Genomic DNA, 72,089 nt, shown 5'->3' with positions numbered 1-72,089 from the left:
TCTGTGCATATGAACACAGAGCTTTGAGGAGAACATGGGGATATTTCTGGGAAACTGGAGACGCCGGCTCACTTTAGGGGTTTCTGTCCCATGTCTACCAAACCTTGACAGGTCATGTGTGTGTGTGTGCATATGTGTGTGAGTGTGTGTGTGTATCTGTGCAAGTGCACATGTGCATTAAGCACTAGTGTGATCCTGAGCAGGGCCCTGTGGGACTCCTGGAAACAAAGCCTTTCTGTGCCCCTCCCCCATTTCTCCGATCATAGGAATCAGCCTTCATTCAGCCCCCATGGCCTTCCCTGAGTTTCAGTGGGCCGATTCAAGAGTTGCTTATTAGGGACTGGAGGATGTGAGCCCAGGAAGAAGTGAAGGGTCAAGAGAAAAAACATTGCAGCCTTCTGGCAAAGTCCTGGTTCCCCAACAAGGGCCACCCACAACAATATTTTTGAGTTGTTTTGCAGACACTGAAACCCCCAGTAGGTACAAGTTAATAGTTAATGACGGTATGCTGCCCACAAGAATGTTGACCCCTGAAGGTTAATGATACTGACTCCTACTTACCTTACCACCAACCAGTCAGGAAAATGTCCACAAGCTAATCATGTCTCTTTGAATCACTACTCTAAAACCTTTCAATTCCCTCTCCACGTTGGGACACACCGCTTGGAGGGCATCAGCCTTCTGTAGCCCTCTTTGACTGGTGAAGCAATAAAGCTATTCTTTTCACTTCACGCGAAACTCTGTCTCTGCGATTTGATTTAATTCAGTGTTGAGGTACAGAGGCCAGATTTGGCTTCAGCAGTAAAGACATCCAGAGAGGTGTGTTTTAACATAGCCTCTGGCCTTCAAAGCGCTTGCAGCTCAACCAGAGAAACTGGCTAACACTGAAATAATGAACAAGATACAGTTTAAGAATTTTTAAATGCAATAGAAAGATGAAGTCTATTACAGCCCAGCTCCAAGAACAAATATTATGAAGACTTTGGAAATGGTGATTATGCAAATATTTACGGGATGCCTATTATTTGCAAGACTCTGTTTGCTACTGTTTAAATATTCAGTGGGAGATGGCATTGTCTTGTTCGTAATTTTAATCAAGTATAAAATATCTTGAGGTGAACACTGGAAGCAGTGAGAACATAGAGAGGAAAGCAGCCCATTCTCACTTCCTTGATTAGGCAGCATCTATGCTGAGGGCCAGAGAATAAATCCAAATTAGGCAGGAAGGGTGGTTATTTTCTCTTCAGCTTCCCCTTTCCTGGTTGTTCTCTGCTGCAGACTAAGCGGGTGACATCTGTATGATATAGTACTGTTGCTTCCTTGCTCTTTGATATCTGCTTGGGGCTTGGCCAGCAAGAAAATACTGATAGGAGATAAGAGGCTTGGTGGAGAGATAAATGGAGTGTTTCTACCCCGCTCCCTCCCTGCTGGAATATCCATCAGTTTCATCCCTCCATGATTACAGCACTTGCCAGGAGGCTCCTCTTCTGGGATTCTAGGTTCTGGTCCTCAGCTGGCCCCAGACTACTTGGCTCTACAGGGATAAGAATGTCCCAACTTGCTAGTTTCTGAACATCTCACTATTAATTTCCTCAGCATCCTTTTCTTAAACCAGCCTAACATTCCGTTCCATAACTGGTTCTTATATTAAAAGCCTCTTCATGTGAACAATTAAGGGTGGATTCTGTTGCCTGCCTATAAGCTAGTTGATGGATATACCAGGTGAAGGCAGAGTGAGAGGTGGGTTGGGAAGGGTGTAATGCCCAGTAACCATGTGTTGTTCCATATGGATGGAGTAAATTATGACAGTGAGGTAGAGAGTGCTGAGACTAAAGAGGGAAGCTGAACGTAAAGGGCTTTGCATGTTGCACTGGTAAGTTTCTACATGACAATATAGAAAAACGTTTATGATATATTAAGTAACAATAAAAACCAATTTTGAAATGTTTATGTGTACATTATAATTTTAACTGTATTATACTTAGGGTAAATGATATAATAAAATACATAAAATGACCGTGGGGCTATCTTATGGTATTTACTATTTCAGGGATTTGTTTTATCTAGTGAATTTTCTGAATTGGATTACATTGATTTTATGTATTTTAAAATACACTTTTAAAGAGCAAATATCCTGAAGCACTTGTTCAGTGGAACTCCCTTAAGCACAATGGATAGAAGGTGCATTCCTGATGAGTTCAGCCTCGCTCACAGAATTCGCAATTCTGTGCAAGTGGGCTGTGAGCACCTCTCTAAAGGTAGTCACCTAATGGGGTATAGACACTGGAGATTTTGTGGTGGAGCACAGTGGGAGACACCTTTTTTCCATATAAAGGCTGAGTCTAGGGAAACAAAGTTTCCCTGAAAACAGGATATTTCACTAACTGTCCCAAAGCTAGGGTATTTCAGGGAATAGAAACTGCTCCCATATGTTGAAGCAATTTTTGTGTAGGTTCTTGAAAGAAGAGATCAGTATTCCATAACATGTGAATATAGCATGATCAGACAGGCAATCTACCACAAACCAGTGTCAGTGGTTCGGGTTTGCCTGTGCGATGGGTGAGTGGTCACAAATTTGGTTTGGTAAAGAATCTGACTTAATATCACACTCTTAATGTTCCTCATTCTGGCCTTTTCCACCATCAGCCTTCTATTAAATACTTTGTTGAATAGGTCACAGTGAAAGATGAGTTTGTGACCTGATTTAAGCCGATTTGAATTTCTCGTAACTGCATCTGTCATTGAGGATTAATGCATTTGATCATAAACCCTGCTGGGGAGGAAAAACCTTTTCTCTACCATTCTAGGTTCCTCTGGCTGATGTAAGACTTAAACTGACATAAGACGATTAACAGGGGAAAATCAAACCATGTTCAGTAACATGTATACATGGGAGAGGTTCGCGAAAACTAACTTGTCAAATAGTCAAAAATCTTCATTTAAATATCATCTCTAGGTGATGACAAAAGAGAATGCTGAGGGTAGCGCTTTGGAATTTCAAAGGGGAGGAAGGCAATTGGCATGGAGAGGAAAACTCAAATGTTTGGTAATAAAGGTTTACTGGGTGATGCAAAGATAATGGGCCACAGAGTTAAGTCTGATCTCTAAGAGCTTCCTTCACCACACCCAGTCCATGCTTGAAGGTATCTCTAGTGATAGCTGATTCCTCTATCTAAATTCTTTGGGCAGTTAGGGGGAAGGACAAAGTTTGCTCTTGAGTCATTTGGACCTTGATTATCTTCAGCTCAAAATACTCTTCATGCCAAAGAGATATCTTGGAGCAGCAAGTTTTGCACCCCTACAACAACCTCCATGAGCTTGGTTTATGCAAATCTGTTTCTGAAAGAAGGCTCCACCTACAAAGATAATAAACTTGGTTAGGTGCCTCTAGGAATCTCCCTTCCATACCCCTAGTCTGGGGCTCCTCTTTTGGACTATTCACTTCCTGTGGGATGATGTCTAGGACTTGGCCTGGCCAAGGAGCGAACACGTCCATGAGTAAAGATGGTCGTACGCACCATCTTATTTCTTGACTAGCCTAAAAAATGTCAGCACAGATGACATCTTTCAGCCCTCAGAGAAACATTTCCTGGAAAAGGGAAAATCTGCAGAATAGCTCCCAAAGTTGTAAACATCTATCAGAGGCAGAGAGTAAACATTTAATCAGCTCCGAGTCTTTGGGACCTTAGATCACGGCCCTGTGCAGTAGCTGTGGCCTTACAGTGCAGAAGAGAAGGGAAAGTCTGTGGTGACAACTGGCAGGTTACTGGGAGCACGCTACCATCCGTCTTCCTTTGGATTCTCTAGTCTCCCTGCCTAGGCTTTGCTTGGGGGGCCAAATCCAGCTATGAGACAAACAGAGCCCCTCATGGCCAGGGGGCCACTTGCAAAGGAGGACAGTGCACCCTGATAACGTGCTTGCCACAGGGGCATCTCTCAAAAATGCCACTGTGACAATCAGACTTGGCAGCAAGAAGTTATGCTTCTTAGAGAAGAGGGCTGGACCACGAGTTCTGAGAAACAGTATGTCTCAGCAAGTCTCGTGAGTCAGGCTTATTGGAGATCAACTCTTAGCTCTGCCGCTAACTCTCTGTGTGACTCTGGGCATGTTATTCCACGTCTGTCCTAATTTCACCTAGTTTCATAGGTTAAATGAAACCTATCTGTTAACGTTAACTTGGTTGCTAGATGACTAGCAAAGCATAAGCACCTATATTAGACAAATGTAAGCAACACATGTTACTTCCATTTAAAATTCTTCTACTCATCTCTTACATGAGAAAATCAGAAGGGAGAATGAATGTTTTTACCGACGTTACATAGTTGTTTTTTGGTAAAAAGTGCATACTGGAAAACACATGGAATCAAGAAGAAATGGGTTTAAATCCCAAGTTTATTTTTCAATGTGATGTTGGGAGAGTTGCTTAACTTCTCTAAGCCTTGGTTTTCTCATGGATATAAGGCGTTAATGATGTTCCTCTGCCTTGTCTCTGCATGCAGTTATTAATAATTTATGTTCCACTAAGAAAGAAAAATGTTCTAGCTAAGGAGTTTGATAGGAGATCCCCACATAAATCTGGGATACCAAAGGGTTATGCCCTCCAGGTAAGTGAAATAATGACATCCCCAGGAAGTTTGTATACCTCAGCCCTGGTGGCAGAGGGGGCATCTTTCTTAAGAACTTAAATCACATGTGTTCAGGCCATCATGCTTTCTGGATTTACACTGCCAGTATAATCCCCCATTTCCAACAAAGAGCAAAAAAACCCTGGTGCAAAAAATTTTAAATTGGCTTGATGCCCCCATATGACAAGTGGAAGCTGACTTTTCTAGAAAAACTAATAACAGTCCATAGAGATTTTAATATATTTTAAGATCCATTCCAAGTTTCAATTTGTGAAAGTATGAAAAAACATGCATGTTAGAATTGATGAAATATAATAAACACAGCAGTACTTTCTCACATGATTAAGGAATAATGACTGCATGGATATGTAATCACACATGATTACAAGTATATGTGGGGCTCTGTGTATGTACCTTCTTAATTGTGTGTGACTTTGAGTGGGTCTCAGAAAAGGATGATATCTGTGGTTCCTAACATCCTCTTTACTTCTGCTTTAATGGTTTATCTTAGAATATTGCATGTTATTTTTATTTATTCCCAAAGATTTACTTCTGTCAGGTCTCAGGTTCAAATTAAGGCGTCCTTGACTGCACTGAAATGTCCAACAGTTTAATGGCTCAATTTTCTGAAGAATTAGGGGAAGGAAATGCTTCTACTAAATTCCTCTTTATCACCTACAGTTTCTATTCTAATCACCTGATATTGTTCATTGTCTCTTTTAACACTGAAATATCTTAGTAGGCCAACAGTCTCCAGCTCTGAAATCTAGCCTTGGCCGAAGGTGGCAAAGAAATCCCAGGAGAAGCATTTTTCCATTTTTGGATCCTAATAATAAAGATGGTAATAAGCTTGCAATCTTTCGTTTTCATGCCACAGTAAGATACTTCATGAGGGATGCATTTACGAAAGACCACAAAGGGGCATATCAATACTTTTTAACCATTGTCTACCTCAATGAAACTATGAGCCATGCCATGTAGGGCCACCCAAGACGGACAGATCATGGAGGAGAGTTCTGACAAAAAGTGGTCCACTGGAGAAGGGAACGGCAAATCACTTCAGTATTCTTTCCTTCAGAACCCCATGAACAGTATGAAAGGCAAAGAGATAGGACACTGAAAGATGAACTCTCCAGACTGGTAGGTGCCCAATATGCTACTGGAGATCAGTGGAGAAATAACTCCAGAAAGAAAGACGAGATGGAGCTAAAGCAAAAACAACACCCAGTTGTGGGTGTGACTGGTGATAGAAGCAAAGTCTGATGCTGTAAAGAGCAGTATTGCATGGGAACCTGGAATGTTAGGTCCATGAATCAAGACAAATTGGAAGTGGTCAAAAGGAGGGAGGAACAGAAGGGCTTATGGTGGAAAGAGAAGTGAGGGAAAGGGAGAAGTCCGTAAGCCTGCAGAAGGGCCTGATGCCCATCCTTTTAGCCACCTGTGCTTCCTTACTATGCTACCTACTTCCCAGGTCCCTTGCTCAGTTGAGTTGGCTGGACTACGAGGAGCATGTGAAAGCAAGATTTAAGTTGTGGAAGGAAGTCACATACCGACGGGCTAATCTCAAAATCTTTTAACCAATCACACATGACAAGATATGGAAGCATTCTCTGAAAGCAAGGGGTCTGGGCAGCAAGGAGACCAGTGAGAAAGTGGAATGGTATAGAAATATGTATTTGCCACTCATTTGTTAATCCAGCAGAGCTTCCCAGGTGGTGCTAGGGGTAAAGAACCTGCCTGCCAAAGCAGGAGATGTGAGAGATGTGGGCTTGATTCCTGGGTTGGGAAGATGCCTTGGAGGAGGAAATGACCACCCACTCTAGTATTTTTGCCTGGAGAATCCCCATAGACAGAGCAGCCTGGTGGGCTACAGTCCATAGACTCTCAAAGAGTCAGACACTACTGAAGTGGCTTAGCGCTTATTCATCCAGCAACAGTATACTGAGTATAATCCAAGCACTGTACCCTCAGCTAGGCTCAGAGGAGAGGGATAAAGTGTCTTGTAATGCCTCTTTTTGGTCAGGGAACCCTAACAACATACATCAGGAATGGAAAGAAGACCTTTCTTCAAATGAATGAGTATATCCTCCCTTTCTTCCTTCCTTCATTTGCTTTTCAGTTCAATAAATATTTGTGTGCAAGACACTATATTGCACACGGCAGTGAAGGAAATCTACAATCTAGTAGAAACATACATGCTTGTTTTGAGGGTATACTCAAAGGTCCTGTTCACAGTAGGTGCTCAGCAAATCTCTGTCAGTAATACTAGCGACAAGGATGCTGACTGGGCCCTTAGACTTTATTTTCAATATGTTGAACATTTAGAAAAATATTTGATATAAATCTCAATTAGTTATTAATTACCTACTTTAACATAATGACACTCATTTCAGCAAAAGATAAATTTTAAAAATGTCAAGTGATTCGTTAGTGTATAATTGTTTCTTCCTTAATAAGTTGAATACGCATTTCTTTCTTTTTCTGAAAAGGAAAAGAAATCTGAGTGTTTTGAGTAAATCCTGAATAAGATTGGCAAAGAAATGAGATGTTAATTTAGATGCTGCTTAATAAAAATATGATTTCACAAAGTGAAACTTCACTTTATATTCTACCTGAAAGCTCCTTTATGAAGGATCTGGGAGACTGAGTCTATGGAAGAAACACATTAATTTTCCAAAACATAAGCTCAAGGTTGTAATCTCAACTCTTATCTTTGCATTAAACACTCTGAAGCCCTGTTCAGAAGGAAGGAATAATTTGCCCCGGTCTTGGTTATAAATAGAGTAGTAACCAATTAGGGTACAAAACCAGGAGATAAAAAGTAGAGGCTTCAGCATCAGGAGAGAGACAGTGATACGTACTGTGCCCCCAATTTAAAATCTAAGAAAACAGACTTGATAAGACTAGTCACTTCTCTAGGTTGAGATGGTCTGAAAAGAGTCATCATTGAAGATTTAAGTCTAGGGCTGTCTAATCTGATGACTATATCCCTTTTCTGTTGGTCCCTTCAGCTGGGGTATAGCCAATGTCCCAGAAGAGAGAGATTCTATAATTTGATTCTCATTGTATATTTTAGGCTTAAGACTAAATTTTCCAAGAAATATGGAGGATAACAAGATAGAGAGCCCTTATCTTTTTCACATGATGTCTCTTCTGAGAGCTTCTAGGTGCACAGGGGAAAATTTTCGCAGCTCTCAAAGACTAAGGGTGTAGAAGGGTTAGAGGCAGTGTTTTCCAAGCCAAGAGCCTTCATGGTTGTGCAGGAGTCCAAGAGCCTCAAGATGATGATGCTAAAGTGATCATCTAGGAAACATATTACAGCCTGGGCTCTGGAGCTGGACCATTGAGACCCCCTTTGTTTAAAAACACCACTCTGTATTTTTTACTAGCTATTTGATCGAACTTGAGTAAGTTATTTCACCTCTCTAGGTTTCATTTTGCTCTAATAATAAAAAGGATGTAAGCCTAATTCACAGAGACCACGTAAAGAACAAACAAATTAATCAGATTAAAATGCTTAGTCCAGTGCCTAGCACATAGTAGGTACACAATAAATCTTAGCATTTTTAGCATAAGTTTTAGCTCTTATTTTTCAGTCTACCGTTAGGAGGAGAAACAGGTTAACTACCAGAAAAATATCACCATGGTTTAAATATGCATGAGAAAAATCAAAACTCTGTGTCCACATATTTGTGGAAAAAGAAAGCTGTTGAAAAATAAACATCTGAGCTGTTTCTGAATTTTCTCATTAACATTTGTTTGCTCTTTTTGATTCCTTTTGTTTTTGCTAGCAGACAAGTGGTAACAGGTGCCAAAGTTTAAGGAAAAATATGGGAGAAAAAATTTAAATGTGATTATAACTATCTATTCATTAACTCTTTTTTCCCATGCAAATTATGGGGGGATGTGAGTAAGAAAATGCAACTCAGGGAACCAGTCACGTAATGATGAGCACCCTGTGTTGGTCTTCTGGAAGGCAGGGCTGAGGCTGCCCGCAGAGATAGATAAAGAGCTTCCCAGTGGGGTCTGAAGCCCGAGGTCTGAGTTTTAACAAACTGGGCCAGGTACGGGATGAATGCTGGTCCCAGTTGCCTGGGATATTTCCATTTTTAACACTGAAAGTGTCACATGCTGGGAAACTTGGCACTGAAAAATCAGGATATGTGGTCAATTCTAGTGAGAATTAGATTCAGCAGCAGGTGAGATACTAGACCCAACTAATCATTGTTGTTGTTGTTGTCTAGTCACTAAGTCATGTCTGACTCTTGTGACCCCGTTGCCTGTGGCCCACCAGGCTCCTCTGTCCATGGGGTTTGCCAGGCAAGAATGTTGGAGTGGCTTACTTCCCTAGTGGCGCAGTGGTAAAGAATCCGCCTGCCAATGCAGGAAGTGAGCGTGTGACCCCGATCTCGGAAGATGCCCTGAAAAAGGAAACGGCAACCTACTCCAGTACTCTTGCCTGGGAAATCCCCTGGACAGAGGAGCCTGGGAGTCTACAGTCTATGGGCCGCAGAGTTGGGCATGACTGAGTGATTGAACAACAACTAACCATGCACGCCTGTAATAGACATTTGAATTAAATCCCCCATCTTCTACCTCGTGCCTTTGTTTACTTTTAAAGGAACTAGGCACAGTCACTATGCAGTCAAACCCACCTAGCTGGACAGAGAAAAATGCAAAAGGGCAGAGATGTTTTGTCTTAAGTAGACTCTTAGTTCCTCTCCATCATTTGCTTGTTCACATGGAGTATATTTGTGGGGCTATTTTTCCCTTTGCAAGGAGAACAGCTGAGCTGTACTAGTGGCAATGGTGGCAGCAGGACAGGGCAAACCTGGAAAAAAGATTTCATGGATGTGGTTCGCAGTGTGACAAGCACCAAGTAGGTAGAGTGCACTCAGAGTGACTGTCTACACAGCTTCAATAAGATGAAATAACATGGAAACCTCACTCATTCTAGAAAATGCAATCTGATATTTTGCAGAGAGCCTAGAAAGAAGAGTATTTGCATAGTCTCTTTTTTGAGCACTTAGAAGTGCCATGCATTTATTTATATGTGTTCTCATGTAATCTTTTAATACCTCTGTGAGGTAGTATAGACCAGAAAGACGGAGGCTCAGTGACAAGTCTGTGGATGGAGAAAATAGTTTTCAGTTCAATCTGTGTGGAAAAGTAGGTAGATCACCTTGGGTGTGTTTTTTTTGCTGCAGTGAGAATATACCCCTTTATATTTATTTATCAAATAGGTCCTCCTGATTTCTTAGGGTAAGTTTCAAGTTTAGCTAAGAGAAGAAACATGAAGTTACTTTGTAAAATGGTATCTGGGTATAATAATACCTCCTCTTATACCTACATGCACACAAACTTTCACAAACATACACACGCAGATACATGTACCCTAATACACATAGTAACTTTAGAAAATGTGTTTATTTAATATTTTTGACAATAGCTAACCAAGAAATGATTTGGGAGTCGGGAACTTTAGTCTTTGTCAGTCCTGCCTTGCCCTCTGCAAGCCACACAAAATAAATATGATGTTAATACAAAGTGCAAAGCCTTTCAGATGCAGCTTCCTCTGGGTCCCTCCTAATTAGACATTCCTTACTCCATCCTTGCTCTATGCTGTGGTTTTCCATCTATACATCTCAGTTTTTGACTGTTTGCCTATCTATTGGAAATACAGACACAACTGTAGTATTTGTGCTTTGAATACTGATGACATTCCAGGTATTTGTGAATATTAACTAGGATGTGTTGTCTCACAAAGAGAAATGGTTAAAATTATAATTTGTATCTTGTTATCTTGTGGGATTTTGTTCTTAATCTTTCTAATTTTACACAGTCATTCTGGAGTGATACTCCTTGTTTTTTTTTTTTTGTTTTTTTTTTGTTTTTTTTTTTTTTTACAATGGGTAAACAGCTTGTTTTATACTTGGTAGTAGCTCATTTTCTGTCATATATGATGAGGATTTTATATATCAGAGCAAGCCAAAGGATTAAAATTTCCAGGCAATTTGGCATTTGAATTCAATTCTTGACTTTGAAAGTTTGCATTTAAAGCAAACCAAAACGCTATTTGATAGAGTCCTACACCATCAAGTATATTCATGTCTGGTTCAAAAGAAACAAAAAAAGTCTGTAAAGTACAAACAAGAAAGTTTGAAAAATTGACTTGTCTTGACAAAGGCCATCTGAAGTTCACAGTCTCCCTATAGAAATAATAGTAGCGTTTTGCCAATGACAAAACAAATCCAAATATCAAAGTTTTGATGATGTTGAAAACTAAGATCCCACGAGGTCTGAGGGACTTTGAGTTAGACATATATATTCTCTTATCTTTTTGAGGCTTGAGATGCCCATCCAAACATCGCGAGGCTATGTTATTGTAGAAGCTTTCTAATGTCTTTAGTGCACTGATGAATATAAATGAGTCAAACTGCTCTCAAGACACCAATGGAAAGAAACATGGCTGTTCCTTGGAGGGTTTGACCAAATCAGGAAGGCTCAGCAAAGTTTGGGGATACACAGCTTCTAACCACACTTCTTACCTTCATATGGATCTCATTGTTCCCTTGGATCTAGTCTTGCTGCCTTCCCTCAGTCCCCAACATTTAAGATCTTGTATCAAGGAGTCACAGAGACTGATGGCTGACAGGGAGCTTATTTAATTTAAACTAAACCTTTCAGGGCTTCAATTCTCTCTATAGAGTATGAGTCACGTGTTCATTTCACTGATAACTAAGAACCCGCCATGATTAAGACTAGATCACCTGCAGGGCAGTCTAGTTCTTTGAATGGCTGTCCTTTGTTCTCCCCTAGATTCATTTCTGCCTTCCTTTCTTCATCCTCTCTTTTCCTTCTCTCCTTTCCCTTGTATTCTCCTTCCTTCCATCTGTCCTTCCGTCCTTTTCTTCCTTTCTTTCTTTAAAAAACCTGATAATGATACCAAGTGCTAGGTGCTAAAACGTAGGAAGTCATACCCTAAGAGAAGGATTAAAGTTTCAGTTTCTGCTCTCAAATACCTGAACCTTTGTAGTGACAGAAGAAAATACGATACTGTTTATGTTGACACAAAGAAAAAACACAGTGCTGTGGAAATAAGGAAATGGCATTCAACCCATCCTGCCTTCTAGTCTCCTAACACATATGGGTTAATCAAGCAATGGGGAAATTCAGGGGACATTTCTTAGCAGAGGGTTGGGTTGGTAGAATTCTTGGACCAAAAAAAAAAAAAAACCAAACCAATTATTTAGAAAATCATCTTTCCACCTTTGTGAATCATCAAATCAAGGTGACCAGAATCCTCCAAGGGGAGGTGAAGGACTGATGTGAGCAAGGCCAACTGCAATCCTTCTGTAGGTATTTTGACTCTTAGTCAGAGTAACAAAGTGATAGAGAAATCTTTTAGAGTAGATATTTTTAAATTAAAAATATTATACTGAGGGCTTCCCTGGTGGTCTAGTGATTGAGAATCTATCTGTCAATGCAGGGGACATAGTTTCAATCCCTGGTGCAGGAAGATCCCACATGTTGCAGAGCAACTAAGCCTGTGTGCCACAGGTACTGAAGCCTGCCTGCCTAGAGCTCTTGCTTTGCAACGGAGAGAAGCCACTGCAATGAGAAGCTGGGGCACCACAGTGAAGTGTAGTCCCCACCCGCTGTGACTAGAGAAAGCCCATGAGCAAGGATAAAGACCCAGCACAGCCAAAAATAAATAAACAAGCAAATAAATAAATCTTTCTAAAAAGCACATTGAGACATAGTTGATATACAGTATTATGTGAGTTTAAGGTATACAGTGTGCTGATTTGATACGTTTACATATTGCAATATGATTACCACTACATATTAGTTAATGCTTCTATCATATCACATTATTATCATGTATATTGTTTGTGAATATTTAAAATCCACTTTGTTAGCAATTTTAAGTATATAATACAGAAACATTTGGGACATTTCATGAATTTGCATCTTTGCCAGCGATCATTCCAAATTTCTCTATCCTCCCAGTTCGGTGTATGCGCTGCTGAATGTGGACTGGGGCAGATTTGTACTGTGTAACTTACGTAAGAGGGAACAGATGATCAAGGGCTTCATGTTGTCCATATTCATAGCACCGCTCTGGTTTTGTTTATACTATGAGTTATGCAACACCTTTCCAATATATTTCAATTGTTTATAACCTAGCAAGAGGTAGAATCAGTCATTTTTAGTCAAATAACTAACTGAAACATAAAGGTTATGAAACAGAGAAGATATCTCTATATATGTGTGTGTGTATAAATGCATGTGTGTGTACCAAGTTGTTTCAGTTGTGTCCAACTCTTTGTGATCCCATGGGCTGTAACTTGCCAGGTTCCTCTGTCCATGGGATTCTCCAAGCAAGAATATTGGAGTGGGTCACCATAACCTCCTCCAGGGGACCCAGAGAAGTCTATCTATCTATCTATCTATCTATCTATCTATCTATCTATCTATCTATCTATCTATACACACACATACATATTTGTGCAGATATATGTGTGTGAAAACCTGGAGGGCCAATATAACCTGAGTATATATCTGAAGGATGAGGTTTGAGGAAAGAGGTGAGGATGTCAGGATAGAATTATTGGGAAACAAAGTTGGAGAGATCAGAAGAGAAATTCTGATTGGATGTCTTGTGCAATCTTCTCAAGAGCTGAAGAGTCAAAACATTAAGAATTTTATTCCTGACTCTTATCTCCATCCTGATTTTTAAAGAAGTGGACAATAATGTCCAAAGAGCTTAAACCACTCTCCATAATGTGGTAGCTGGTGCTGGATATGAGCACAGATTTGTGATAGAAGATTAAATCCACACTATAATGATATCCGTCATACCCTTTTGATGGAAATTAAGAAAAGAGGAAAATAATTTGGTTTCTCAAAACAGATATTACAAGAACTAATAAACAAAATGAAAACAAAAATATAGAAGTGACCACAGATAATGTTCAGTTAGAATATTTCAATGTTAGAAAGCTTATTGATGCAATTAAATATAAAAAAAGAAGCCTCTCAATAGAATTAGAAAAAAATGACAATATTCAGCATCTTTATCTGATTAAATACAAAATATCTCTAGGAAAGGTGTGTAAGGAACTCTTTTACTTTTTAATGGCTACTTACTAATAACAAACACAGAAATTACACTTAAATATAATAATATTGGACATTCACTTTAAGCTTAGAGACATGATACCTGTTCTCTTACTAATGCTGTTCAGTGTGCATTGAAGAATGCAACATGTAAGAGCGAAAGCAATGAAAGCCTGCAAGACTGAACAGAGTCAAAAGCATAATAAGATACAGATGACAGAACGATGCATGTAAGATACCAGGGGTCATCAGAACTAACACTGAAACTGATTAAAAAACGTAAACAAAATTTCTGGTTACACATTCAATACCGGCATAACCTTGCTTTACGGCACTCTGCTTTATGATGCTGTGTAGATATCACATTATTTACAAAATTGAAGGTTTGTTTCAACCCTGCATAGAGTAAGTCTCTCAGTTCCAACTTTTTCAAAAGCATTTACTCACTTCTCGTCCCTATGCCACATTCAGTAATATTATAGTATTGAAACTTCTTCACTATTATGAACTTTTATGATGATCTGTGACCAGTGATCCTTAATATTACTATTGTACTTATTTGGGGGTATCATGAACAAGGTTCATATATGTTGGTCAACTTAATAGATAAATATTGTGGTGTTTTGACTGCTCTACCAATCAGATGTCCCCACCACTACTACACACACATCCCTCCCTTTTCTCAGATGTCCTTTATTCCCTGAGATGTATCAACGTTGAAATTAAGCCAATTAATAATCCTACAATGGCCTCTCAGGGTTCAAGTGAAAGAAAAGGTTGCACATCTCACATTAAAAATAAAAACCAGAAATGTTTAAGTTCAGTAAGAAAGCCATGCTGAAAGCCAAGTTCGGCCAAAAGAAAGATTTCATATGCTCAAGAATTAACTAAGCTGTGAATGCAAAGAAAACGTTCTTGAGGGAAATTAAGAGAGCTACTCCAGTGAACACAGGGACGATGAGAAAAGGAAACAGCCTAACGCTGATAGGGAGCGAGTTTCTGGATAGCTACAGCATTCTCTTAAACCAAAGCCCAATCCAGAGGAAGGTTCTAACTCACTTCATTTCTGTAAAGGCTGAGAGCTGTGAGGAAACTTCAGAATAAGAGTCTGAAGCTAACAGAGGTAGGTTCATGCGATTTAAGGAAAGAAGCCATCTCCATAACATAAAGTGCAAGACGAAGCAGCAAGTGCTGAGGTAGAAGCCGCAAGCTATCCAGAAAATCTAGCTGAGATCATTAATAAAGGTGGCCACACCAAACAACAGATTTTCAGTGTAGATGAAAACAGTCTTACATTGGAAAAATATACCATATAGGACTTTCATAGCTAGAGAGGAGAAGTCAATGCTTTGTTTCAAAATTTCGAAGGACAGGTCGACTCTCTTCTTTGAGGCTAATGCTGCTTCTGACTTCAAGGTAAAGCCAAGGCTCCATTACCATTCTGAAAATTCTAGGGCCCTTAAGGATTGGGCTAAATCTACTCTGTGCGTGTTCCATCAGTAGAACAACAAATCCTGGATAACAGCACATCTGTTTACAACATGGCTTACTGAGTATTGAACCCCACACTTGAGACCTACTGCTCAGATAAAAAGATTCCTTTCTTTTATGACTGCTCATTGACAGTGCATCTGGTCACCCTAGACTTCTGATGGAGATGCACAACAAGATTCATCTTGTTTTCATGCCTGCTAACACGACACCCATTCTGCAGCCTGTGGATCACGGAGTAATTTCAAATGTTAAGTCTTATTATTTAAAAAATATATTTCATAAGGTTATAGAAGTCATAGATGGTAATTCCTCTGACGGAGGTCAACAAAGTAAACTGAAAACCTTCCTGAAAGGATTTACCATTCTAGGTGTCATTAAAAAGATGAATTCATGGGAAGATGTCAAAATATCAACATTAATAAGAATTTGGAAGAAGGAGTTGATTCCAGTCCTCATGGATGACTTTCGGGGTTTCAAGATCTTGGTGGAGGAAATAACCTGCAGATGTGGTGGAAATGGCAGGAAAATTAGAATTAGAAGTGGAGCTTGAAGATGTGGCTGAATTGCTGCAATTTGATGATCAAACTTTAATGGAGGCACAGTTGCTTCCCATGAATGAACAAAGAATGTGGTTTCTTGAGATGAAAACTACTCCTGATGAAGATGCTATGAAATGACAACAAAAGATTTAGAATAGTACATAAATTTAGTTGATAAAGTGGCAGCAGGGTTGAGAAGATTGATTCCAGTTTTGAAAGAAGTCCTACTGTGGGTAAAATGCTATCAAATATTTATAGCATTGTGCACTAGAGAGAAATTATTCATGAAAAACATAATCAATCAATGTGGCAAAGCCTAACTGCTGTCCTACTTTAAAAAATTGCCACAGCCACTCCAACCTCCAGCAACCATCACCTTGATCAGTCAAAAGCCATCAACATTGAGGCAGAGAAAGTTTTACCTACATCCTCTTCTTGAGTTTTATAGATATCTTGTCACATATATGTCTTTAGGCCATTTTGAGTTTATTTTTATGTATGATGTGAGGGTGTGTTCTGACTTCATTGGTTCACACGCAGCTGTCCAACTTTCCCAGCACCACTGCTGATAAGACCGTCTTTTCCCCGTTGTATATTCCTCTCTCCTTTGTCAAAGAATAATTGTCTATAGGTGTGCGGGTTTATTTCTGGACTCGCCATTTTGTTCCATTGATCCATATGTCTGTTTGTGTTCCAATTTTAATTATTGCAACTTTGAGGTATTGCCTGAAGTCTGGGAGGCTTATGTGTCCTGCAATGCTGTTTTTACTCAGGATTGCCTTGACAATTCTGAATCTTTATGGTTCCTTATAGATTTTGACTATATGGACCTTTGTAGGCAAAGCGATGGTTTTTCCAGTAGTCATGTATGGATGTGAGAGCCAGACAATAAAAAAGGCTGAGCACCAAAGAATTAATGCTTTCAAACTATGGTCCTGGGACAGCAAGGAGATCAAACCAGTCAATCCTAAAGGAAATCAACCCTGAATATTCATTGGAAAGAATGATACTGAAGCTGAAGCTCCAATACTTTGGCCACCTGAAGGGAAGTACCAACTCATTAAAAAGACCCTGATGCTAGGTAAGATTGAAGGCAGGAGGAGAATGGGGTGACAGAGAATCAGATGGTTGGATGGCATCACCAATCCAACGGACATGAGTTTGAGCAAGTTCTGGGAGATGGTGATGGACAGGGAAGCCTGGCATGCTGCAGTCCATGGAGTCGCAAAGAGTCAGACATGACTGATTAGTCAAACAACAACACTAGATTTTAGAATTATTTGTTCTAGTTCTGTAAACAATGCCATGGGTAATTTATTAAGGACATTATATCTGTAGATTGCTTTGGGTAGGATGGTCATTTTAAAATTAATTCTTCCAATGCAAGAACATGAAATATCTTTCCATTTCTTTGAATTATCTTTAATTTCCTTAATTAATTTCCTTATTAATGTTTTATAGTTCTCAGCATATAACTGTTTAGCACCCCTGCTGAGGTTTATTCCTAAGTATTTCATTTCATTTTTTGATGTGATTTTATAAAAGATTGCTTGTTTACATTCCCTTTCTGATATTTCATTGTTAGTATAAAGAAATGAAAGTGATTTCTATATTTTTGTGTTTTCTGTAATCTTGTATTCTGCTACTTGCTAAATTTGCTTATCAGTTCTTGTACTTTTCATGTGGAGTCTTTAGGGTTTTTCATGTATAGTATCACGCCATCTGCATATAATGACAATTTTCCTCTTCAGTACCAATTTGAATATCTTTTATTTATTTTTCTCTGACATAAATAGTACCAATGTCTTATTAGGTAAATCTCCTAAGGAAATTGATATAAGAGCAAAAATAAACAAATGGGACCTAATCAAACTTATAAGCTTTTGCACGGCAAACGAAACCATAAACAAAATGAAAAGATGACCTACTGACTGGGGAAAATATCTGCAAATCATGTGACCACAAAAGGCTTAATTTCCAATATATACAGACATCTCACACAATTCAACAACAGCAAACAAAAAACCTCATCAAACAATAGGCAGAAAATCTAGATATTTTTCCATAGAAGACATACAGATAGCCCATAGGCACATGAAAAGATGCTCAACATCGCTAGTTATTAGAGAAATGAAAATTCAAACTACAATGAAGTACCTCTTCATACTGGTTGGAACGGCCAGCAGTAAAAAATCTACAAATAATAAATGCTGGAGAGGGTGTGGAGGAAAGGAAACCCTTTTACACTATTCGTGGGAATGTAAAGCAGAAACATTACTTTGCCAACAAAGGTCCGTCTAGTCAAGGCTATGGCTTTTCCAGTAATCATGTATGGATGTGAGAGTTGAACTGTGAAGAAGGCTGAGTGCCGAAGAATTGATGCTTTTAAACTGTGGTGTTGGAGAAGACTCTTGAGAGTCCCTTGGACTGCAAGGAGATCCAACTGGTCCATTCTGAAGGAGATCAGCCCTGGGATTTCTTTGGAAGGAATGATGCTAAAGCTGAAAGTCAGTACTTTGGCCACCTCATGCAAACAGTTGACTCATTGGAAAAGACTCTGATGCTGGGAGGGATTGGGGGCAGGAGGAGAAGGGGATGACAGAGGATGAGATGGCTGGATGGCATCGCTGACTCGATGGACGTGAGTCTGAGTGAACTCCGGGAGTTGGTGATGGACAGGGAGGCCTGGCATACTGCAATTCATGGGGTCGTAAAGAGTCGGACACGACTGAGCGACTGAACTGAATCTGATGCAGCCACTATGGAAAACAGTTTCAAAGTTCCTCATAAAACTAAAAACAAAGTTGCCATATTATCCAGCAATCCCACTCCTGGGCATATACTCAGGCAAACTATAATTTGAAAAGATACACACACCCCTATATTCATAGCAGCACTATTTATAGTAGCCAAGCCATGGAAGCAACCTAAATGTCCACTGACAGATGAATGGATAAGGGGGATGGGAAACATATTTACGATAGAATACAGCTCAGTCGTAAAAAAAGATGAAGTCATGTCATCTGCCACATGGATAGACCTAGAAATTATCATACTACCTGAAGTAAGTCAGAAAGAGGAAGATAATGCCGTATGATATCACTTATACATGGAATCTAAAAATATGATACAAATGAACTTATCTATGAAGCAGAATCAGATTAAAGACAGATTCGTGGTTGCCAAGGGGAAGGAGGGTGGGAGAGGAAAGGACTGGGAGTCTGGGGTGAGCAGATGCAGACTATTATATACAGAAAGGAGAAGTAACAAGGTCCTACTCTATAGCGCAGGGGACAATATTTAATGCCCTGTGACAAACCATAATGGAAAGAATATAAAATATTAAATATGTATGATATATACACATATGTGTATGAGTCATGTTGCTGCACAGCAGAAATTAACACAACATTGTAAATCAAGTGTACTTTGATAAAACTTTAAAAATTTTAAAAAAGTCAAACCAGGACCTTCCTCCAGCTAAAAGCTTATGACTCGCTGAAGGCTCATAGATGATGGTTAGTATTTTTTAGCCATAAAGCATTTTATAATTAAGGCATGCACATTTTAAAAAACACAGTGCTATTGCACACTTAACAAGGCACAATATAGTGCAAATATCAGTTTATATGCAATAGGAAACCAAAAAATCTGTGGGACTTACTTGATCCTGATATTCTCTTTCTTGTGCTTGTCTGTTCCTGAATCTTCAATGATGCTAAGACATGCCTATTTATGCAATCAAGAATACTTCACTATACCAATAAGCAACCATGAAGTACAAAAGACAATTAATTTATATTACAAAAAATACTCTAAAGTATCTAAGAATTGAACTGAAAATACACAATCACTTTAAGAAGATAAAAAACAAAGTTCTAATAAAGAGTTTGCTGCTGCTGCTGCTAAGTTGCTTCAGTCATGTCCGACTCTGTGTGACCCCATAACGGCAGCTCACCAGGCTCCGCCGTCCCTGGGATTCTCCAGGCAAGAACACTGGAGTGGATTGCCATTTCCTTCTCCAATGCATGAAAGTGAAAAGTGAAAGGGAACTCACTCTGTCGTGTCCGACTCTTCGTGACCCCTTGAACTGCAGCCTACCAGGCTCCTCCACCCATGGGATTTTCCAGGCAAGAGGACTGGAGTAGGTTGCCACTGCCTTCTCTGAATAAAGAGTTTAAATAAGACTAAATAAATAAATACTATATACTGGGATAAAGTACTTAATCTTGTGAAGAGGAAAACTCCCTAATTTAATCTATTATTTCAAGGCAATTTTGCTCAAAATTCCAGGGAGGACCTTGGAAAATGTCTTCAAAGTATAACAAATACTAAAATTATGTTGAATAAGAAGAGCAAAATGGGAGACTAGCCATATAGTATGAAATATTACAAGACACTTCTGCTTTCAAGCAAGATGCCAACAGGAATTGGATTTATTATCCTGCCTGAAACAAGTTTTCAGAGAGAGACAAAACATTTCAGTAAAAGTTTCTGGTTCTCAGCCACCAGCACAGGACTGTTACAGCTGGGAAAGTCCTGGGGTTGCCTCCCCATTTGACCTGGAGAGAGTTTCCAGACCAGCACCCTGTGAATGAGAACCCAAATGGATCCTTCACCAAAGCTATGATTCTGGGGTCCCAATGTATTAATAGCTACAGTTCTCCGTACTTACTCCTGGAAAGGTCAGAGCTTCTCAGAGAGAATAATAGAGACCTGCAGAATTTCCCCCCGAGTTTTCAGCTGAGTTTTTCTTTCTCTCTCTCTTTTTTTTTAATTAAAGAGGATATTAAATCTTTACTGATTATACACGATAATGGATGATACACAAACTTCATTCCCATCTATAATTTTGTCTGGTACCATAATTCAATTTAGATATATTATATCAGTTCAGTTCAGTTCAGTCCAGTCACTCAGTCATGTCCGACTATTTGCGACCCCATGAATCACAGCACGCCAGGCCTCCCTGTCCATCACCAACTCCCGGAGTTCACTCAGAGATGTGCCAAAAGTCATTAATAACCAAGAAAAAGAAAAGAAAAACCCCATGACTTTGCATGGGCGACCCTTTTAACAGTGAACTCCAGGTCACAACATAGTGACTGTCAGTTCAACTACACCAAGGTTTTCTGAAGATAACAGCTTCTCCATCAAAGCGAAGTCGCTCAGTCATGTCTGACTCTTAGTGACCCCGTGGACCGTAGCCTACCAGGCTCCTCCATCCATGGGATTTTCCAGGCAAGAAGGTAGGTTGTAAGTAAGTTTCAAATGGAACCTGGCATCATCCTGAGGGAATTCTAACTTCACACTGTTGGGGTAGATTACCAAAATGGCTTCAGAGTAGACTAACTTTACATAGCGCAATTTAAAAAAAAAGACATTTATTTAGCATTGTGATCAGACTGTTACATTTAGCAATTAACAGCATGGGTGCAAAAAAAAAAAAAAAATCTACATTAAAACCCTTTGCTGGAATGCTTTACACTTTCCACAGAACAGAAACTAAAGTGACTTGCTATGTAGTTAGTCACAAGTACAGTCCTTGAGGTTTCTTTGCCCATACACATTACTATTGTCTAAAGTGTATCTTTTTTGTAGCTTTAGCTGAGTTTTGGTAAGAACATGCTTATAAGGAAACCACAGAAGCCTGGGAAAGAACCACCCTGAAAGACTAGGCCATTCTGGGACCTCGTGGTGATGGTGATGGATTAACCGTGGATTAACCACCATCCTGGGGCTCATACAAAACCAAGAACAGGCATTCCACATCAGTGAGTCAGTATTCAGTTGTTTATTAAAATGTGTTAAGAAAATGAATTTGCAACATCTCTGACAAACATCTATCTTTTCAAAAATAGCATATCTACTGCAAACAGTGCTAATCTTTTATTTGTTAATTTCCTAAGGGTGGAAGAGACACTGAGGTTAATGGGCCTGCCCACATCCCATCTTAGGTCACTAGAACAGAAATCAAATCTTGGCCCAGGGGAATTCCATCCTATACCTGTTTCTCTTTCATTGCTCTTAGAGATGCAAAGTACTGATATTATTTTTATTTTTTAAATAAAGAAAACCTTTCAAAAAGATTAACTTCAAAGAAATCTGATATACACCTTTTCAGCCAACTGATGTCACCAGTCATAAATATGATGATAGGAAGTACCCTTGGAATGATGTGATGAAAACGGCACTTAACGTCTGCTAACTACTCCCCCAAACCCACAACCCCAGTCTAACCATGAAAAAAACATCAGACCAAGTCCCACAGTAAGGCAATTTATAATATACCTGACCAGCATAACTTAAAACTATCAAAGTCACCAAATGTAAGGAAAGTCACAGATAAGAGGAGTCAAAGGAAACGCAACAAATGTACTATAATTTGGTATCCTGGAACAGACAGACGTTAGGTAAGAATTAGGGAAAGCTATGGAATTTAGCTAATGTATAAATACTACCGGTTCATTATTTATAATAAATATATCACACTAATGTAGAATGTTAATAAGTAATTGTGTGTTGGGCGATTATATGGGAACTCTCTATACTAAATGCTCAGTATTTCTGTAAATACAAAACTGTTCTTAAGAAAATCAAGCCTGTTTATGAAAAAAAAAAATAAAGAAATCAGGGTATGGATAATGCCAAAAAAAAAAAAAAAAAAGAAAATGAATTTGGAAGCCTTTGTTAAACCACTTATGACAATAAACTTCAAATAGATTCAAAGTAATAGTTGGTTCCTGAAAACGTCTGATTGTCTTTAAGACCACTGGAGTTTGGAAGGAGTTCTCAAACAAATTAAACACACACACACACACACACACACACACACACACACACAAAGGTTTAAAGGAAAAGTTTTAGGATTTGATTAAAAGTGAATTTTTCTATTGGACAAAGAACATCATAGATAGATAAGAAGCTGCTGAAAGTCCTTGAATTAACTAGATTTAATAGAAATAAAACTGAGAAAATAAAGTACCTCTTATGAATCAGAATAAATAATAAGCTGAGATATTAATAACAGTAAAATAAATTTGTTTTTTTACAGTGACAAACATACAATGATACCTATTTTTAAATTTTAAATTTAAGTGGTAAATACACATTTTCAGTTATTATAAAGTTGTTTAGTCACTCAGCGGTGTCTGATTCTTTGCGACTCCATAGTCTAACTGTTAGGCCTAATCAAGTTGCACAGAAATAATTACAGTGGAAAGTCTTCTTCAGCTACATAGTTCCCCTGCCACTGCCTCCTGATGCAGTGGTTGTTAATTTCTTATATCTCCTTCTGGAAACATTTTATGCATTATAGATGCAAATAAAAATATTTATTTTTAGTTAATGATATTTCTGGAAGATCATTCCATATTAGTACTCATAAAGCTTCTTCATCTTATGTTTCAAAATTGGGTCTAGTTGCTACATGCTGAGATGGTCACCATAAAGTCAAATTGTGCCAAGACAAAACTTTTTTTCCTCTCAATTAAAAAAAAAAAAGAGAGAGACCTGGTTGATTCAATTATAGTATAGTTACATAACAAAATGTTATGAATTTTTTTAAAAAAATTAAGTGTTTTTTCTGCATAGAAGCTCTCCCTAGCTTAGTCAATAGCTTCTGGTATTATGCTTGATGGGTGGCCTCTGTCTTTGATACCTTTCAATGCTTCCCCTTTGCATGAAATGTTCCCTTGGTATCTCTAACTTTCTTGAAGAGATCTCTAGTCTTTTCCATTCTGTTGTTTTCCTCTATTTCTTTGCATTGATCGCTGAAGAAGGCTTTCTTATCTCTTCTTGCTATTCTTTGGAACTCTGTATTCAGATTCCTTTATCTTTCCTTTTCTCCTTGGCTTTTCGCTTCTCTTCTTTTCACAGCTATTTGTAAGGCCTCCCCAGACAGCCATTTTGCTTTTGTGCCTTTCTTTTCCGTGGGGATGGTCTTGATCCCTGTCTCCTGTACAATGTCACGAACCTCCATCCATCATTCATCAGGCACTCTATCTATCAGATCTAGGCCCTTAAATCTATTTCTCACTTCCACTGTATAATCATAAGGGATTTGATTTAGGTCATACCTGAATGGTCTAGCGGTTTTCCCTACTTTCTTCAATTTAAGTCTGAATTTGGCAATAAGAAGTTCATGATCTGAGCCACTGTCAGCTCCCGGTCTTGTTTTTGTTGACTGTATAGAGCTTCTCCATCTTTGGCTGCAAAGAATATAATCAATCTGATTTTGGTGTTGACCATCTGGTGATGTACATGACCATGATGTACTTGAGAAACCTATGTGCCGGTCAAGAAGCAACAGTTAGAACTGGTCATGGAACAACAGACTGGTTCCAAATAGGAAAAGGAGTACGTCAAGGCTGTATATTGTCACCCTGCTTATTTAACTTCTATGCAGAGTACATTCTGAGAAACGCTGGGCTGGAAGAAACACAAGCTGGAATCAAGATTGCCGGGAGAAATATCAATAACCTCAGATATGCAGATGACACCACCCTTATGGCAGAAAGTGAAGAGGAACTAAAAAGCCTCTTGATGAAAGTGAAAGAGGAGAGTGAAAAAGTTGGCTTAAAACTCAACATTCAGAAAATGAAGATCATGGCATCTGGTCCCATAACTTCACGGGAAATAGATGGGGAAACAGTAGAAACAGTATCAGACTTTATTTTTTCGGGCTCCAAAATCACTGCAGATGGTGACTGCAGCCATGAAATTAAAAGATGTTTACTCCTTGGAAGGAGAAAGTTATGCCCAACCTAGATAGCATATTCAAAAGCAGAGACATTACTTTGCTGACTAAGGTCCGTCTAATCAAGGCTATGGTTTTCCAGTAGTCATGTGTAGATGTGAGAGTTGGACTGTGAAGAAGGCTGAGCACCGAAGAATTGATGCCTTTGAATTATGGTGTTGAAGAAGACTCTTGAGAGTCCCTCGGACTGCAAGGAGATCCAACCAGTCCATTCTGAAGGAGATCAGCCCTGGGATTTCTTTGAAAGGAATGATGCTAAAGCTGAAACTCTAGTACTTTGGCCACCTCATGCAAAGAGTTGACTCATTGGAAAAGACTCTGATGCTGGGAGGGATTGGGGGCAGGAGGAGAAGGGGACGACAGAGGATGAGATGGCTGGATGGCATCACTGACTCGATGGACGTGAATCTAGGTGAACTCTGGGAGATGGTGATGGACAGGGAGGCATGGCATGCTGCGATTCATGGGGTCACAAAGAGTCGAACACGACTGAGTGACTGAACTGAACTGAATGCTTCCCCATCACTTAGAATGCTGCACCAACATACAAGCTCCATAAGAGTAGGGACATTTTTCTATGTTGTTTCTAGTATCCCCCTCAACAATTGGGATATTGCCTTGTCAATAGTAGGTTCGTTTTGTTTTTTTAATTATTATAATTTTTTTTTTAAATTTATTTTATTTGACTGTACTGGGTCTTAGTGGTGGCATGTGGGATCTAGTTCCTGGACCAGGGATTGAACCCAGGCCCCCTGCATTGGCAGCGTGTAGTCTTAGCTACTGGACCAGCAGGGAAGTCCCATTGGCAGCTTCTTAATAAATATTTTTAAACCAATATCCTGGGGACTTCCCTGATGCTCCTGTGGTTAAGAATCCGCCTTGCAATGCAAGAATCCAACATCTGATAGATCCCTGGTCAGGGAACTAATATTCCAAATGCCACAGAGCAGTTAAGCTTTCACACCGCAACTATCGAAGCCCATGCATCACAACTGGAAAGTCCATGCACCACAGCAAAGATCCTGCGTGCTACAACTAAGACCCTATGCAGCCAAACAAGTATTCAAAAAAAAAAAAAAAGAATATCCTGATACCGACCACAACTCACAGTGGAGAAGTGAATCTGGAGAATTAATTGCTATGACTAAAATGGTTGGAAAAAAAATTAATAAAAATTTAAAAATACATAAATAAAATGGTTGGGTCTGGAATTAGAGTTTTGAAGGGTATTGCCAAACCACTTCCATATACGTTGCACTAACTTAACTATACCAACAGCGATGAGACTATTTTTTTTTCTCACAGATTTACTAACAGTGTTTTAAAATGTCATTATTTTTCTGAAGCTGATAGAAGATACTGAAGCATTAAAGTAATTAGTACTGTGTATGTATACACATATACAGCTACTAGCTACCACTTGATAGTCATTCAGTGTGCAAGAATTATAAATTTTTATGATATAAATGTGAGGAAAAATGCTTTTATGTTCTGCTTGGAAAAGTATTATCTGCTAGAAAAAGATGCAGGCATTTTAGAGCGCACAATTGAATACCTTTTTGAAATTGAGTGTGTATATACTTTAAGACAACCATTTGCCGTGGCAGTAATTGGTTTTGGAGTAAAATGTGATTGAATCTTAGTCAATAAGGCCAGAGAGAAAATCTGCTGAGAAGTATCTAGAAATAATTTCTGTAAGAGGGGACATACAGAAAAGACATTTGTACTTCTGTCAACAACTGGCCTATCCCGAAGTGTTTCTTGGGTAGGTGTTGGGAAAACATGAGAATAGGTATTCTAGTTTGACAGAGCAGTAAGGTGAGAGGGTTGAGGACATGGGTAAGCCTTGGAACTACTCTAATATACAAACTAACATAACAGTAAGAAAAGAAAAGTTGTTATTAATTAAACTATTGCAGATACTGTGTTTTCTTTTACGTATCTGAAGACATCCAAAATGACCAGAGATCCATTGAGCTTATGCTCATTTTCCAGATGTTTAAACTGAGGCCCTTTTCTGGGAAATGGTTACATTTAGACTGTTGAACCTAAGCCTATAAACAGGATAGCTAGATATCAGGTACAGTTTGTTAGTGGAATAAATAGAAATAGATCTTCCTCAGATGTGATTATCAAATTCTGAATCTAGTCATAATGTTTTAAGGGTTTCCATATTGGTCCACCATGCTGCTAAGTTCCATAGGATGACCTAGTAGAGAGGCCTAGGAAGTAAAGTCAAATGACCTAGACTTCTGTCCTGAGCCTTCCACTGCAGGCTGTGTGATTTCAGGTAAGTCATGGAACTTTGCTGAGAATCAGTTTACTCTTCTGTGAGGTAACAAAGGGGATTTCTCTCACTGGCTTTAAAGTCACTGAGAGGCACATCTGTTTCATAGCTGGGATTGGTTGGAACACATGACATGCAAACTACTGAATGCTATGCTCAATCAACAGGTGACTTTACTGCTAATTTTTTGACCTTGAGAACTAAGGTAAATCATTTCAATTCCTTAAGCCCAAGTATTTTCACAATGCCTGGGACGATTTAGAGCAAAATAGATATTCTCTAGGTTTGGGGGGCTCAGCTGATTTTTATACTATATATATATACTAGTTTAAGCAGAACATATATTATTTTTGCAATCATAAAGAAACCGTTAAGTATTATTGAAAATAATTAGCAAAGCTTTTCCCAGCACAGGTGATTTGTGTTCCCATTTCAGTGGCCCAGTGTGTTTAGGCTTGATAAGGAAATTGTTTCTCCAAAGGAAAATTTCATTTATATGTTTCATGGATCTATGTGAGAGGCAAGAGGATACCATTTAACACAAGCTGGTTTAGACACACTCTGATTTCAGCAGCCTAGCAGCCCAGAGTTAGGAAGAATTGAAAAAAAAAAAGTAAAAGATTTCTATGCTAGGACATATTTTATAACTACTTATGTGTGTATGGTCATTTATCTGTTCAAAAGCAATTTTTTACAAGTATTAACTTGCACTATGTATGCTATTAATGTTTAATGTAGTTAAGGCAGGTATTATTATGGTTGCTTTGTTCTTATTAGGGCTTCCCTGGTGGCTCAGAGGGTAAAGCGTCTGCCTGCAATGCGGAAGACCCGGGTTCGATTCCTTGGTTGGCAAGATACCCTGGAGATGGAAATGGCAATCCACTCCAGCATGCTTACCTGGAAAATCCCATGGATGGAGGAGCCTGATAGGCTACAGTCCATGGGGTCGCAAAGAGTCGGACATGACTGAGCGACTTGACTTTACTTTTGTTCTAATTGTTGATAATTTTTCAGGAAACAAGGTGTCCAAAAAAACCTTAATTACCCCAAATCACAAAGTTATAAAAGGTAAAGTGTGATCTTAAATTCAGGTTTGTTTCTTCTAAGTAAAGCAAACCGTCCACTCAAATAGTAATGAGAAAGAGAGCTAACAGTTATTGGTCTTCTAATACACTCCATGTATACTACTTAACTTAAAACTGTATAATAAGCCCATCAAGCAGGTACTATTTTGCATTTGAAGAAACAGACTAAACCTGAGAAAGTGAAGAGATTTGCTTAAAATCAGACAATAAATTCTATCAAGTTACTTTGAACACAGGTTTATCTGATAGCAAAGTATATCCTTTGTCCTTTTTGTCCTTTCTGCTCAGAATAACCGACCCTACTGCCATCTTAATGCAAACAATTAGTTCATCTGCCTTCTTCCACTTCATTTCAGCATTGTTCTCTGCTTTTGTGAGTCTCTTTGGAATAACTACTACATTACATTATTTTCCATTTTGTTCCCAGATGGAATCCAGCCCTCTAGACAGTAGTATAATAAGGCAAAAGGCATTGAAATACTGGCTTGGCCTAGGTTAAAGATCATGTTCTCTTGCTATTATCTGTGTGCAAAAATCACTCGAGAAATCAGTGAACCTCTCTAAGCCACAGGTTATCAATATAAAAAATGTAGATTAGCAAATCTGCTCATACTACAGGTTTATAGTGAAGACAAAAATCGGTGGTAAATGCTTGCCTCTTTAAACTGTAATTTTATAAAGATATAGATGTAATTCACTTACAGTACTATTATTATGACAGATTTATTTACTGGACTAATATACACATTCCTATTCAGGGCACTAAGCTTGCTAGATTTATATACACTATCTTCTGTACAACACTGAGAGGTGAATGAAATATTCCTCCCTTTGCCTAAGAGGAAACTGAGGCTTGAGTTGTTTGAATAACTTATCCAAAGTCATAAACTTGTCAATAACATTTTTCCTTCTCTGTGATAACCTAATTTACGTAAACCAGTGGCTTGGCCCAGAGTAACTTCACAGAGGGAGAGAAAAATATGGTAACAAATGTTACTCATTCTTAATAATTTCAGAGAAACATGCAATTTAATTATAGTGCTGTGACTTTATGCCAACATACTGCTTCTTTGTGATATGAGAGGGAGATAAATACCAACCAGTTTCTGAAGCCAAGACTGGACAACTTGACCAAGCTGAGGAATTAGTTCTTTGCTTGGGGCATCAACAAAGGATTTTCATCACTGCTGCTCAACCTTTTATAACCAGTATTCTTTCATTATCTCAGATGTGAGCCACAAATGTTTATGCTGTTTATTAATTAATTCATCTGCATAGGAAATCTGTCCTCTAGGAGGGTCTTTTAAAGGACAGACTATTCATTTTAATCACAGCATTGATACAATTTGGATTTTGTTTTTCCTCACATATCACTCATTCATTCGTTTATTGAATAAATATTTATTGAGCATCAATTACATTTAACACACTGATTCAAAGACCATGAATAAAGATGCAGAACAATAAGGGGTGGTTTGTAGACAAGAATTTGTGCCCATCCCCCATTTTTTTTCCACCTGGTGTTCAAAAATCAAAAACCACCTCATCTGAGACTCATCAACAATCTATAAGGTCAATTACTCCAGCCTCTGAACACAGATTCTGAATCTTAATCATTTTAGCTGTGGAATCAGTGGTTTGTGATCAGTGGCTCACAATTCACTGGTCCCATGAACCAGTGACAAAGGAGCAGAATCTCTCGGGTAATGTATTAAAATTACAGATTTCCGTTCTGCATTTATATCCAGAAAGTCTGAATCAATACATTTGGAGGGGGTCCAAAGAACTCTATTTTTTCTCCTGATGTTTTATTTAAGAATCCACTGTCTATATTAATATCTATTACTTTTCAGAAAAATGATAGTTTTGGATAATCTCCCATTAATGTATAAATATTTGCATAAAGTATACACTTTACATATAATCTGAGGGCTCATGGAGTTTCTCCAGTTCATTTAGTCTTCGTTTGGAGGTTTCAGACAAGATTAAGAATTCTCAATCTGGATACATTCCCTCATCTTGCAGCCTATAGAAGAAAGCCTAGGTGAAGGATGGATGCTAATAATTTCAGAGTAAGAAAGAAGTTTAGAGAAGTAGAGACTTGACCCAGATAGCGCAGTAACTGCATACTAAGAATTATTCTTTCTAGTTTCTTTACATTCTTTCTTAATAAGGAAAGATTAATCAGATTGATCAAAAAGTCATTCACTATATTCAGTTAAGGTGATCGTATTAAATAAAGATTTTTTTAAAAAATGATAAAGCAGGATTTAAAGATGGGCAGACTGAACCTGCTGGGCTTAGGGAAACAGATTTTGAAAACTCTTGTCTTGCTGTCCTGAGCTGGAGGGTTTGAGACGGCAGCTAGAAGAGAGGGTGTAGATTTCAACTAAGCACTGGTGAGCATTCCAAGTAGTGGAATGAGGTTATAGGGAGCGATGTCAATTGACTTGGTGTGGGTTACAAGGTTTCAGTTTTAGTTTTAGGTGAGAGAAATACAGAGTGTGAGGAAAAAGAGAATATTCATCACATAATGATTTTACATCTGAAATAGGACAATAGGAGAATTAAAGACTTTGGCAACTGAGCTTATCAGCCTATCTGACATCCTAAGCTTCAGAAGACTGAGTTTAAATGCACCTCCCTCCCCACATACACACATACAGAAAGAGGGAGAGAGGCGTTATAAAAGGCACATTTCTGTGATTAGTAACAAACTCTGACAACAATAATCCTTCGAGTGAGTGAATCTTTAGCTAATCATGCCAAGACAGTAGATACTATTGGTAGGTCCTTCTAAGACATTCTAATTTTAGGTTATACTTGATTTTAGTAGGTTGTTTTCAAACTCTTGTTGCCGTGGAGACGCTAAGGCTTCAGAGAAAGCATATTAGAAGGAGCGAGGGCTAAGGAGGAGTGGCCAGGGAAAGAGAGGGCACTCTCTTCCCAGGGAGTTGCTCTGCCTTATTTCGTTTTACACCAAGATTTTTGCATAGCATTTTGTTTGAAAAGAAAAGCTCTGCTGTTTCTTTCAAAAATGGAAGTAATTGATTAAAAGTAGTATTTAATTTTCCAAAACGTCCTCAATTATGTTCAAAATCCCTTATGAAATCTGATATAAATCTCTAATTTATTTACACTTTCTTCAGAAAGCTTAAATATTCCAGCTATATAATCTGGGTGGGGTACCACAATAATTTAGAGTCAAAGTTCATAGAGAAATGATCTTGCGTGGTGTGCCTTAAAATCCAGCCTCTATATATTGGTATCTCAGGTGTCTTATTTTTCAAAACCCATTCTGGAGGGGAATATCTTGGGGGACTTTCTAACTGTGGAGAAAGTGACCAAATGTTTTCAAGTTATGGCCCCTCTTCAAGTTGCATGTTGTAATGGAAATACTAGTCTGGGGTGAATGTGAGAATTAGATAAACTAGCACAGGTGGCTAGCACTCAATGAGTAATATTCATTCCCCTTCAGAATCTCCTGGAGAAATGAGGAAGGTGGATCAAAGATCTCTAGTGTGACAACTTTACTTTGAGAACCCCACTTGGCCAGGTTGGATGAGAGAAGAGACCAACGCATTGGCTTTGGGAAGGTATACGCAAGATCACAGGGTCAGATGGGTGACTTCCAAATTCCTTTCTAAGTCTCCAGACCCAAGATCCCCAGGTTTGAGGACAACATTCACCAGGCCTCCAGCTTTTGTAAACTCTGAGAAACATTTGCTTGATAAGAAGCACTTTCCCTCCCAAAGAGGATGGATTTGAAACATGATCCAATTAATGAAATTAGTTTAAAAAAGTCTGAAAGTACAAACGAAAATTTCCTCTATTCTCTATACAATGTTTCTTACCTAAATGACATCAAAGTTCAAACCAATAAGAATTCTGAGAAGAATATAAGAGAAGTTTCGATTCAAAGGAGACCTAGATACATGGTGGAAGCATCAGGGAGGTAAGAATGCAAGCTAATTGCCACGATGGGGACTGCTGTAATTAGCCTGCCATTTAATTTCCTTGAACACATTTTGCAACTGTAGCGGAGCTAAAAAAAAAAAAAAAATCTGGTGGAGGGCTAAAATTACCAAGATTCTCTTACTGGAATAATACTAGGGAATTGCATATGAATTTTAATGGTTTGAGAATTCTAAGGTGATATTCTTGCAAAAAATAATTTCTAATTTTATACTTTGATCCATCCCACTTTGGCAATTGTCTACCCCTGTCCTTAATTGTCTATTGCACAGTTTTATAGCAAAGAAAAATAATGTTGTTTTCTGCTTCCCTGATGGCTCAGACGGTGAAGAATTTGCCTGCAATGAAGAAGATCTGGGTTTGACGATCCCTACTCTGGGTAGGAAAGATCCCCTGGAGAAGGAAACGGCAACCCACTCCAGGATTCTTGTCTGGGAAATAACATGGACAGAGGAGCCTGGCAGGCTACAATCCATGGGGTCCCAAAGAGTCAGACATGACTGAGTGACTAACACTTTCACTTCCACTTTTCACAACAATTGCTACTACTCTATCATAAAATAGTAATTTTAGTGCCTCTTTGTTCAGAATCATCCTATGTATTTTAGGCATCATGAGGGCAGGCATTGCATTTTATTACTTACCATTGTAAGTCTAGCACCTTGCATTATCTTTGAATGTTAGCCATTTAAGTGGATATAATTCCATGGACAGAGGAGCCTGGTGGGCCATATAGCCCATGGGGTTGCAAAGAGTTGGACATCACTGAGCAATTTAATACACAGTACAGTGGTATCTCATTGTGATTTTTCTTTTCATTTTCTTTATGAGTGATGATGATGAGCACCATTTTACATGCCTACTGGCCATTCAAATATCCTGTTTGTGAAGTGTCTGTTCAAGTCTTTTGCCCATTTTTTTTTTTTAATTGAGTTGTACCAATTGCCTTGTGGCTCAGCCAGTAAAGAATCTGCCTGCGATGTGGGAGACCTGGATTCAATCCCTGGGTTGGGAAGATCCCTTGGAGTAGGGGAAGGCTACCCACTCCAGTATTCTGGCCTAGATGATTCCATGGGCTGTATTGTCCATGGGGTAGCAAAGAGTCGAACATGACTCAGTGACTTTCACTACACTTCTTCACCAATTGTCTTCCTGACTTGTAGGAAGGAATTCCTAATATATTCTGGATATGAGTTTATATACATATATATATGTTCACATGTATGAAACAAATATATTTTTCCTACTCATTTTTAAAATCATTAAGTGAAAAATTACTGTAAATCTAACACACTCTAATTTCCCTCATCCTCAGTTGGTGAAGAATTTGCCTGCAATGCAGGAGACCCCGGGTTGATTCCTGCGTTGGGAAGATCTGCTGGAGAAGGGATAGGCTACCTATTCCAGTATTCTTGGGCTTCCCTTGTGGCTCAGCTGGTAAAGAATAATTGCAATGAGGGAGACCTGGGTTGGGAAGATCCCCTAGAGAAGGGAAAGGCTACCCACTCCAATATTCTGATCTGGAGAATTCCATGGACAGTATAGTCCATGGGATCACAAAGTGAAGTGAAGTGAAGTCGCTCAGTCATGTCTGACTCTTTGTGACCCCATGGACTGTAGCCTACAAGGCTCCTCCGTCCATGGGATTTTCCAGGCAAGAGTACTGGAGTGGGGTGCCATTTCCTTCTCCAGGGATTGAACCTGGGTCTCCTGCATTGTAGGCAGACGCTTTACCATCTGAGCCACCAGGGAACAAGGAGTCGGACACAACAGAGCTACTTTCACTTTCACTTTTCAACACATTCTAAGGACAATGTATTTTTAAAGGATTAATAAAGGCTATTTTATAAATTAGATATTTTATAAGAAAAGGACATTAGTAAGTTTTATAATAAGAAATAGCTACCTCTTCAGAAATATGGTAGTTTCCTGCCTCTGAATAATCAATAATCTCTCATCTAGACATCTGGAGTATCAAAGTTATTTTATAGTGTGTTTTTGCAGGTGTGATATTCTTCATCACTGTAGGTATCAGGGATTTACTTGAATGTTAAATAGCTCTAAAATTATAAGTTGGAAACACATTTTTAAAATATGTATTGGGGGATACTTATGCTCTGAGTAGTTCATAAATAATAAACTCTTTTTTTAAAGTTATTATGAGCAAGATTGCTTATTCCTTAAGTAGCTTTTAACATTGAAATGGTCCCTTATTGAAAAGATTCCAAAGCTTTCTGATACACAAATTTCCTTTAGTCCTATTGATTTCTTTTTTACATATAATCGACTTTTGACTTATCTTGGAAAAGTAGAATGAGGTTTAGTTTTTTACTTTGACAGACTAATAAAAGGAAGCTTATATGGGCATCACATTAATGAAGATATAAGAGTGATTGTTACATGATGAGTCATTTAAGTGATAAGTTTTCCTCCAGTTTTAAGAGTGGTATCTAACAGACGTAGTCTTAGAAGTCAAAGTCTCTTTCATTGTAGTAATTAATGGAATAACCTACTCATTTATTCAATCAACAAGTCCCTCAGTCAGCCCATCAACAATATTTATTAACTCACATCCTGTGGAAGACCCTATACCATACACTGAGTAGGTGTAAAAATATAGAAAATGGAGTTCTTCCTATCAAAGTTTGTATAGTCTAACATTAGAGATAAACTATGTAACTGAAATTAAATATACAAAAGTATATATCATAAGCAGGTTATAGATAAAGGGCTATGACCATTTAAAGAATTCAAGCTCATGGGAAGATGATGTGTTTGAATATATTTGAATATAGCTGTGGAGGACTGGGATATGAAAGGAGACAGTCTGTTCCTAAACTGTTTGATACATATAGCCTTATCCTCTATAAATGTTTATATTGAAATTAATTAAAATAGGAGAAAATTAAAAATTCAGTTCATTTTCAAAGGTTAGTTCATTTTCAGAACTAACCTCATTTCTAGTGCTACACGTGAACTGTGGATCTCCTGTGTAATGGTACAGACTGAATATGTCCTTCCTCCCAGAAGGACATCTTGTTCCATTGAACAAGACTGATTTAGATAGAAAAGCACTAGAAAAAACAAACAAACAAAACCTCAAGCATCATATATTTGTGGAAGAGCAAATGTTTCAGCTTATGCAGGTAACTTGAAGGTAAATGACTGAGGTAACATTGGAAAAAAGTCAGAATCAAACCATGAAACACCAGAAACTGGGTTTTATTCTGCCTTTTTCAAATTTTAAGTAAAAGGTGGTCAAAATGGACATTAACAATGTTGGTCTTAGAGTAATCAAGTGATAAGGGAAAAGAGAGTTGCTTTACATCCAAACTAGACCAGGGGTAGCAGACATATAGGAAATAAAGGGCTATGGGCCCAGCACTGAATCATTTAACAAATATTTACTGAATGTATACTCTGGGTCAGCAGTTTTCTAGACAAAGTATAGAGCAATTAAAAAAAAAAACTGACAAAAATTCCTTCTTAATACAGGTTGCATTTTAATGCAACCAGTTAGCTAGACTTTAAATTCATTTACTACTTCCATGTACTTCTTACAACAAACGTATGAGATGGATATATTAGCTCTCGTTGTATAGATGAGCTTAATTACCACAGGTTCCAAATCTGTATAACAGCTATAATAATAAAGTAATAAGGTATAGTTATATCTATATTATATGCAGGTGACCTTGGAACAACACACAGGCTTGAACTATGTGGGTGCACTTGCCCACAGATTTGATTTTCAATAAATCCACACAGTACTACATGGTCAGCGGTTGGTTCCATTTGTGACTGCAAAACAGTGAATACAGAGGGGAAGTCTATGGGAGTTGAGTATCTATGGATTTTGATATAGGCAGTGATGCCTTGAGCTAATCCCTTGTGGTTACTGAGAGGCAACTGTGTTTATAAATGTGATTGATACTATTTAAATATTTTACTTATCTCATTTAATATTCATTTAAAATTCCTAACAACTTTGTGAAGAAAAGATAAGCATTTCCATCTTCTTTCAACAGGTGAGAAAAGTAAGATTTTACATTTTTTCTAATATTTGCCTAAGCTTATCAATAACTGCACAGTAAACCAGGACTGAATTCAGGTCATCCGAGTTCCAAGGTCACCTCTAATGGGGAATGCACCGCTCATAGATCTATTTGGTTCCAAAGCTGCTGCTTATACGTGAAAAAGAGAAATTGTAATATTCAGTGACTTGACAGGCAGTGAAATATAACCAGAAAGAAAGAATAAGACTCCAGGGTATCAGTGGCATTCATTTAGTGATGCATGATAACTTTATCCTGACTTCATATTGTCCCCTAAAAAACACCCAAGCTCACACGATCACTGCTTTGACGACATTAGTATACCAAACAGGGCCTAGTGTCTTCTTCGTGGATTACTCCTAAAATTAGAGGGCAGACTAGGAGCAAAAGTGGAAACATGTATCAAAGACAGCTTAAATAAATGGACTTGGAGGGAGAATGTCCATGTGACTGCACAGATCGGAGAGTGAGTTTTCTATAACACATGAAGGTGATCACAGCAAGCTCGGGGTTCCTATACCTGAGTTTGGAATTAACAAAGTTGCAGTTAAAACATTTCCTTGAGGTAGTTGATTGGCAGTTTGCCCCCTCAGTGAATGAATTATATTTCTAATCAAGGGAAAGTGGCTGAAAATTCAGGACCCGTCCCTCTGACTCTCAGGCTGCACAAAGGTGGGAGCTGATGATGCCCAGGGGACTCAGACAGCTGCTCAGTTAAACCCCTGCTGTCTGTGGTCCAGCCCTTCATTATTTCTTAGAAGATGAAGTTAGTCTCTGTCCTCTGTTTCTTCTCTTCTAAGCCACATTTCATCAAACCTCATCCACCCAGCACCCTAGAGAGTGTTAAACTCTTCTCATCAGCCTCACTCCCTCATCCTCAGTCTCTCTCTTCATCATATTTTGCCTCACTCACTCCACAGGTTTCCCAATATGGTCTCTTGTTGTTGCTCAGTTGCTGGGTCATGTCCGAGTCTTTTGCGACCTTGTGGATTGTAGCCCACCAGGCTCCATGTCTGGGGATTTTCCAGGCAAGAATACTGGAGTGGGTTGCCATTTCCTTCTCCATATGAACTCTAAATCCCCTCTTTTCCAGCTACATTGCAATCTATTCTCCGCATTGTATCCAATTAGCCTTTATAAAATGCAGATCTGATCATGTAAGTTTCTTGATTGAAAACCTATATTAATACAAATAGATTTTTGATGGTGCCCAAACCTCTTAATATGCTTTTCAAGGACTTAATAATTTGATCTTTTTTTTTTTTTAATATCAACTGACACTCCCCTCTTGCTGTGGCTTTTTCTGCAACTCTGAGCCAACTGTTCTTCCCTAAAACATATCAAGCTGTTTTGTGCCTCATACCTTTGAGAGAAGTGACACAAATTAAAATTTTTCCTTCATGTATTTTCAGTTTTATTGTCATATATTTAGTTGTTGTTTCAGACTCCAGGAACTATCTAACTCAGACACCTGGGAACCAAGACCAATGCATGGCTCCCTAAAAAACTTTTAATCAGGCCAAGTCAGGGGCCTCTGAAGCGAGATTTAAGACATCTCTGGACCCAGGACTTGAGATGGAGCTACCTGTAGCCCACTGGGGCTTCCCTAGTGGCTCAGAGGTTAAAGTGTCTACCTCCAATGTGGGAGACCTGGGTTTGATCCCTGGGTCGGGAAGATTCCCCTGGAGAAGGGAATGGCAACTCACTCCAGTACTCTTGCCTGGAGAACCCCATGGACGGAGGAGCCTGGTGGGCTGCAGTCCACGGGGTCACAAAGAGTCGGACACGACTGAGTGACTTTACTTACTTACTTACTTACTTACCTGCAGTCAGGATGCTTTTGTTGTTCCAGAGTGTATAGGTGTTGCTCTTGTACTGATTTCTAAATGCTAAGTATCCCTGATGCTAATTACCTCCCTGTTCTGGCAGTGACCAACTGACAACACATTTAATAGTTAAACTCTGCCGACCAGGCGTACGCCCTTCCCTGCTCTCCTCTGAGAAAGGCACTATGTGCTGCTGTGAAAATGGGGCTCTTGCCAGAGATGACAATTATCAAGCCTTTAGGGGCCACAACTGGGTCATGTGGAACTAGAAACTAGAGGCAGCAGTGAGAAAAGACGTGGAGACAGGACATGAGAAAAAACGTGGAGCCAACGGTCTCTTCGTCTACCGATTCATTCATTTTCCTCTTGCACCATCAGAGGAAAAGATCACAGAGACTAAAGATGGCTGCATGAAAGCAACACGACCCCAAAAAAAAGTGGGAACTGGCTACTCAAATTGGATCTAACGGAGACCTTAATAAGGGAGGGGGTGAGGATGGGAAGAGAGTCTATTATCAGTTGTAAAACTGACCAAAACAGGGAATTCCATATACCCAGGCACATAAGAGGTCTTGGGAATATGTCCTGAATGAGACACTTCAGACCACAGGTAATATTATAGAGAAGAACAAACTCGACTCCATACTGAACCTGTTCCTTTACGCTCTAACGTTGTACTCTGCTGCACGTGCCAATGCCATTTGTCATTTCTTACACTCTGCAGTGAGCAGCAGGGAGAAATAGCCATTGAATGTCAATCACATAGTTATTGAAAAATACAAGAAGTTGAGCATCTTTGCCATGCTGACTTTCCAAGGATATTTAACAGAAGAAGAAGTGGGCGTATGGAGCTGGATGAGAGACTGCATTTAGATCTTAAATAAAGCAATTAGGACTTGGAGTTTTCCCATATGGAGTGACAGTGTGGTATAATGGAAAGAGCATGAACACCAGCTGATGTATCAGCCCACCCTCCACTCTACACAGAGTCCCTTGGCAATGCGGCTGATGGCTGGGGTCCAGGGTCACACCCTCTCCCTTTTCCCTCTGCTTTCCCTCTTTCTCCTCCCACCTACTTGATTAGCATAACTGTACATTTCAATCTGTTCACTCTTGTCACCAAAATTGCCAATTCTGGCCAATTAGTTTTGGGACTGGATAAGCCAGGCAGCCTCTCTGGGCCCCAGATTTCTCATTTATGAAATGAGGTGTTGGAACAGATGGTTTCATACCTCCCTTTGAGCCTTCTGACATTATGAGTGAGAATTTATATTCCTCAAAATCCACTCCCTTGAGAGCTTTGACTTTCGAGGATCCAAGGAGGAGCAAGGTTTGCTCTGTATTCAGCAAGTCACAGCTTTGGATTTCTCATCAGTAGCTTTCATTTGTGTTCAAATGGCCAGAGAGAAACGCCACAGTGTATTTATAAACCTGTGACTAATGGGACATTAGAAATACTTAAAAGGCAACACCATGCCAGACACAATGGCTGAATATTCATTAGAACATTTTTATCTCAAAATTGAACCAACGAAAATGTTCAAAAGGCTTTCATATGTGACTGATCTTTACCACAAATTGTTGTTACTAAATATGGCACAGTTCTCAGTTTGGTGGAACAATATATAAGTCCTTTCTCTCGTCTGATTTTTATTTTTTAATATCAATATCCACAGTGCAAAATAAATGCACTTTTTCTCCATAAAGGGGAAAATATTCAAAGAACTATTCTCCCTTTCACAGAAGTTTGTTCATTAAAACTCCTCTTTCTTTTATCTTGAATTTGGGGACTTCAGCACCAAACTGAGTAATACAACTTTTAGGATATGATGAAAACTTTCCGAGGTGGAAACACAAAGGGAAAGAGCATTTATTAATCATTGTATGAGCCTAGCCCAGGATGTGGTCCCCAAGCATTCACAGAAAGCTTGTTAAAGGGGTGAACTAACACACACGCTTATGGTAAAGCACACTGCAGAGCTTCCCTGTTTAAAGCCCAGTGCAGGGCACTCTGTTAGAGAGCACAGGGACCACACCAGAAAAAGGGAAGGTGCCCGAGGGCCCCTAGCTGGTAAGTGGGGAGGAAAGAATGTGAATGGATACAAAGCTCATTTTTGAGGGGGAAAAGTTAGAACTTAAAGCCACTTTCTCATGGCATAAGTATAACAAAATTATTGAATTTGCTTTTACTCTCTGGGAACATTAGGTGCCTAGAGATAGTACAATAGACTTTGAAGAACGCAGGGTTTCATATAGAAAATTCTCACCGGCTATCTATTTTACATATGGTAATGAGTGAATATGTTTCCATTCTTGTCTCCTAATTCATCCTATCCACTCCTTCCCCATTTTGTCCACAAGTCTCTTCACTACGTCTGCGTTTTCATTGCTGCCCTGAATATAGATCTATTTTTCTAGATTCTGTGTGTATGCATTAATGTATATTTGGTTTTTTTTCTTTCTCACTTACTTTATTCTGTACAGTAGACTATAGATTCACCTACTTCACTCACTGACTGACTCATTCATTCATTTCACTGACTCAAATGCATTCTTTTTTATGGCTGAGTCATATTCCCTTGTTTATCTATGTAACTTGTTTATCCACTCATCTGTCGATGGGCATCTAGGCTGCTTCTGCATCCTAGTTATTGTAAATAGTGCTGCAATGAACAATGGGGTACATGTGTCTTTTTCAATTATGGTATATATGTCCAGTGGTGGGATTGCTGGGTCATATAGTAGTTGTATTCCTAGTTTTTTAAGGAATCCATACTATTCTCCATAGTGGCTATAACAATTTACATTCCCACCAACAGTGGGAATTTGCTGTATGATACAGGGATAATATGGTCTATAATATGCTGTATGATATAATACATAATCAAATCTGGTGCTCTGTGACAACCTAGAGGGGTGGGATAGTGTGGGAGGTGGGAGGGAGGTTCAAGAGGGAGGGGACATATGTATAACCCATGGCTGATTCATGTTGACATATGGCAGAAACCAACACAATACTATAAAGCAAATGTCCTCCAATTAAGAATAAATAAATTTTTTAAAATGCAGAGTTTGAGATTAGAGAAATAGACTTAACTCCTACCTTTGCTATTTAGTAATTGTGTAACATTGGGCAAGATCATTAACACCAAGGCACAGTTTCCTGATCTGCAAAATAAGGCTCACAATACCTAGAAAGGTCTTTCTTAGAATTAGGGAAAATATGCACACAGTATTCTCATCTGTCCTGATGCCTTCTGGTGTTCAGCAAAAAGCAGCTATTATCACGACTATAGATGCTGATTAAATATTTTGTAAATGGTAGTCTTGATGACACAAACATTTAAACAGCTTCTCAAAAGTGAAACAATACACCTAACCTTTTGAAACCTCTAATGAGCAAATGGAAAATGAAGGTTCTAGCATTAAAAAGTCATGACTGCAGAAGTGCTAATTATTAGTGTGAACCGTCTGGTGCATCAGTAACTTGACTTCTAATTTTGTTTGGGACAAAGGTCTTCACAATGCATAATCAGTTAAGTCCTGAAAAGAAAGCAGAATTTGCCTGAGCGGCATTCATGCCTCCTTTCCTTACTGCTCAGGCGAAGTTCTTCGCTATGGCTCCAAAGAGTTCCATGCATGCTTCTGTACCTTCCAGGTGATTTTTATTTTGTGCTTAGCAGTCACGAAGTGAATAACATAAGTCACATACCTTTTGGTTTCCGTATCAGCAGCTCTTTCAATTACACACCCTGATGTGCTAGGCCCATCTGCCTGGCTGAGCGTTGTTGCTAATGGGGTTTTCTCTGCTTATCTTGCAAGAAAGGAGGGCTGTTTTGGTTTTAGCTTGTATGCAATATAACTACTTAGCCCTCAGTCTTTCCTTATACACAGACACTAAAGACTACTTGATGGTGTTGCAGATCCAAATGTTGTAACTGGTAAGGACATAAAGATGTTGATTATATTTAAAAGCAGAGAAAAATCAAATTTAAACTCTTCTGGATAATGCATGAGAAAAATGGAGTGGGGCAGGGGAAGTGGTGTGTTTATGAAGAGTGTAATATCTAAAGACAAAAATCCTGAGTTCAAATTTTAGCTAAGCAAGCCATCATCGTTTTATCATCACCAAAACAGCAATTATCACAACAAAAACTACAAATATAAACAAGACAACAGTTGTTGTCATACCAACACAGCCCACCCTCATTCATATCCTATATGGGTAATCATGTTACCACTTCTATTAGCCATTTTAAATATCTTATATCACTTAAATTTTATAATAATATAAAGAATATATCATGTCTTTTTTTTAGGTTAAAAACTGAGTCTCAGGCGATCATATCATGACCTAGGTGTCTTAAGTGGTAAATGACAGAACCAAGACTCACACATGGTTGGTCTGACTTCAAATTCATGCACTTTCAGCTGTCACTCGGCACCCCACCCTTATCCTATATGGGTAATCATGTTTACTTCCCTGGTGGCTCAGATGGTAAAGTGACTGACTACAATGTGGGAGACCTGGGTTCAATCCCTGGGTTGGGAAGATCCCCTGGAGAAGGAAATGGCAACCCATTCTTGCACTCTTGCCTGGAGAATCCCATGGATGGAGGAGCCTGGTGGGTTACAGTCCGTGGGGTCGCAAAAAGTTGGACGTGGGTAATCATGTTTGGGTCACATAAACTCTCTAAATCTCTGTTTCCTCATCTGTATAGTTCTTAGTATTAACTAGGTCACACAATTATTTGTGGATCAACTATAATAATACATAAAAATAGGTGTTATCTAAGATAATATATTATGTAGTTAACAATGGGGCTATTTTTATCCTTTGCAAGAATTACTTTACTCCTGTCATTTTAACAAAAATATCTGGCCTCTCCCTTCACCAGGATACAGAAGAGCTTTTCCCCCACTGTTCCATTACTTCCTCCCCTTTTTGCATTTTAATATAGTCACCAAACTGATGCTGTCCACAGGTAGGTAACTGAGGGGCAATTCCTCACTCTCAAGACTACAATGGATAAACATGTACTGAAAGGTAAGTACTGTTTTTGTCCTTGTTAATGCCAAGCTCCTCGGCAAGGGAATCTAGGAAGTGTTTGTAGAACGTGGGTTGGAAGTCAGAGTGGGAAAGTCATTTCTGGAAAAGGGGGATGAAACTCATCACAAGGACATCTGCACCTGAGAAAAGTGATGTTCCTATTTCACCGTCTCCATTTCCCCGTTCTTCCCAGGTCAGCCCACCAGTAGGGGGTGCTAGAAGGAGACTGCAAGGCTGGAGAAGGAAGAAGGGACTTTCTGGCTCCTTTCCCTTCCAGCGAGTTCCCTGCCTGTTTGCTGCTCCTGCAGGTATTCTGGGTATACATCTTCACACCTTCAACAGCACTTCCTTCTCAGAACAGCAGCTAAGACCAATTTGCAGTTTTTTCCCACTTTTGCAGCAAGCCCTTGCACCTTAGTCATTCCCCCTTCAGAATCAGTAGCATCAGCAGAGCAGAATCCTTCGCCCAGGGCACAGGGTCACAGTCCCATAGGGCGCCTGCACTGAGCTGAAGCTGAACAACCAGCAGAGCAGTGCCCCGTCCTCAGATGTCTTAACTTCAGCTCTTTAGTGTCCCTCCTCCAAGCTTCTCAGTGTTAAGACGTCTAATCTCTTCCCTCCCCTTTCTATACTCACCACCTCCATGAAACATCAAGGCTCTCCTTTTGTCTTTTCAGTTCTCATAAAGAGTCTTATTGTTCAGTTACTAAGTTACGTCTAACTCTCTATGACCCCATGGACTGCAGCATATCAGGCCTCTCTGTCCTTCACCATCTCCCAAAGTTTGCTCAAACTCAGGTATATCTAGTCAGTGATGCCATCCAACCCTCTCATCCTCTGTTGTGTCTTTTAATTTTTTGGTTGCAGTTACCGTCCACAATGACTTTGGAGCCCAATAAAATAAAATTTGCCACTGTTTCCACTTTTCCCCCATCTGTTTGTTGTTTTTAATACCTAGTTAACATGGGCTTCCCTGGTGGCTCAGAGGTTAAAGCGTCTGCCTCCAATGTGGGAGACCCAGGTTCGATCTCTGGGTCGGGAAGATCCCCTGGAGAAGGAAATGGTAACCCACTCCAGTACTCTTGCCTGGAGAACCCCATGGACGGAGAAGCCTGGTGGGCTACAGTCAATGGGGCTGCAAAGAGTCGGACACGACTGAGCAACTTCACTTTAACACCATGTCCTCTCTGTTCAGTGTACACCCTCTGTATACACTCTCTCAGCTGCCCTTTTAGTCAGATAAAAGGATTAAGGTGTATAACCTTTGGCAGAAAGGGGATTGGAACACAAAACCCAGGCGTCTGAAGATTCTGACTCTACGGCTCGGAAGTGGGTGAGGACTGTCACTGATAAAGAAATCTATTGTATATTTTTGAGATTAGTTGTTTGTGAGTTGCTTCATTTGCTATTATTTTCTCCCATTCAGAAGGCTGTCTTTTCACCTTGCTTATATTTTCCTTTGTTGTGCAGAAGCTTTTAATTTTAATTAGATCCCATTTGTTTATTTTTGCTTTTATTTCCAGAATTCTGGGAGGTGGATCACAGAGGATCCTGCTGTGATTTATGTCTGAGAGTGTTTTGCCTATGTTCTCCTCTAGGAGTTTTATAGTTTCTGGTGCAGCTCAATTCCAGAAAAATAAACAACCCAATCAAAAAATGGGCCAAAGAACTAAATAGACATTTCTCCAAAGAAGACATACGGATGGCTAACAAACACATGAAAAGATGCTCAACATCACTCATTATCAGAGAAATGCAAATCAAAACCACAATGAGGTACCACGTCACTCCAGTCAGAATGGCTGCGATCCAAAAATCTGCAAGCAATAAATGCTGGAGAGGGTGTGGAGAAAAGGGAACCCTCCTACACTGTTGGTGGGCATGCAAACTAGTACAGCCACTATGGAGAACAGTATGGAGATTCCTTAAAAAATTGCAAATAGAACTACCTTATGACCCAGCAATCCCACTGCTGGGCATACACACCAAGGAAACCAGAATGGAAAGAGACACATGTACCCCAATGTTGATCGCAGCACTGTTTATAATAGCCAGGACATGGAAACAACCTAGATGTCCATCAGCAGATGAATGGATAAGAAATCTGTGGTACATATACCCAATGGAGTATTACTCAGCCATTAAAAAGAATTCATTTGAATCAGTTCTGATGAGATGGATGAAACTGGAGCCGATTATACAGAGTGAAGTAAGCCAGAAAGAAAAACACCAATACAGTATACTAACGCATATATATGGAATTTAGAAAGATGGCAATGACGACCCTGTATGCAAGACAGGAAAAAAGACACAGCTGTGTATAACGGACTTTTGGACTCAGAGGGAGAGGGAGAGGGTGGTATGATTTGGGAGAATGGCATTCTAACATGTATACTATCATGTAAGAATTGAATCGCCAGTCTATGTCTGATGCAGGATACAGCATGCTTGGGGCTGGTGCATGGGGATGACCCACAGAGATGTTATGGGGAGGGAGGTGGGAGGCAGGTTCATGTTTGGGAACACATGTAAGAATTAAAGATTTTAAAATTAAAAAAAAACAAAAAACTAAAAAAGAAAGAAAGAAAGAAAGAAATCTATTGTGTGCAAGTACAAAATTCCAAACTGGATGAATCACAAGCTGGAATCAAGATTACCAGGAGAAATATCAATAACCTCAGGAATGCAGATGATACCACTGTAATGGCCGAAAGTGAAGAGGAACTAAAGATCCTCTTGATGAAAGTGAAAGAGGAGAGTGAAAAAGCTGGCTTAAAACAACATTCAAAAAACTAAGATCATGGCATCTGGTCCCATCACTTTAGGGCAAATAAATGGCTCCAAAATCACTGAGGACAGTGGCTGCAGTCATGAAATTAAAAGACACTTGCTCCTTGGAAGAAAAGTTATGACAAACCTAGACAGTGTATTTAAAAGCAGAGATATCACTTTGAGTGAGGGCTCAGGAAAGGAGTGAGTGAGGCATCAAACATGCTGGGCTTTGTGAATGAATCATAACTGTTGCTTCCTGCCTTCACCTCCCCTACAGTGCACACTGGCTGTAATTAATGGTGACTGATTTGGAAGTTCCAGTTGTATCTGCTGGGATAAAATATGTACAGCTGTGAAAATAATAAAAATGAAAGCTCTTTATGAGTTGGGGAAGGGGGGGGGGGCTTCACAAATTACCACTGAGTCCTGAAAATGAAGCTGTTGCTTTTCCTATCAAATAACATTGTAGTTGCCCAGGGTGCAGCTTTCTCTGCTCCTAGACATGTAGCAATGAATGTGTGTATAAGTACTTCTCCCCAGCTTTTCACTGAGGTTGCACCACAGAACTGGGGCTTTGACTACAGTCTGTTAATAGGCCTAAAACAGCTGGACTAAGTCATTTTAAAATGCAATTACTCCTGGACTGAAGAGATGCAAAACACACACACAAATTCTCCTTAGAGTGTATGATCAGTTTAGATACCATTTCTATTTCTCCTTGACCCTGTTGTACCAGATCAATGTTTTGTATCTGAGAGACATAAAGGTTTTTGAAGTATAGCTGATTTGCAAAATTGTGTTAGTTTCAACTGTACAGTAAAATGATTCAGTAATTTTTTTTTCAGATTAGAGTTCATTATTACAAGTTATCAAATATAATTTTTGTACTATGCAGTATATCATTGTTGCTTATCTAGTTTATGTATAGTCATTTATATCTGTTAATCTCATACTCCTAATTCATCCCCGCTTCCCTCCCTCTCCTCTTTGGTAGCCATAAGTTGTTTTCTACATAGATGAGTTTCTGTTTTGTATATAGATTCACTTGTATTATTTTTTAGATTCCACGTGTAAGTGATATCACATAGTATTTGCCTTTTTCTGTCCAAATGACTTCACTAAGTATAATATTCCCTAGGTTCATGGATGTTAATGCAAATGGGAATATTTCATTCATTTTTATGGCTGAGAAACATTATTCTGAAGCCAGTTGTCTGCTGATGGGAATTTAGGTGGCACCCATGGCTTGGCTATCATAAACAGTGCTGCTACGACTCTGGAGTGCATGTATCTTTTTAAACTAGAGTTTTTGTTTTTCTCTGGATATATGCACCAGGAGTGAGATTGCTGCACCTTATGGTAACTATATTTTAAATTTTATAAAGAACCTCTATGCTGGTTTTCCATAGTGGCTCCACCGATTTACATTATCTATCAACAAAAGTACAGGAGGCATGTCTTTTCTCCATACCCTCTCTGTAATTAGTATTTTTAAACTATTTAATGATGGCCATTCTGACCAATATTAGGTAATAACTTATTGTGGTTTTGATTTTTTAAGTACTATTTGATGAGTCAATTGAAGGATCCAACAAGCAATGAAACAGGTGGGAAGTCAGAAAGGAAGACCAGGAGAAGGGACAAGATACACATTTAGCCCTTAATATCTGCTGTACACTGTGCTTGAAATTAACTTACCTTTTGTGACTAATCCTATTGTATCAATAATAAAGTCTCTGGGACATAGAAAAAACCACCTTGTACAGCTTCTAGAATCTTCAGTCCCTATTAAGTCAAAGTTAGAAAACAGATTTCTCCCCACCACCCACCACCCACATGCCCATGTGGGTCACTTCCAAGAAGGAACTTCAAGCTCTCATTAGGAGTTATGGAGCTGAATTTCCTGGGCCTCAATTCAAATTCCACCATTTTTATTAATTCTGTGTCTCTGGGCAAGAAAACTAATCTTTCTGGTCCTCAGTTTCACCATTTAGAGAACTGGATAAATACCAATACCTATTTCGTAAGATGTTTGTGAAGAAAAAATAAAATAAAAATGAAGTCCTTAGAATGGTGTCTGAATTATTAGTTCAGTTCGGTTCAGTTCACTCACTCAGGCATGTCCAACTTTTGCAACCCCATGGACTGCAGCATGCCAGGCTTCCCTGTCTATCACCAACTCCTGGAGCTTGCTCAAACTCAGATCCATCCAGTTGGTGATGCCATCCAACAATCTCATCCTCTGTCACCCCTTCTCCTCCCACTTTCAATCCTTCCCAGCATCAGTGTCCTTTCAAATGAGTCATCTCTTCCCATCAGGTAGCCAAAGTATTAGACTTCAGCATCAGCCCTTCCAATGAACATTCAGGACTGATTTTCTTTAGGATGGACTGGTTGGATCTCCTTGCAGTCCAAGGGACTCTCGAGTCTTCTCCAACACCACAGTACAAAAGCATCAATTCTTCGGCACTCAGCTTTCTTTATAGTCCAACTCACATCCATATATGGCTATTGGAAAAACCATACCTTTGACTAGATGGACCTTTGTCGGCAACGTAATGTCTCTGCTTTTTAATATGCTGTCTAGGATAGTCATAACTTTTCTTCCAAGGAGTGGACATCTTTTAATTTCATAGCTGCAGTCACCATCTGCAGTGATTTTGGAGTCCAAGAAAATAAAGTCTGTCACTGTTTCCACTGTTTCCCCATCTATTTTCCATGAAGTGATGGGAACAGATGCCATGATCTTTGTTTTTTGAATGTTGAATTTTAAGACAGTTTCTTCACTCTCCTCTTTCATTTTCATCAATAGGCTCTTTAGTTCCTCTTCCCTTTCTGCTATAAGGGTGATATTATCTGTATATATGATGTTATTGATATTTCTCCCTGCAATCTTGATTCCAGCCTGTGCTTCAGCTAGTCATGTATTTTACATAATGTACTCTGCATATAATTTAAATAAGCAGGGTGACGATATTCAGCCTTTACATACTCCTTTCCCAATTTGGATTCAGTCTGTTGTTCCATGTTCGGTTCTAATAGTTGCTTCTTGACCTGCATACAGATTTCTCAGGAGGCAGGTAAGGTAGTTTGTTATTCCCATCTCTTTCAGAATTTTCCACAGTTAGTTGTGATTCACACAGTCAAAGGCTTTAAGTAGGCAATGAAGCAGAAGTATATGTTTTTCTGAAAATCTCTTGCTTTTTCAATGATCCAACAGAAGTTGGCAATTTGATTTCTGGTTCCTCTGCCTTTTCTAAATCCAGCTTATTCATCTGGAAGTTCTTGGGTCACATACTGTTAAAGCCTAGCTTGGATAATTTTAATCATTACTTTGTTAGTGTGTGAGATGAGTGCAACTGTATGGTAGTTTGAATATTCTTTGGCATTATCTTTCTTTGAAATTGGAATGAAGATTGATCTTTGAATCCCGTGGCTTACTGCTGAGTTTACAAATTTGCTGGCATATTGAGTGCAGTGCTTTAACAGCATCAACTTTGAGGACTTGAAATAGCCCAGCTGAAATTCCGTCACCTCCACTGGTTTTGCTTGCAGTGATGCTTCATATGGCCTACTTGACTTTACCCTCCTGGATGTCTATCTCTAGGTGAGTAATTACACAATCGTGGTTATATGGGTCATTAAGAACATTTGTATACAGTTCTTCTGTGTATTCTTGCCACCTCTTCTTAATATCTTCTGCTTCTGTTATATCTGTACTGTTTCTTTCCTTTATTGTGCCCATATTTGCACGAAATAAAGAATATCTCTAATTTTCTTGAAGAGATCTTCAGTTGTTCCCATTCTTTTTCCCCTCTATTTTTTTGCATTTATCACTTAGGAAGGTTTTCTTATCTCTCCTTGCTATTCTTCGGAACCCAGCATTCAGATGAATATATCATTCCTTTTTTACTTTGCCTTTAGCTTCTTTTCTTTTCTCAGCTATTTGTAAGGCCTCCTCAGACAACATTTTGCCTTTTTTCATTTCTTTTTCTTGGGGATGGTCTTGATCACTGCCTCCTGTAAAATGTCATGAACCTCCATCCATAGAACTTCTGGTAGTCTATCAGATCTAATCCCTTGAATCTGTTTGTCACTTCCACTGTATAATAATGAGGGATTTGATTTATGTCATTCCACTAGACTGAATGGTCTAGTGGTTTTCCCTCCTTTCTTCAATTTAAGCCTGAATTTTGCATTAAGGAGTCCACGATCTGAGCCACAGTCAGCTCCCAGTCTTGTTTTTACTGACCCTATAGAGCTTCTACAACTTTGGCTGCAAATAATATAATCAATCTGATTTCAGTATTGACCATCTGGTGATGTCCATGTGTAGAGTCTTCTCTTGTGTTGTTGGAAGAAGGTGTTTGCTATGACCAGTGCATTCTCTTGGCAAAATTCTGTTAGCCTTTGCCTGCTTCATTCTGTACTCCAAGGCCAAACTTGCCTGTTACTCCAGGTATCTCTTGACTTCCTACTTTTGCATTCCAGTCTCCTATGATGAAAAGGACATCTTTTTTGGGTGTTAGTCCTAGAAGGGCTTGTAGGTCTTCATAGAACCATTCAACTTCAGCTTCTTTGGCATTACTGGTCAGAGCATAGACTTGGATTACTGTGATATTGAATGGTTTGCCTTGGAAAAGAACAGATCATTCTGTTGGTTATGAGATTGCATCCAAGTACTGCACTTTGGACTCTTTTGTTGACTATGATGGCTACTCCATTTCTTCTAAGGGATTCTTCCCCACAGTAGTAATTATAATGGTCATCTGAATTAAACTTGCCCATTTTAGTCTATCTTAGTTCACTGATTCCTAAATTGTTGATGTTCACTCTTGCCATCTCCTGTTTGGCCACTTCCAATTGACCCTGATTCATGGACTTAACATTCCAGGTTCCTTTGCAATACTGTTCTGTACAGCATGTGACTTTCCTTCCATCGCCAGTCACATCTGTAACTGGGCATTCTTTTCACTTTGGCTCTGTCTCTTCATTCTTTCTGGAGCTATGTCTCCACTCTTCTCCAGTAGCATGTTTGGTACCTACTGATCTGGGGAGTTCATATTTCAGTGTCCTATCTTTCTGCCTTTTCATACTGTTCAGAGGGTTCTCAAGGCAAGAATACTGACGCAGTTTGCCATTCCCTTCTCCCATGCACCACATTTTGTCAGAACTCTCCACCATGACCTGTCCGTCTTGGGTGACCCTACCGGGCATGGTTCATAGTTTATGTCATAGAGTTACACAAGGATGTGATCCAAGTGATAGCCAGTGCTTAATACAGGCATACTTCATTTTACTGCTCTTCACTCCATTGAGATCCACAGAAATTGCTTTTTTTCACAGATTGAAAGTTTGTAGCATCCCCACATTATCAAATTATGGTTAGACTTTTTCACAATCAAGCTGTTTTTAATTAAAGTATGTGCATTGCTTTTTTTTAAGACGTAATGCTACTGCACACTTAATAGTGTAGTGTAACTATAATTTTATATGCAAAGAGAAGGCAAAAAAATTGTGGGTAGTTTTATTACAGTCAATTACAATATTCACTTTATTATAATAGTCTGGAATAAGCCTGCAACATCTCCAATGTATGCCTGTAATAATACTAATAACCATGATATGTATAATAAACATACACTATATACATTATCTAAAATCCATATAACAGTCTTGAAAAAATATTAAAATGCCTCCTATATAGATCAAGTAACTAATTCTCAGTTACTTTAAATGGCTTGTTCAAGCTACAGAGTCAATAAAAAAGGAAACTCTGGTTAAGAATGATCCCCTTTAGTTTCTGTAGAGCTTCTAATCTTACTATTGTCAATTACACTGACTCTTAAAATTCATCTTTATAATGTGTTTCCTCCGCTTAGGCTGCAGTCATCTCTCAGTATCTGGGAGGGATTGGTAACAGAATCTCTCTTGGATACCAAAATCCAGGGATGCTCAATTGTCTTATATAAAATGATATAGTATTGATATTTGCATACTCACATTCTCCCATATACTTTAAATCATCTCTAGAATACTTATAATTTATAATACCACATAAAATATATGTAAATAGCTGTAAATAGAACTTAACAATATGGAGGTTAAGGAAAACGATTTGAACCTCCTTCTTTCAGTCATTCAAAAATCTGCTGATAATCTAAAGTCAGTCCTTTGTAACTGTGGTTCAGCATTCTCAAACTCAATCAGTCCTGGTTCGTGTAGTACTGTATAACATATTTAGTAGAAAAGAATCTGCATAAAAGTGGACCAATACAGCTCAAACCCATGTTATTCAAGAGTTCACTGTACACAGTTGCTGGCTTGCAGCAAATTCAATTTTTGCTTCTTGGAACTCTCTGGATTTTTCTCCCCAATTTTGTTGATCTTTTGTTGGTAAAATCCATGGATGAGAAAGCTATAGATTTGGAGTGCCAACTGTATTAGCACATGATAATAGTGACCACATCTGCTTTAGTCATAACTGTTTTTCCAGCACCAAGACTAGCACCTGGGATAAATTATACTTAATCATTAATAGATAAATTAATTTAGTAGATCAAAGTACACAATATGTGGGGCATAGTGTTACAGAGAGGGAATCCATCAGGGCTCAGATTATCCTCATATCCACCACTGTTCATCTGAATGATACTCACCCCATTATTTTGAGATTTAGTTTTCTTGTTCCCCAAATAAAGGAGTTGGACTAGCTATCTCTGAATTTGTGACTACCAGTTGCTCAGTACTCAATATCCAAATTGTCTTGCTTCATTTGTAAAGGCTACCAAGCCTTGGTATGGCCGCTGACTATTGCAATAAATGGTGCATGTTTTTCGTTGCTCATCCTTGTTACAAACAACATGAATCTTAAAGGCTAAACCTCACCTCCCATGGACTACCCGTTTCTTCTGCTCTTTATAATACATTTATTTTAAAGGTCAATGATTGTTTTTCTTTACTCCTCTTTGCAATCTTCATCATCACCGTAGCAATCAATATTCCACAGCTAAGCTTCTGGTAATGCTAAGCAGCCTACAAACATTTTATAAATATAATCTACTTGGTCCTTTTATCAAGACCATGAGGACGTTATTATAATAAACATCCTCTTACAGAAGAGGTAAGCGATGCTCAGAACATTTTAGTGACTTGCCTAATGTTACAGAGCAAGTAAGCGGTGAAATAAACACCAAAACCCAGATATGACTGACTGAATAAAGTCTTTTTTCATATAAGTAATGGTCAAAATTCTCCAAAATGGGCTTCAAAAGTATATGAACCAAGAACTTCCAGATAGTCAAGCTAGATTTAGAAAAGGTAGAGGAACCAGAGATCAAATTGCCAACATCTGTTGGATCATCAAAAAAGCTAGAGGATTTCAGAAAAACATACACTTTTGCTTCACTGACTATGCTAAAGCCTTTGACTGTGTGAATCACAACAAACAGTGGACAATTCTTAAAGAAACTGGGATACCAGACCACCTTATTTGCCTCCTGAGAAATCTGTGCACAGATCAAGAAGCAATGGATAGAACCAGAACTGCACATGGAACAATGGACAGGTTTCAAATTGGGAAAAGAGTACGTCAAGGCAGTATATCCGCGCCCTGCTTATTTAAATTATATGCAGATTACATCATGCAAAATGCATGGCTGGCTGAAGGATTGCATGCTAAATCACTTCAGTCGTGTCTGACTCTGAAACCCCAGGGACAGCAGCACACCAAAGCACCTCTGTCCACAGGATTCTCCAGGCAGGAATACTGGAGTGGGTTGCCATTTCCTTCTCCAACGTATGAAGCAGAGTTGGAATCAAGACTGCAGGGAGAAACATCAATAACCTCAGATATGCAGATGACACCACCCTTATGGCAGAAAGTGAAGAGGAAGTGAAGAGCCTCTTGATGAAAGTGAAAGAGGAGAGTGAAAAAGCTGGCTTAAAACTCAACCTTCAAAAAAATAAAGATCATGGCATCTGTTCCCATCACTTCATGGGAAAGAGATGGGGAAACAATGGAAACAGTGACAGACTTTATTTTCTTGGACTCCAAAATCACTGCAGATGGTGACTGCAGCCATGAAATTAAAAGACGCCTGCTCCTTTGAAGAAAAGTTATGACCAGCCTAGACAGCATATTAAAAAGCAGAGACATTACTTTGCCAACAAAGGTTTGTCTAGTCAAAGCTATGGTTTTTCCAGTAGTCACATATGGATGTGAGAGTTGGACTATAAAGAAAGCTGAGTGCCGAAGAATTGATGCTTTTGAACTGTGGTGTTGGAGAAGACTCTTGAGAGTCCCTTGGACTGCAAGGAGATCCAACCAGTCCATCCTAAAGGAAATCAGTCCTGAATATTCATTGGAAGGACTGATGCTGAAGCTGAAACTCCAACACTTTGGCACCTGATGTGAAGAACTGACTTGCTAGAAAAGACCCTGATGCTGAGGAAGATTGAAGGCAGGAGGAGAAGGGGATGGCACAGGATGAGATGGTTGGATGGCATCACCAACTGGATGGACATGAGTTTGAGCAAGCTCTGGGAGTTGGTGATAGGGAACCCTGGTGTTCTGCAGTCTGTGAAGTCAAAGAGAGTCGGACAATACTGAACGGCTGAACTCAACTGAGCTGAACTAGTATTAACTCTTCATATGTGCTGCATAATAAGTTGCTTCAGCCGTCTGACTGCAACCCTATGGGCCATAGCCCGACAATCTCTTCTGCCCATGGGATTCTCCAGGCAAGAATACTGGAATGGGTTGCTATGCCCTCCTCCAGGGCATCTTCCCAACCCAGGCATCCAGCCTGCTTCTCCTGCATTGCTAGGTGTTTTTTGTTTTTTTTTTTTTTTTTTTTTACTATTAGCACCACCTGGAAAGCCCTTTTCATACAAGACAGTGGAAATCTCAGATTAGAAATGAAATACTAGTGAAACATGAGTTAAAATAACCTTTTTAAGTTCTTCTTCACAACAAAGAGAAAAGCCTTGGTGCTAAAATAATTAATTATGTAACTATTCTTCCATTATGTATGCTGAATGGCATTGTACCATTTCTTAGTGAGGAGCTCGTAAAGGTAAATGGCATATACTGTCAGTGGTTGTTATTAAAACTTTGACAACCCACGCAAGTTATAAAGGCCAATGTTTATAAGTGCTAAGCAACACTGACAATCAGATTTGCCAGGATAATCAGACATGAAATTATTTTTAAACACTCAATTGTCCTTTTAATTCTGTTTTTTTTATAATGTGTAATTTGAGTATATACACTACAATATTTTCTTAATGCCTATGTCACCATTTTTCCTATTATGAGTATCAGAATTATTGTTTGCTAAGAGAAAATCTTGGAGTAAAATTAAACTTTTTCCTTTAGAAATGAGAGCTGAGTACTTGTGTAATAGAATCATTTGTTTAAATGAGGTAGACCTGTGCTTTATTATTTTACAGGGATTCTGGTTCTGCCATTCTATTCTGCATTTGTTATCAAAACAATAATTAAGGACACATATTCAGCTAAAGGGAAGAATTAAGGAAATTTAATTGCTTTTGTACATCAGAAATCTAAATATAACTCACTCCGGCTCTCAACAATCTATTTCTGAGCAAGCTATGCTTTCTCCTGTCTCCAAGACTCTGAGCCTGTGGTTCAAAGACTTTGAACGCTGTACTGAGTACACGTGGAAGGATCTTGGAAGAAAGATCTCTCCACTTAACGAAGTCCTATTCTCCGTGAAAAACTAACAAAGAGAACAAAACACATATGGCTGAAAGTAATCATAGATTTTTTTTTTTTTTTTGCCTTCTTCAAGAAATGGTTATTACCCCTCTGGGGTCCCAGGTAACATCTGCATTTTCCCATGTTTAAAACCTCAAACTGTCAGCCCGTGGAGGGATTTGACTAGTAAACACACTCAGTGGTAAAGAAAGATGGAAAAGTTTGCAACAGTTTTAGAGTGGGGAGATTTCATGTAAAAACCTAGATTTCCACTTCTTTTGTAAACAATATAAAAAGAAAGTATCTGACTGTACTGGGTTGGCTGGCCTCTGAACGAACAATCATCTGGGACTGAGAATTTCCTGTCCGCTTCAGAGGAGACAGGCTCTCCAGGGCACTATTTCCCTTCTCTTTTTTAATTTGACCTACTTCATTCATTCTGTGTTTACAGTAGCATGGGTAAGCATTTGAGTATAAGACCCTGACTCTATGATCACTCTTACCTTTCCATGAAAGTCACAGTCATTTTTCCTTCCCCTCACTATGAAAGAACGATGCATTTTGCCTTAAAACACTTATTTTGCATTAATATATTATTTTCTATTTTAATCAGTTTATCTACAGTAGCTTATTTAATTCTTACCATGACATAATAAGCAAGAAACTTGCATTATCTCTACCAATCTGATGAAGAATGAGCACAGAAAGCTTAAGTAATTTAAGAACATCATACAGTGATTATGCCTTATAATCAGGATCCATCTTTTTATTTCAAAGTTTATCACATCATCTATGCTAGTAAATGTTCAGGTTTTAATACAGTGTCATAGCTTCAGTTGAAGTGTTAATATGATCAACATTAAATATCAAAATGTCTGAGGAATGGATCATGTGCAAAATATTAAAAAAAAAAGAAAAATCTGTTCAATGGGACTTGAGCTCTTTTACTTGCTTAGAAAACATGAAAAAGAATGAGGGTAGAAGTCTGGAATTAAAATATACATGTTATACATATCAAACAGATAACTAACAAGGACATACTGCGTAGCACAGGGAGCTATATTCAGTATCTTGTAATAATCTATAATGAAAAAAATGCAAAAAAGGAATATATATATATGGCTTCCCAGATGGAATGAGTTGTAAAGAACCCACTAGCCAATGCAGGAGACCTAAGAGACTTAGGTTCAATCTTCAATCCCTGGGTCAGGAAGATCCCCTGGAGGAGAGCATGACAATCCACTTTAGTATGCTTGCCTGGAGAACCCCATAGTCAGTGGAGCTTGGTGGGCTACAGTCCACAGGGTAGCAAAGAGTAGGACATGACTGAAATGACTTCATATATATCTACACACACACACACACATATATACATACACAAAGACATTAGAATCATTTTACTGTACACCTGAAATGAACACAACATTGTAAGTAAATTATTCAGTTCAGTTCAGTCATTCAGTCATGTCCAACTCTTTGTGACCTCATGGACCACAGCATGCCAGGCCTCCCTGCTCATCACCAACTCCTGGAGTTTATTCAAACTCATGTCCATTGAGTTGGTGATGCCATTAAGCCATCTCATCCTCTTGTCCCCTCCTCCTCCTGCCTTCAATCTTTTCCAGCATCAGGGTCTTTTCTAATGAGTTAGCTCATCGCATCAGGTGGCCAAAGTATTGGAGTTTCAGCTTCAACATCAGTCCTTCCAATGAATGTTCAGGACTGATTTCCTTTAGGATGGACTGGTTGGATCTCCTTGCAGTCCAAGGGACTCTCAAGTGTTTTCTACAACACCACAGTTCAAAAACTTCAATTCTTCAGCTCTCAGCTTTCTTTACAGTCCAACTCTCACATCCATACCTGACTACTGGAAAAACAATAGCCTTAAGTAGATGAACCTTTGCTGGCAAAATAATGTCTCTGCTTTTTAGACTAGTGCTGCATTGGGCTTATCCTATATATCCCAAATTCATCAGGGCAAAGGATATTCAGGAGTATCCTGTGGTCCAGATAGATGTGGGTCACAGATGAGGGAATGTTCGAGTGAGGGTGGTATTGAGGTCTGTCTAACAAGCTCACAAAGAAAGTGAAGAGACTTTAGCCTCTAGTTGCTTGGCTAGAGGCTGACTTATTAGTGCTGAGTTAAAAAGTCCCAGATGACCATCAGGAAGAGGGATGTGGTTTGTCTGGGTTAAATAAATTCTAGCACAAAATTCCTCAGTGAAGCAAATTTCTGAAGAAACACATGTGTCCACGAGAGAAAGCATCTCCTGTAAATATTTGCAAGTCTGAAGAGTATGAAGCCAATTGAAAATAAGTCAGAAGTTGGAGTAAAATTCATCTCCATCACCCTTGATAGTCAGAAGCTGGTGAGCAAGCTGGGTGGTGAAATAAAGAAGCCAGCTATATTATTACTTCCAACTGTAGCCTTCTTTCACTGAAATTAGGTTTTTAAGACAAAGCTTAATGCTGAACTACATGTGAATTTTGTAAAAAACATTGTTGGATCAGACAAACACTAGTAACTTAAAGTGACTTCAGTGGGTAAAGTATCTGCCTGCAATGTAGGAGACACAGGCGATGCAGTTTTGATCCCTGGGTCAGGAAGATGCCCTGGAGGAGGAAGCGAAAACCCATTCCTATATTCTTCCCTTGAGATCCCATGGACACAGGAGCCTGGCAGGCTATGGTCCATGGTGTTGCAAAAGAGTTGGACACGACCTAGCCAATGAGCACATGGCTTGATTATGAGAAGAAGAGTCATTGAGCATACTTATTTTTCACCTAACGGCATGAAAAAAGATAATTCTTAGTGAATGCCTTTCAAAGAGATGATGGGGAATGCAAATGAATCTGTTTTGATAGTTACAGATCAGTTTCTTCCATACAGAGGTTACAAAATTGGTGGCGATAATGATGGTGGTGGTGATGATAATGATGATTTGATTATTCTAGAATAACTAGCTTAGCATAATGATTAAGGACAAGAGTTTGGGGCACACACTAATTTGGATTTAGACTCCTTTTCTGATATCATCTGTATGACACTGGAAAGGATATAAAATATCTCCGAGTGAATGTTTACTATGAAATGGTTCTGTTAATAAATAATTTTGAGTATTACACAGAAGATTTAAGGAGAGGATGCTTATAAAGCACTTGATATAGGACTTGAATTTATTAAGCATCCAGCAATAGAAGCTGGTTAGCTACTGTGGCAATGATGATTCTCAAGTGAGTGGATGAAGGCTCTGGACTAAATCTACCTGTCTCTCTCTAGAAACTCAAAGCTGGCTTCATCTTCTACTGATCATGTATTTATTTACTTATCCAGAATGCGTTTTCTTTAGTTAGCTTGGGGTGGCAACACAAATTGCCATATATAGACTGGGTGGCTCGAACAACAGAAATTCTTTTCCTCATAGTTCTGGAGGCTAGAAGTCCCAGATCAAGGTCCAGGTGGACTGATTTCTGGTGAGAGCTCTTTTCTAGACTCGCAGATGGCCTCACTGTCCTCACACAGGTGTGTATACCCTCTTTTTATAAAGGGACCAATCCAATTGGATTAGTGTCCCACCCTCATGGCCTCATTTAACCTTAATTACTTCCTAAAGACACTCATATTTGGGGTTAAGGCTTCAACAGGTGAATTTTGGCGGGGGGTGGGGGTGGGGTGGGGGGGGTGGGCATAATTCAGTCCAGAGCAGCAGTCATAGAGGATTCAGTGGGGATGCACAAATGAGACACAGTCCTCCAAACGGTCACAGTCTTCTCAAAAAGAGGTAGGCCTGAGAAAAGAGATTATTTTCTGATCTGATCCCATATGCAAAACCTGTGCTAAAGGTTGTGAGCAGCTATTACCTTCGAGAAGTCATCAAGACACTGAAGAATAAATAAATTTTGTCACTAAAATCTAGAATTATTTACATACGTTTATATTGCTTTGCACTTAATTCTTAAAAGGAGCTTCTAAACCCAGCATCATAAGTGTCTCCCTTTTACAATAAGCGAACTGAGGCTGTGAGCTTGGGAAACTTGCTTTAGGTTACTAAAAGTAAATGGCAGAATTCTCAGCCTCTACTTTTCACCCTAGGACAATGAGAATAACGATAGACTGTGGACCATGCCTGATGGAAGACAGATCAACGACTGGTGTGAATCTGAAAGGAAAGTCAGAGACTAGGGTTAAGGGATTTGACTCTTGAGGCAATGTTTGAATCAAGGAAGTATTGAAAGACAAATATTACTTCCAACACTCATGTAATTTCTGCTCCAATTATAATAAGCATTTGGCCAATCAAATAAACCACAGCTGTAAACTTCTCAAGTTTATATCAAATTCACAGGATGAGTTCTGATACTCTACAACTTCCTCTACCTTCCCATAAGAAACATTCTTCTGGATGTTATGATTGCTTTTGTCAAAAATTCACTCTGAAAAGCAATCTAATAAACCAAAGCTTCCTGTTAAACTGTATTTTCCTATATTTTGGATAAGGAGAGAGTCTCATTTTGAAAGGAAGGTAATCATTTCTAAAAATTATGATGATAGCTGAAAGGAAAAATCTCAGAATGTTTTAGTCTCAGATGGGAAAGATATCAAAACCAGCAAGTATTTATTTATTAAAGATTTATAAAGTCCTAGAAGATCATGGCATCTGGTCCCACCACTTCATGGGAATAGATGGGTAAACAGTGGAATCAGTGTCAGGCTTTATTTTTTGGGGCTCCAAAATCACTGCAGATGGTGATTGCAACCATGAAATTAAAAGACACTTACTCCTTGGAAAGAAAGTTATGACCAACCTAGATAACATATTGAAAAGCAGAGACATTACATTGCCAACAAAGGTCCATCTAGCCAAGGCTATGGTTTTTCCTGTGGTCATGTATGGATGTGAGAGTTGGACTGTGAAGAAGGCTGAGCACTGAAGAACTGATGCTTTTGAACTGTGGTGTTGGAGAAAACTCTTGAGGGTCCCTTGGACTGCAAGGAGATCCAACCAGTCCATTCTGAAGGAGATCAACCCTGGGATTTCTTTGGAAGGAATGATGCTAAAGCTGAAACTCCAGTACTTTGCCAACCTCATGTGAAGAGTTGACTCACTGGAAAAGACTCTGATGCTGGGAGGGATTGGGGGCAGGAGGAGAACCCCTTCTGTGACAGAGGATGAGATGGCTGGATGGCATCACTGACTCGATGGACGTGAGTCTGAGTGAACTCCGGGAGTTGGTGATGGTCAGGGAGGCCTGGCATGCTGCGACTCATGGGGTCACAGAGAGTCAGACATGACTGAGTGGCTGAACTGAACTGAACTGAACTGAACTGAGGTATTGGGTGAGCTGATAACACACACACGTTTTCTCACTTCAATTTGTAACAAGTTAATGAAGGATCATCCTCATGGTACAGACTGGAGCCTGGGGTTTAGTGAGATGCAGTATTTTAGCAAAGTGAGGAGTAGTAATAGGATTCAGTCTTGTAGCGGGAGATTCCTGAGCATGCCCTTTGAAACTCTGCAGTGTTCTGGCCCTGGAAGTGGGCTGCCAAAGCTCATAGAGAGACAAGGGCAATTGTCTGAATCTCAGGTACATCCTGCTGTATGTAAGAGCCAGCTGGCACCTTGGTGTTCACCTCTGCAGATACAAGAGCTGGGCTATGGAGGCTGGGAGAACAGTAGGTGAACGGCTTAAGAACCAACAGGTGAAGTGACTGGTAAAAGCAGACACAGCATAGAAATAATCTGATTAAACGAGTGCTTGCTGTATGTCAGACACTGAACTAAGGGCTTTACAAGTAACATTTTATTTATCCCTTAAAATCATCCTGTTAGACAAGTATAATTATCTTTATTTTCAGATAAGGAAACAGACACAGAAGAAAGGTAAAAAAAAAAAATGTTCCAAAGTTAACAACAGCAAGTAAGTGGAAGAAGTGGGCTCTGAACCTCCATCTGCCACGTTGAACCTTCATTTCTCTAACTTTCAGGCAGAGCCACCCCACATTAGAGCAGCTATTCTGCTCTCTTGGGTGAGCTGCCCCAAGACCATCACATTACAAATAATTATAACAGTTTGCAAATGTTTATGGATATAAGATATAAAACATATTTTGTTTATAATGTTCAAATAATTCTACAGGTTATAAAAAAAGGAAAAATAATAATTGGCATCATCATCACATTCACTATTGTTATTAATCTATGAAATGATCAAAGAGAGATTCTGGTCCTGAATATACATGAGCGAATTTAGACCAATAGAAGTTAGGCTTCCCAGGTGGCGCTAGTGGTAAAGAATCCATCTGCCAGTTCAGGATATGCAAGAGACCAGGGTTTGATCCCTAGGTCGGGAAGATCCTCTGGAGGAGGAAATAGCAACCTACTCCAGTATTATTGCCTGGCAAATTCCAAGGACAGAGGAGCCTGGCAAGCTAGAGTCCAAGGGGTCACAGAGAGTCAGGCACAACTGAGCACAGACTAACAGAGGTTAGAAGTACCCCCGAATCACATGCTAACTATTATTTAGCATAGTTTTACTCTTATAGTCAATCAACAAAGATTTGTTATAAACCTACTACTAAAATACAACAAAAAAACAACAAAAAAAACCCCACAACAATGTGTCACCAACAATGCCTTGGCAATACATGCAAAACAAGACACAAAAGTAAAATATGAGGAAATAGAAGCAACATGAAAATAAAATCAAACCAAGATAAAAACCAGTACTCAGCACATATTTAATTAACTGTAAACAATTTCTAGCAAAGATTTTTATAGAAGGGCTAACATAACAGTTCAGTTCAGTTAAGTTCAGTCATGCAGTCATGTCTGACTCTTTGCGACCCCATGAATCACAGCACGCCAGGCCTCCCTGTCCATCACCAACTCCTGGAGTTCACCCAAACTCGTGTCCATCGAGTCCGTGATGCCATCCAGCCATCTCATCCTCTGTCGTCCCCTTCTCCTCCTGCCCCCAATCCCTCCCAGCATCAGAGTCTTTTCCAATGAGTCAACTCTTCGCATGAGGTGGCCAAAGTACTGGAGTTTCAGCTTTAGCATCATTCCTTCCAAAGAAATCCCAGGGCTGATCTCCTTTAGAATGGACTGGTTGGATTTCCTTGCAGTCCAAGGGACTCTCAAGAGTCTTCTCCAACACCACAGTTCAAAAGCATCAGTTTATCAGTGCTCAGCTTTCTTTACAGTCCAGCTTTCACATAAACATAACAGACTTCAGGCTAAATCCTTAGGAAGCTTGCATTAGGTTGGTTTCCGGGAACTTGGATTTCAGGAGGATTTCCCTGATGGCTCAGATGGTAAAGAATCCACCTGCAACGCGGGAGACCCAGTATTGATCCCTGGGGTGGGAAGATCCCCTGGAGAAGGGAATGGCTACTCACTCCAGTTCCTGCCAGGAGAATTCCGCAGGCATGGACAGAGGAGCCTGGTGGCCCACAGTTCATGTGATCCCAAAGAGCTGGACATGATTAAATGACTAACATTTTCGTTTTCACTTCCACCTTGAGAAGAGTGCCTGAACCATGTTTGTAAAAAATGTGTTTAAGCGAAACACTTGTGTTCATGCTAAACACTTGTGTTCTTTCTAGGCATCTGGAATTGGAACCCTTGCTGGACACAGCGTGTCTTTGTGACCAGCACCCAGTGAAAACCTTTGGCATTGAATCTTTAATGAGCTTCTCTAATAGACAACATGCCATACTAGTCACAACTCATTCCTGGAGGAATCAAGCGTGTCTTGTGAGTGATTCAACTGGGAGAGGACTCCTGGAAGTTCGTGTCTGGCTTCCCCAGACTTCACTCCGTGCTTCTTTTTCTTCTGATAACTTTGTTTGTATCTGTTTTCTGTAATAAATTATAGTTTAAAAATAATGATGGCCAATATTATTTCAGCTATTAGTAGTGGTACAGCTGATCTATATTAGACATGGAGCTAAGCATCACATGTAATACAATCTCACTTATTGCCCACAACAATTCAGTGTCATCTATCAGTATCACTCCATTTTAAGAAGAGAAAATTGAGTCTCAAAATGCTTAAATAACTTGTCAAAGTCAAATTTGTCTGAAGTCTGTGCTTTCAACTGGCTCCTGAGAATCACAGCTATCTTCCCATTATGTTCATACCAAAATATGAGAGACATTTCTTCTGTGGATTTCTATTAAGAAGACACTGGCATTGCAAATTCTACTAGATAATATCTCTGAAGCAAATTCAGGAGCAACCCTCGTATGACTCTATCTCAAAACAGCCTCCCCTGCAATCAAGGCAAAGCAACCCACTCTAGTCACATGGCTCTCAGGCTGAAAGAGAGGAAACTTGAATCCAGCTCTCCTAACCACCAATCCTCCCAGCCCTCCTAGTGTGCTCTAAACTTGATCTGCACAACAATCGTTGATGAAGACTTGTTCTTGAAGGAAAATAACTTCTGGGGATAAGGGGAAGCAATGAGGAATCACATTTTGTTTGAGGATTTATGAATCACTTCTCCAATGTGAGAAAGCTGGAATGCATCATCATTGTAGTGATGTTATATTCTTCCTGGGTTCTTCTTGCCTGTCTCTCTCTCTGTCCTCTCTCATGTCAGGGGAGCATCATATACAGAGAAATTTAGATAAATAAAACACATAGTGTTTGTAGGATGTTTCAGAGGGCCTCCCCTTTATCTTATTTTAGGACTCTCATTCTTACTTCCTGTCCCACCTACATTTACAATGGAAACAGTGATGGGCTTTTTCTTGGACTCCAAAATCACTGCAGATGGTGACGACAGCCATGAAATTAAAAGACGCTTGTTCCTTGGAAGAAAAACTATGACCAACATAAATAGCTTATTAAAAAGCAGAGACATTACTTTGTCAACAAAGGTCTGTATAGTCAAAGCTATGGTTTTTCCAGTAGTCATGCATGTATGTGAGAGTTGGAGTATAAAGACAGTTGAGTGCCAAAGAATTGATGCTTTTGAACTGTGGTGTTGGAGAAGACTCTTGAGAGTCCCTTGGACTGCGAGGAGATCCAACCAGTCCATCCTAAAGGAAATCAGTCCTGAATATTCATTGGAAGGACTGATGCTGAGGCTGAAGCTCCAATACTTTGGCCACCTGTTGGGAAGAACTGACTCATTTGAAAAGAGCCTGATGCTTGGAAAGACTGAAGGCAGGAGGAGAAGTGGAAAACAGAGGATGAGATGGTTAGTGGCATCACTGACCTGATGGACATGAATTTAAGCAAACTCTGGGAGATAGTGAAGGACAGCGAAGCCTGGTGTGCTGCAGTCCATGGGGTCTCAAAGAGTCAGACACAGCTGAACTGAATTGAACCACATCTGGTATTCCTCCCACCTCCTCCACTCCACTGACATGGTAAAGATGGTTATCATATCATGTCATTCTTTCTAGGTCTTGAAAATAGTTTATCCTGATATGAAGAAAACAACCGGAAAAAAAAACATAGCATAAATTAAGTTTCAAAACCAGGGTTGATTTCCTTGACCCAAGAACAATTCATAAGTCACCTTCTATGGTAAGTCTTAATGCTTAATTTTTTTTTCCATATATTTTTAACCTCAGAATACTTCCTTTCCCTTTTCTTGTTTTGTTTACATCTGTGGATCTTTGCCTTACACAAATGATTGTTCTATTGACATTAGGTAGCGTATTTACCATGTGTGTTTCTCAAAGCTGGGGATGAGCAGATCAACATATTTTAGAAACTGGTGAGTCAGGAACTTGGCTATTATACTACTGACCACTTCACACACTTTACAACCACGTGGAAAAATCATGTGTGTGTGCTCAGTCACTCAGCCATGTCTGCCTTTGCAGCCTCATGGACTGTAGACCACCAGGCTGCTCAATTCATGGAATTCTCCAGGCAAGAATACTGCAGTGGGTTGCCATTTCCTCCTCCAGGGAATCTTCCCAAATCCAGGGAATTCTCATTGGCAGGTGGATTCTTTACCACTATGCCACCTGGGAAGGGCCTGTGGAAAAATTAGTTAGGGCTAAAGATAGTTTGCTTATGGCTGTATTTAAGATTTTCTTGGCATCTGAATAGAAAACGCCTCTGAGAGTCTGGCTGTGGGCTAAGATGTGCCAATAGTATACTGATACTATCAAAAACCTGACCCTTAATATTGCTTAGATTCTCAGAAAGAATAAGGAATTTTTGGAAGATATCTAACAACTTTACATAAGGAAAGTCAAATTTCTTTTGGTGTTTAAAAAAAGCTGCCTTAACTTATGGCTACCTCCAATAAGCTGATGTACTACTCCTTGTTTTGAAGACCTATAGGATTATGATTTTGTTGGCATCTTTACAGCAAATGGCTTATACAAACACCAGGAAGAGAATAAGATGCCTGTAACTCCTCAGCAGAAGGTAGAGTCCCTGGTGGGCTGCAGTCCATGGGGTCTTGGAGTCGGGCACGACTGAGCGACTTCACTTTCGCTTTTCACTTTCATGCACTGGAGAAGGAAATGGCACCTCACTCCAGTGTTCCCGCGGCAGCAGCAGAGTCCCTGTACCCCCTGCCTTCTGTGCACCCTGGCGACGTGAGCCCTGGCCAGGGGCAGTGAGAAGCGGTGTGAGAAGGGAACTCTATGAGTGCCCTTTAAGAGCCCTGGAAAAACAGCCTGAATTTGGGCAAGTCTGTGTGAGCCAGCTCTTTGACGGCATTTTATATAATCCTGGGAACAGCACCTATTGACTCTCGTTGACTTTGTAGGCAGATGTGACTTGCATAGTCCCACCCAGGGGCGTGGTGAAGCTACTATTAGTCTCAGCTAGTGCGGTGGCTCAGAGGTTAAAGCGTCTGCCTCCAATGAGGGAGATCCGGGTTCGATCCCTGGGTAGGGAAGATCCCTTGGAAAAGGAAATGGCAATCCTCTCCAGTATTCTTGCCTGGAGAATCCCATGGACGGGAAGCCTAGTAGGTTACAGTCCATGGGGTCGCAGAGAGTCGGACACGACTGAGCGACTTCACCTCACCTTCACCTCAGTGCATTGCCAGACAACGCCAGCAGGGGGCATCTGGGTCACCAGCAGGCCTTCCACTTGTCTTTCTATCCTCAGCAACTACAGGGTATCTAAATGGACACCTGGCTTAATGACCATTGATTCCCAGAATGATTGTGGATCGGTGATCTACATTAAAAAGGCCCAATTTAGGTAGATATCTTCCAACATTTAGACGACTCTTATATTTCATAACCCTATTCAGAAATGTAACTGATTAGATTACCTTTCTGTGCACTTTGCAATCCATTTATTTTATAGGCATACTAAGCTGTTTTATTTTTAGGCAAATCATTCTATGGGTGCATAGAATGGTCTGAGTGGGGAGCGGTTAGTTCCTAATTTAAAGATCTTAGATGCCCAAAGCACATTACTGTTGAATGACCAGTTGAGTGAATGGACAAATACTGGAATTGTTGGACTGTGCTGAAGACTTGAATTCTCTGGATTCTCAGGTATGTATTTGCCTAAACACTGGACTTGATCCAACACAAGGTGTTGAGAAAAATATTGATTGTCTTTATCACTCCCCTTGAATTCTGTTCCATAATCTGAAATTAGAGGTAAAAATTATACATATTGGCCCATCAATTTCTCAACTTCCTGTTGAGTTCAGATCTGAACTCATGCAAAAATGAAATAGCTGTGTATGGATGGTTATTCAGGATATGTGACTTCAGGTATACTGCCTGCCAGTATTTACCAAAAGCTTGAATAAAGGAAAGAGTGCTTGTAGAAGGTAACCTAAAGGCCATTCATTACTGGACTCTGAGGTCCATTATTAGGTTGTTCTGATGGAGCTGAGACTATGTATAGCAGTAACTGTCCTCCTTTACCTCAACATACTGTGACTTGGCTTTATATTATCAACGTGTTAGTGTTAGTTACTCAATCATGTCTGACTCTTTGCGACCTCATACACTACAGCCTGCCAGATTCCCCTGTCCATGGAATTCTCCAGGCAAGAATACTGGAGTGGATTGCCATGCCCTTCTCTAGGGGATCTTCCTGATCCAGGGATCAAACCCAGGTCTCCTGTATTGCAGGCAGAGTCTTTACTTCCTGAGCCACCAAGAAGCCCTTCCCTGGTGGCTCAGATGTCATCAATACTTGAGTCAAATAGTATGAGACAAAAAGAAAAAAAAAAAACAGAAAAAAAACTATTAAAGTAATCTGAATATCTGTCATTAGAATATTGTTGAAAGCCATTCCCATTGCATTATATACTGACTGGAATTTTCTTTGGTCACTATTCCAGAATAATGATGTTGTTTCTGAATATCTGTTTTATTTCTTCTTTATGGGCACTGGGCATTTAGTGATAATGTCTTTGAACTGACTGCTAGAAAACTTATAATGAAATCTGTGACCTAATTCTAGAAATGGCATAAGACTTGAAAGAAGATTTTTTTTAATAGGTCAATATTATGCATGGCTTCATATTTTATCTCAATTCTCATTCTCTCTTTTTTCTTCTTTCCTATATTTTAAACTGATGTATGCTTTATAAAAGTTACCTTAAATGATGGCTGTAGCAAGATGTGGAATAAATAAAACTTCTACAAACAGTCTGTTTACTATTAATAATTGAATATGAGTGAAGTCAACATCAGCAATTTTGATTTGAGCTTGAGCTTCTTAGAGTCATTAGCTCATACACACAAATATAACTTAGTCTCAAACAAGAGGCAGCACTTAAGTTCCCTGAGTACATTCCTAAGGGAACTGACTGATGAGAAGAGTCTTGGTTCCCAAGATCCTCAGTAATATGTCTGCTTAAATATCTCCTACTTACAAAGCCTGGAGTATAGCAGGTGTTTCATATGTGATTCTTGAAACAAACAAATAATTTAAATTGGGTGAAAAATTAAAATTTATGGAAGGATTCAAAATAAAAAATGCAATTTCTAGTATATCAATATAAAGTAAATCAATGCAATTGAATTAATAAGGAATTGTCTGCCATTGAGCCATTTCGCTATGCAAGGAGATAAAAGCTTTTATAATCAAGCAGCGCACCTGTTATAGTCGAGTTCCCAGATCCGGCCAATGTCTGTTCTTATGGGACAGATGTTCAGAACTTGATGAGTTTAGAACATGGGCTCTATAGATTCAAATATTAACTTAAAGGCTGTGTGACAAGAGGATTAAGCTTGGGTTTGATTTCTGCCTTCCCTCCTTGTGATCTCTTTGCCTTGAGGATGCTCTCTGATCTTTAGTCTCTCAGATGTAAAACATAGCCATACTACCTGCCTCCTGGGGTTATGAGGATCAAAAGACATCAGGTTTGTAAAGCCTTCAACCTAATGCAGAGCATTCAACAAAAGCTATCAATTATAGTACCTACTACACGCCACACACTGTTTCAGGAACTGAGATACAAAAATGAATAAGATGGGCATCTTTGTCCTTGAAGAAATTATAGTTTAGTGGTAGAAACCATATAAAGAGGTTTTCAATAATTCTTAGTAAATGGCTAACAGAAATGTGAACGCAGTTTATGGGAACATAGAAAAGCATCATTTAGTCCCCATCTCTGCACAACTTTGTATAATAATTTGTGGCATTAAAGGATGTCTTCCTCTCTGTGACAATCTATAATCCTGATGGGATGATGAAGATGCCGTCAAACTAGAGCAATCTATATATTTTTTAATTTACAAGAGACCTTCTAAAACCAAAAGCTTTGATCCAGATGTAAGAAAGAAAATGTTTGACGAGGAAGATGAGTCCGCAAAGCTGTGTTTCCCCTCACCGTATCAGATTAACCTTCTAGGCTGGGATGAGGAAAGAGTTAGACAGGACACAGGAGAGCTGTGTCCTAGGCTTGTTTCTCAGCGTTGCTCACAGTGGGCTTAAAGGTAGACGAGCAGGGATGGGTACAGAAGGGTGAGAAAATCTCCCTTTGACATTCTGGGGATGAGGCAGAGATGACCTGGCTCCCTGTGTGGACCTCTGATAGGTCAATGTCAATGAGGGTGTTAGGAGTATATGTGGAGGAGGGCATGGCAACCCACTCCAGGATTCTCGCCTCGATATCCTCATGGACAGAGGAGCCTGGCTGGCTACAGTCCGTGGGATCCCAAAGAGCTGGACGCGACTGAGTGGCTCGGCACAGCTCCTCTGTCCATGAGGATATGGCTCACTCACACAAGCCTGAGTTCTTCTGCCGCAAACGAGTGACTCGGTGACACAGCAGGGGTTGAGACTGAGGCTCATGGCCGGACAAGCCGAGAGAATGCGTATCAAAAAGGCCTGATAGAACTAGTTCCCTTTGGGTTTCAGGTGAGGGTACCAAGACATCACAAAAGATGGATCAGTGAACCCCTTGGTTATTGAGGGCTTCCCAGGAATTCCTCAGCTATTTACACTGAGTACGCAGTGGATTTCCTTGGGAGTGGAAGACCATCATGAGATGAATGCAAATGAAGTTTTAGAACTGAGGTATTCGCCTCAACATCACTGGACCAGCAACAAAGAAGCCCTCCAGAGTTTGCCATCAATCCCAGAGGGGACCAGGAGGAAGGTTCTCCTGAGAGGGAGTCTAAGCTGAATATGATTGAATGCTATACCTGATAGACTAGGAAACCATGATGCTATGCTCAGTTTATCTGAAAGTGACCAGATTTAGTTTCTGCCTCAGGTTTGGACAGCTAGGAATCAAAACAACACATTCGTGGTAGGAACATAACGTTACATTTTTATTTCCATTGATCTCCCTTTGCAAAATTTAGAGCTGCTACTTAGTATCCGCCTTTTATGTAGTTTTCTAGGAGGTCAACAGCCAGAGGGAAAGTTTTAAAAATGCACAAAAAGTTTATACAGTCCACAAACATGCCTGTCTTATCCATTATTGTAACTCAGTGTCACACACACAGACCACAGGATGCAGGATGGCTGTTGACTTGATACATTTGGGACGTGTAATTGTTGAAGTGACTAATGATTATGAAGACAAATTTAAATAAGATATACAGTGGAAAGGGACTCTGTTTTTGCCATCCTAGCCTTTTTTAAAACAAATTCACTAGGATGTGGTTTCCAATTTTGACTCGTGCAGAATAGAATACATTCATAGGTCATGAAAACTCCATGCTCTTGGCCTGGAAATCCTGTACAGATGATAGACCACCAGATGGATCTTTAACATTTACTTCTGTGCAGAAGCATGTTGAAACACAGAATGAGAATGAGAAGAAGTTTAGGGAAAAACTTTGAATGCTTTTTATAATAGGAGCATATACATGTTTTGGAAATTCTGGACTTATATACAACTACCTTAAGTTACCAATTATTTGTGAAAAACCTCATAGTGTGTGTGTGTGTGTGTGTGTGTGTGTGTGTGTGTGTGGAGAGAACCTCGACTCCAGCCTGCAGCTTCCTTTGAGGTTTTGCTTCATTCAGTTGTGTATCTGCAGTGCCCAGGAGACTGGTGTATATAGGACAGATTCAGTAAACATTCTATTCAAGTGTATCTACAACATCGGAGCCTTTGGGAATTTTTTTTCAAAAAAAAAAAAAATCTGTTCTGAAAATCTATGCCCAGAATGTGAGAGCGCTAGCATAATTGAAAAGTTTGCCAGAAGGACTGGGAGAGAGTGTGTATCATAACAGACTTGTCTGTCACAATAAACTTTTACATATTTATATGCATATAAATTTACAAGCATCTCTTTTGTATGACACATTTTATTTTGCATTTTTGTGCATACTATTCAATCCTTTTGTGCCAATAAAATGTCAATAAAGTCTTTGTCAAGAATTTCTTCTTTCAATAATTATACTACTTACAATATTCAACATAATGCAAGCCTTGCTAAGATTGTCCTAACCCCTAAAGGAAGTGAAGATTCATAGACATCAAGTAAATTTCTTAAGGTACCATCTGAGGAAGACACTTTCCTGGGAACTCTCAGCTAACCAATTGTAAAGACTAGCTAAAGAAATTTAATGAAAGTGAAAAAGGAGAGTGAAAACATTGGCTTATAGCTCAACATTCAGAAAACAAAGATCATGGCATCTGGTCCCATCACTTCATGGGAAATAGATGGGGAAACTGTGTCAGGCTTTATTTTTTGGGGGCTCCAAAATCACTGCAGATGGTGATTGCAGCCATGAAATTAAAAGATGTTTACTCCTTGGAAGGAAAGTTATGACCAAACTAGATAGCATATTCAAAAGCAGAGACATTACTTTGCCAACAAAGGTCCGTCTAGTCAAAGCTATGGTTTTTCCTGTGGTCATGTATGGATGTGAGTTGGACTGTGAAGAAAGCTAAGCGCCGAAGAATTGATGCTTTTGAACTGTGGTGCTGGAGAAGACTTGAGAGTCCCTTGGACTGCAAGGAGATCCAACCAGTCCATCCGAAAGGAAGTCAGTCCTGAATATTCCTTGGAAGGACTGATGCTGAAGCTGAAACTCCATTACTTTGGCCACCTCATGCGAAGAGTTGACTCATTGGAAAAGACTCTGATGCTGGGAGGGATTGGGGGCAGGAGGAGAACCCTTTCTGTGACAGAGGATGAGATGGCTGGATGGCATCACTGACTCGATGGACATGAGTTTGAGTGAACTCTAGGAGATGGTGATGGACAGGGAGGCCTGGCGTGCTGCAATTCATGGGGTCGCAAAGAGTCGGACATGACTGAGCAACTGAACTGAACTGAACTGAACGAAATTTGAATCTAGAGCTGGCAACAAGTGTTCATCTGCCACATATGGTATTAGTAAGAGTCACCAAT

This window comes from Ovis canadensis, chromosome 21, assembly GCF_042477335.2.
Source record: "Ovis canadensis isolate MfBH-ARS-UI-01 breed Bighorn chromosome 21, ARS-UI_OviCan_v2, whole genome shotgun sequence".
NCBI lineage: Eukaryota > Metazoa > Chordata > Mammalia > Artiodactyla > Bovidae > Ovis > Ovis canadensis.
This window is presented reverse-complemented; position numbering follows the sequence as displayed.